The sequence below is a fragment of the Leguminivora glycinivorella genome, chromosome 4, assembly GCF_023078275.1.
Source record: "Leguminivora glycinivorella isolate SPB_JAAS2020 chromosome 4, LegGlyc_1.1, whole genome shotgun sequence".
NCBI classification, from domain to species: Eukaryota; Metazoa; Arthropoda; class Insecta; order Lepidoptera; family Tortricidae; genus Leguminivora; species Leguminivora glycinivorella.
The window spans coordinates 13,915,114-13,967,014 of NC_062974.1; the positions used below are offsets into that span (position 1 = coordinate 13,915,114).

Genomic DNA, 51,901 nt, shown 5'->3' on the forward strand with positions numbered 1-51,901 from the left:
TCACATGCTATAACCGCAATGTAGTTAATTGCGGTATCTGATTGATGTGCTGAATAGAGTGATAGTGTGTAACCTCACTAGTCCGCAATTTAACTAAACCGTTTCCGAGTTCACGCGCTGTGGAAATGAGGACTTGGAGTGAACTTGTTATTTATCCGCACGTGTTTTTTATTTTATTTATCCGCATTGATACCCGAGCAAGCGAGAGATTCCAACAGAATGTGAAGGCAAATTTTGCCATCAAGTGAAACACAAAAATTTTCACCACACCAACACGAGGAAAATCATCATCCTCCTTGCGTTATCCCGGCATTTGCCACGGCTCATGGGAGCCTGGGGTCCGTTTTGACAACTAATCCCAAGATTTGGCGTAGGCACTAGTTTTTACAAAAGCGACTGCCATCTGACCTTCCAATCCGAAGGGTAAACTAGACCTTATTGGAATTAGTCCGGTTTCCTCACGATGTTTTCCTTCACCGAAAAGCGACTGGCAAATAATCAAATGACATTTCGCACATAAATTCCGAAAAACTCATTGGTGCGAGCCGGGGTTCGAACCCGCGACCTCCGGAACGAAAGTCGCACGTACTTACCGCTAGGCTACCAGCACTTATACTTACCGCTATAGGCTACCAACACGAGGAAAATATGATCTGAAAACCACAAAATGAAACAAATCCATCAATTATTTAACATGTATGTTTCAAAATCATGATTTAAAGACAATTTTACCAGCTAGCTTTGGGCATCAAATTATTTTGCACTCTTGTGGATAAAATTTAACTTTCTCATCCGTTGTTTAAGTATCAAGAGAGCTTTTACCAGTTGATGTGGTGAAAAGACAATTATTTCTTCTCACCAACCTCAATAAGAATGACTTGCATAACTGCACTGTACTCGTGAAAACATTTTTCAGATTAAAAGTACCCTAATAATAAAATTTATCTTTGTACGAGTACACCCACGTCCAAGATTCATGACAGAGCAGCAAAGATCCGCAATATACAAGTACCTAGCGAAGGTGAGCCTTTGACGGCTGGGGTTTACGACCCACTTCACACCTTCTGGGGACCTTCGTTACTTAGGTACGTTCGATTATACTAAGCAGATGTTTATCTCACTTCTTTTCCAACAAGTTAAAAGTTACAAATAAAATTATGTTATTATTTATTATTTTTTTATTTGTTATTTTTAAGTAGTTACACTACTATATACAATAACAGTAATACCCCTCAACCCAGCCGTGGGGGTGTAGTAGTGAGCACGTTAGCCGAGTAAGCTGAATACTACAGTTCGATGCCTGGCGCTGTAATCAGTGGACTTGATCGATTTAAACAGTTACCTACTTTTACGATCATTGTTTTACTTTGATACTGACAAGAAATCAAATTTTCACTAGAGTAAAAATATTCGTAGATTATATATCCTATATGTCTGGGAAAAATGGTGTCTTCTTACTAGTGGACTCCATTGAATGTACCATAGGACCAACATATCAAAATCAAAATAATTTATTCAGCAAATAGGCCACAGGGGCACTTTTACACGTCACATGTTACATTGGTATTTAAAAAATATTTAAAATTGAGTTGAAATTACAATTGATACTATTATATACTAATTCTAAGTTCTAACTAACGTTAACTCTATACAATTAATTAGAGATGTAGAAGGTCTCTAAATGTCGAATTACAACCAAGAACTACACTAAATTTTAATATAAAAAGTACAAATACAAAAAAAAAGTCTAAAATTACTTTAGAGGTGCAAATGACTCTAAATGTCACAACTAAAAATAAAATGTATATCTAATTCTCCTTAGAGATGTATATGGTCTCCATGAGTCAAAATCATATATTTAAAATATTCACTAAAAGAAAGGAAACAAACGACAACCGAACAAAGTGTCCTAATTTAATAAAAATTTGAATTAAAGTTACTAAGTTATAACAGCCCCAGTAAGCTTAAACAGACCGGTCTTCACAGACGGCACCCGTTCACGAGTATGACGCGTATCTCAGCCATCGCTTATCCGGATGATATCACATTTTTCCCATGCAGAACAGGCAACGAATCAGCGTCTAAGATAAATTGAAAGGTAAATGAGCCCGTGTATTAGGCGTGAATCAGCTGGAAATACATGTGCCTGTACGAAGCGAATTATTAGCTAATGTTCTCTCCAGTAGTAGGTGCATTAGGTACTATGTACTATGAAATAATGATAAAGATATGTTAGTTGTCTAGGTCCTCTCATTAGTGATTACGTTAACCTCCCCTCATTAGCGATGATATACCTACGCTTATCAGCTGATAACATTGAAGTTAATTACTATTTGGATTGAGTCGAAGATCTACGGTTATCGCTCTAGCGGCGCAGGTGTGTCCTAACTCGCCCACAGAATTTCCAGCAGGTCTCTTTCTGTACGTATACTTTAGCACTTCAACTACCTGGAGATTTTTAATTAAGCTTGAATCAAATTGGACCAGGCAAAAGAACATTTCATGTATGAATTTTAACAGAAAGTACAGCGCCGAAAATTTCCTTCTGTTTTTTACGGCACCGTTTTATACATAATGAACGCCGTACAGATTGCCGCATATTTTACCCAGTCGAAAAGTACATACACATATAAAGTAGCAATCTGTGGCACTCCAAGTTTCTCGGCAAATGTTGCGAGTGCGGAGAACTCCAATGACAGGGGTTAAGGCAGTGCGGCGGGGGCCGGAGGCTGGGCCCTCATTGATCGCACCCGCGCAGCATCCCCCGCCCGCCTTGCGCCTCCCCCTCCGCGCCCTGCCAGCGATGCCTGCAACGCCGCAGCCCCGCTCGCGCTCGGCTCAACGTCAACAGAACTGCTGGATATTAGGAATACTCCTAATGGCGCAGAGTACTCGCAAATCAAATGTATTCCGTGCATATTTTAGACGAATCTTACATACAGAATTAGAGTCTTTAAATACTACGAATAATTTTGCTGTAATATCGGATATAAGTGATCGGACAGTAAAGTTGATGTCTTTTCAAATAAAAACGTTAAACAAATGACGCTCAAGTCTGATCTATGAACAATTTTATGTTTAAATATACCTACTTACCTTACGAAATCAATGTACATGGTCATGGTGTTTTATTGACCTGCAATAATATACGGTGTGAACATGTAGGTCATATTCAGTAGGTTTTAACGTGGGACAACCCTGTAAAAATACACTCTCCCAAAGAGAACACTATCGAATTCGGACCAGCCAAAAGCAATGAAGCATCAGTCAATTTATTTTCTTCATTTGTAGTTTGGTCCCACGGCCACAAGTCGCTGAACGTTGGTCATTTTGAAGAGTACAGGCTACAGTTTAATTTTTTGTTCGTATTACAGACCACACCGCGTATATCCCCCTTTTAAAGTATAATATTATTCTTAATGTTAGGTATATACAGTTTTTTGATAGATTGATGTTTACCCATAATAAATTTTTTTGAACATCAAGATAAAAACTCGATACTGATGATACTGATGATAAACCTCAGCCCACCTCATCTTAAAATGTAATTGTAAAAAAACACTTTTAATAGACATGAATCGCAATAGTAGTCCTACTAGTCCCATACCGCATCAAAATTGTATCCGCTTCATTAAAAATAGATACGCATACTCGCACACCGTGTCCATCACACGGGCTCTCCACTTTTATGAAAACTTGATGCAGGTCAGTGATACTACCACTCGTAATGGCTGATTTATGGTTGTATACTATTTTCCTACAGGCTAGTTTCCTACTAGTCAAATCAGCTTCTTTTTAAGAACTGTCAAAATGATTTACTAATATGGAATTACTATGAAATACCGAGGAGTGACGTCACGGTCAATTTATTTACTTTATATCTTTCTCTTTGACTTTTTAAATACAAAATAATGTTTAAACATAACTACTGTCCATATTTTTCTTCTAATTATGTGGTCCTTTATTTCGTGCACTGCATAAAATATTTTATTTTAAGTATAGGAAACTAGCCTATTGTTGTTCTCTTCTGGTAATATTGTTTTCTCAAACATGCAATGAAATATTGTCTTTACGTTCCTTAAAATGGGCTGGGAATATCGCTTTTTGGGCGCAACAACTCGAGAGGCCATATTATTTTTTTAGGCCTAGGTCTGCAAAGTAACTTTTTTTTATAAAATATTGTTCTTTAGAGCATTTTTTTTTATTCCATTGTATGTTTGAGAAAAGCACTATACATGCCTCGGCGTGAAAACGGATTCCTGGCCTCGTATCCCTATCCGGCTTCGCTCGCACGCTCGCTCGGCCGTATATACCCACTTGGCCGGAAATCCTCATTTTCCCGGCCTCTAATGTAATGTACTATTTAACACTGTGTGTTTGGAAAGCAATACTAGCATAATCTAGGTGGTGAGTGTAGGAGACCCTTTGACAATGTGAGAGTAAAACGCAAATCTAATTGAGTGAATTTGGGGGTTTCGGTGCGGTTTTTCTTAACATTTAGATGTTTTTGACTTTGTTTATTATATAGGTACAAAATGGGACGTAATTAATGACTACAGTGACGATATATCGTACTTGTTAACCACCGGTTAAAGCTTATAATGTGGCAGATACTCTACATAATTGCGTGAATGTGTAATTTGGAAATTAAGGACAATACATATACTGAGTTGAAAATTTCAGATACTCGTTCTGCCGTTGCAGCATGATCTATTATAATTCTAATATATGTATCAGGAATTAGGGATATTGTTGATATTGGTTTCAGCGAAAATTATATTGGGGTTGCCGTATGGTGGCGGGAGATGACAAGGTCGGAGGCTGCGTGGGCTCGCTGGCGGCGGCGCGACTTGAATGGGCGGCGGCGGCGCGGGGCCGGCGGCGGCGCGGGGCCGCGGCTGCGCGCCCACCGCCGCTCCGCCAGTCCGCACACCGGCGGCTCCGCTGCCCCACGGTCGGCCGCACTCCGCTAAACAACAATGCTTTAAAACACACCGTAACCACAAACCTCACCGTAACGCAGTCGGCGATGCTCGAGATCTGGGCGGCGAGCGAGGCCGTCGGCGAGCGGTCGTGATCTTTGTAATATATGTTAACGGCAAGAGAATTAAATTTTAAACTGATCGTGTTTAACAGAGGGTCGGGAGTGTAGTTGTAGCGCGAGGGTGGGTGTCGCGCGGAAGCGGGCGCGGGAGCGGGCGCGGGCGCGCGGGCGGGCGATGGCGCGGCGCGGCGGGGAGGCGCGCGGCGCGGCGGCGGCGCGGCGCTGACATGGGCGGGCGCGCGCGCCGCGGTCTGCTGGCGGCGCCCGCGGGCCTGCTGCTGCTGCTGGGCCTGCTGTGGCCGTGGGGTGAGTCTCCATACCACCTCCCCCTACTTGTTCACTTTAAAACCATCATCGAAATCTGTCCCACTAAAAATATTGCTTTAAGATTCATACAAATTTACCAAATTTTCGGCGTAATGGAGATCAATTTTGTGTATGTGATTGTGTAACTGTGCAAATTAATGTCACAGATTGGACATTTTTTTTTTAATGTCCCCTGTATAACGCTTTGCTACGAGCTACGGCGTAGCGCTCGTACGAGTAGCTCAGTTTAGCACTGGCTATTTATAACATTAGTACCTAATACATAGGTAAAGAAGTTTAGATAAAAATATTGCATCCTCGTATATGTTTAATAAACGTAAGAAAGAAGAGGCCCCAAGGTTTTATAAATTGCGCTCTCAGGTCCCAATACACTGAATAATTCTTAAGCCATACGTCGATTGCCGTAAAGTGGAGGTTTTGACTTCTTGTAACCTGCCAGGGCATATTTCTCCCGTACGCAACCTATTTTAATTCTCTACTACTTGACCCGTTTGGCCCAGATCAGCTGGGCCCAACAATATGCCTCAAATAAGAAATAATCCCAAAAATAAGACGGATTACGGAGTCAAGCATAGACTTTGCTAAGATACTCTTGGAATAATTTAATGTCGGTGCTATCTAATATCGAGTGTATCCATTTTCGACAACATATATACTATGTATATAATTATGAGCACCTATTGTAATAAATATTGAGTATCTACCTACCTATGATAATTCCTATTATAGGATAGTTATAAACATAGGTATTTAGATCAATTCAGATATTTTTATTACATGCTGTTGTATGTATTGTAGGAATGTTAGTTTTTACAAGACCAGAAACTGGATTCCTCTAAACTCGAGTCGGGGTACCCTATATGTTTTCTATTACTAGTAAATAAATCTCGTCAGGCATCTGCCTGTCATAATTGTGCTTGCTTTTAATCTCAATTCCACAGCTTTCCAAAGTTAATTGACTAGTACACCACACTTACGTACAGACCAACGTCTTATTATGTGCGTCGCCACGTCCTGCCAATTTTCAAACAAACGCTTAGTCACGCACGGAACATCAAAGATTTTCGTCCCGCCCGACCACGAGTAATTCTACAAAAGACTGCCTTGAGTCCCACTTGATGAAAACAACCTCAAGAGTCTTTCGGATAATGTACGTAACAAGCATTTAACCGCCCCCAAGAGGCCTATAGTGGGGTAACAGGACGCCGAAAGTGCTTTAGTAGCCCCAGACGGATTTTAGAACAAAAGCCTTTTATATTTGGTTTAGTAGAACTGTCGTGAGAAAAGTGAAAGATGATTCATCATTCTAATCTCCTTTGACCGATGACCGGATGTTACCGATCAGTCAAAGCGCGACGATATTTTTTAATTCTCTTTAAGTATGAGACTGCCCAAGACTGCGTTCAGGTTTTTACGTTAATTTATTTATCTATTCAGCCTTACCTAGTTATTTTCATTAAGATATCTATGTGTAGTATTCATTATGTTAGGATTAGAATGCTATTTGTTTCACTTAGGTACTTAATACTAATTAAGAATGGTCCCCATATACCACACCGACATATTTTCTATCGGTAGGTATTGAACCCCATATAAGTATTTTCATAATTTCCGTTATTTTAATATCAAAGAGTTTTATTCCAAAATTACTATAATTTTACTATCGCCACATACCTACTTAATAGATTTGACTACCGGCGCGATTCAAATTTAAGGTAATGATGAAACATTCGCTCTAAATACGACAATTTTCGAAATGGATTAATTACCAAAAGTTTATCTAGTACATCAGTTTCATAGGCCCCATATCCTTCCAATCTTAGGTAGGTACCTACCCATATCACATCTTAACTCATGAGCATATTAAGTTAAGTAAGTATGGTATGGTATATCTTTGATGTTTATTTAGACCATCACGTAAGCGCACTTGGTGAACTACCTTCACTGCTATAGGTAATAATTGCATAACTTTCTGTCCGTCGTAATCAGTATACTATCACTTGCAAGTGACACATTTTATAAAGCTGGCTGTCAAACACCAAGTCAATTTCCGATACCATCAGTCAGGGGCATAATTCCACATTCCGTTTTGACAGTTTCACTGTTACTGGTTTTATGACATGGTTGTCACGATATTCAATATTAGTTACACCAACTTGAACTTTCTTCATTTTAACGCGTGTCAGGGTACACCGTAGTCGTTTTAGGTAAATTAATTTAAGTATGTAATGAAGATAAAGAATATTGATTTCAATTTGCAGTAATGGAAGCAACCATGACTCATGATTCACTCGTTTTGCGCGTCATAAGTTGCATGTCTTGGAGGCCGATTCAAGCACAAATTTCATCAATATTTGGATTTGCAGTTGCACAAAGTGACAAGTTGTCTTGTTTGAAAAAGATAATTCATATTTGTGGAAAATTATTACCTTGGGTGAGACTTAAACTCACAGCCTAGGATTTCAGGTCTTTTAGATTTATGCTTAGATTAATAGCATCTATTGAAGGCGTTTCTGCTTCTTAAAACATTCATTAATATTTACTTCTTTTTATACTTAGTATTTTCCTGGTGCTAGTGTAGTAAAAACTATTGTTTCACTCGGAGCTTGAAACCCTCGTGCCTTAAAAGCAATATTGGCACTAACGGTTAAACTATTAAAGCTCTGTAAATTCTAACCAAGGTGCTTTTGTACAGGGGTGCGCGGCGGCTATCACGAGAAGCGGCTGCTCCACCACCTGCTCGACCACTACAACGTGCTGGAGAGGCCCGTGGTCAACGAGAGCGACCCACTGCAGCTCTCATTCGGCCTCACGCTCATGCAGATCATTGACGTGGTATGTACAGCGACCCACTAACACAACTACAACCATCAGCCCATCATACATAATACAGCTGGAGAGGCCCGTGGTCAACGAGAGCGACCCACTGTAGCTCTCATTCGGCCTCACGCTCATGCAGATCATTGACGTATGTACAGCGAACAGCGACCCACTAACACAACTACAACCATCAGCCCATCATACATAATACAGCTGGAGAGGCCCCTAGTCAACGAGAGCGACCCACTGCAGCTCTCATTCGGCCTCACGCTCATGCAGATTATTGACATGGTACGTACATACTTACTAATCACTACAGTCTACTTAACACTACAGACGAGCTGGAGGCAGTGGTTAACGAGAGAGACCCACTGCACAGGATACGTAGCCGAATGGCACAAACGCTCACGAATCGCTCACGAAACGAAACGCTCGTAGATGTCTATCTCTATCGCTCTTGCGTATTGGCGCAACAGAGCCAGACTACCTTTCGCGGCGTTTCGTTTTCGTTTCGCGTCGCAGAATGCCATTCGGCTACGGCACCAGTAACTACTCACTAACCCAAGTACAGCCGATACAGAGCATTAACGTGGTGCGTACAACTCGTGCTAATGCAACAAATGCAGCTGCTATCGTCAACTTGACTACTATGGTCCGAAAGTTAAAAGACGTTTTAAGGTAGGTATGAGGCAAATAAAAATTATTTCTATTGAACATTACTGCGAATCTTATTTGCTAGCATCCCGAATTTTTAAGGTCTTGACACCAAGAGTAGAGTGACAATTATCCGGTACTTGCGGATATGTGACTCTTTAAATTGCATTTATTTGAATCTAAATAATTTAAAAACCGGCCAAGAGCGTGTCGGGCCACACTCAGTGTAGGGTTCCGTAGTTTCCGTATTTTTCTCGAAAACTAACTGAACCTATCAAGTTCAAAACAATTTTCCTAGAAAGTGTTTACAAAGTTCTACTTTTGTGATTTTTTTCATATTTTTTAAAGATATGGTTCAAAAGTTAGAGGGGGGGACACACTTTTTTTTTCCTTTAGCAGCGATTATTTCCGAAAATATTAACATTATCAAAAAACGATTTGAGTAAACCCTATTCATTTTTACACTAGAAAGCTGAAATTTGGTACCAATATGTATATCAATCACGCCAACAAAGTGCAAAAATAAAAAATGGAAAAAAAATGTTTTATTAGGGTACCCCCCCTACATGTAAAGTGGGGGCTGATATTTTTTTTCAGTCCAACCCCAACGTGTGATATATTGTTGGATTAGTATTTAAAAATGAATAAAGGTTTACTAAGATCGTTTTTTTATAATATTAATATTTTCTGAAATAATCGCTCCTAAAGGAAAAAAAAAGTGCGTCCCCCCCCCCTCTAACTTTTGAACCATATGTTTAAAAAATATGAAAAAAATCACAAAAGTAGAACTTTATAAAGACTTTCTAGGAAAATTATTTTGAACTTGATAGGTTCAGTAATTTTTGAGAAAAATACGGAAAACTACGGAACCCTACACTGAGCGTGGCCCGACACGCTCTTGGCCGGTTTTTTAAATACCTATCCAACAATATATCACACGTTCGGTTTGGAATGAAAAAAAATCTGTCCCCACTTTACATGTAGGGGGGTACCCTAACAAAGCATTTTTTCCCACTTTTTATTTTACCACTTTGTCGGCGTGATTGATATACATATTGGTAATAAATTTCAGCTTTCTAGTGCTAACGGTCACTGAGATTATCCGCGAACGGACGGACAGACAGACATGGCGAAACTATAGGTAAGGGTTCCTAGTTGACTACGGAACCCTAAAACACTACTATACTTTTCGATTCGACTTACAAACATGGTAAACAAATAAAACTCACATGACAAGGCGTGAATTGCGTGACATTTTATCATGGTAATCTGTTGAAATTTGTAAATGTAAAGCCATGATTAAAGTTGGTGTAAAGGATCGGTTTGTGGGTGACGTAATTGCTTGCAATTTAATATCGTTTAACATAATGTTCAGTGGTTAAACCGCTCATATGTTTTGGCGTGTTTATTCATCAATTCAATTTTGTCCGCAGGATGAAAAGAACCAGCTATTAATAACGAACATCTGGCTCAAACTGGTGAGTATACGTAGCTTATGGTGGTTAGTATTATCAACAGAAAACGTAATATTCGTTGCAGTAATGTGAATAAGTAGAAGAAAGTAGAGTGAGTGTAATTACTAAAGGCTTCTCGAATTCATAATACTCTTAAAATAATTATATCTGAGACATACCTTCTACATCTACTCGATGGTGTGTTTATGTTACTGCACCTATGCAATCAAAAACGCACGACACTATGCGTTTAGCGAGGAACAGTTAACCAGAGGAGTGTTATTAGACCGTTTTCACATTATCCGATCCGATATCGGATGTCGGAAGGATTTCAATAGAGGAAAAATCATCAGAAAGATGGCGCCTATAATGTATGGATGTATCGTTCCGACATCCGATATCGGATCGGATAATGTGAAAACGCACTTTAAGCAAGTTTCTAATGGGTTGGCAACGCGCAGGTGACACTCCTTGAGTTTCAGGCGTCCATAGGTTACGGTGACCGCTTTCCACCAGGCGGACCGTATGCTTGTTTGCCACTGACGCAGTGTATAAAAAAACAGAATCCCATGAAGGAAACTGATCTTCAACAGAAGGACCCTCAGCATTGAGAGAGGGAAAAAGGAGAGAAGATCTGGGACATTCCCTAATGTCGAGACACCAAGCTCTAAACGGGGGCATGTCCCGCTGTATACGGACGTATGGCAACCCTATAATGTGGCTAGACGCATTATTACCCCTGGCATGACCTAATGTGTTTATCTGTTTGTTCAGCAATTACGCGATTAGTTGTGTCCATTAGTATGTTTGTTTACATGGAGTGCTGATAGGAAATATTACTATTAGTTATTAAAGCTGCATGTTTTACTTATACGCCCTCACTTTACACGATTAGGTAATTGAAGTAAGTTGGTATCTTAGGAGGTATACCTGTATCCATATTTTTTGATTGATTACTCGTGAACCTTATGGATGTTACATTTTCATAATGATTGAGGCTTTAATTGTACAAACAAAACTCAAACCCACCCCAATACCCAAATAAAACTACACTGAGAGAAATTTGCATTGTGAATTTAACAAGTTCGACTTGTTGCGGTTTATCCGTTTGAATCAGCCAAACGTATGTTTAAAAAACAATATGTGTCAGGTTGTTTTAATAAAATCGACTTGTTGATTCAAATATATTGCCGATTCAAATGACAAGTAGCTTGTTGGTTGAACCAAAGAGCACGTAGGCGCTATTTTAACCAAAAAACTTGTTTAACGATCATGAAAACTGGTTGTATTTTCTCTCAGTGTATTATCGCCAAGTACTAGTCATACTCGCTCTAGACCTACAGTTCTTTAGAATAGGTTCCAGAAGAGACTAACGGACGGACAACAAAGAATCCGTCTTACCTAATTCCTTGTGATAACACAAAATGTTATTTAGGTGAACACTTCAATCTGAAATTCAGATTTTTTTATAGTTCCTGACAATCTCCGTAAAAAATATTTACATACATACATACAACATACAATCACGCCTGTATCCCATAAAGGGGTAGGCAAAACACATGAAACTACTAAAGCTTCAGTGCCACTCTTGGCAAATAAGGGTTTGAAAGAAAACGAAACTGTGACATTGCAGTGACAGATTGCCAGCCTCTCGCCTACGCCACAATTTAACCCTTATCCCACAGTCGACTTCTACGACACCCACGGGAAGAAAGGGGGTGCACAGTGGATCGAAATGAATAAAAAATGGACATTCGCATTTTTTTTCAAAAATCCTATTTTAAAAAATGCTCTTCGGTTGAAAATGATATGAGAAATAAAAAATATTATATAAAATTTTTCAAAATGAGGCTTATTTTAAGCAGAAAAAAATAAAATGTGTTTTTTTTGTATGAAACTGAAAAATAGGTATCTTATTGTAAGAAAACCGTAACCGATCCCGCTTTCAAACCTTTACAATGTCATTGTCCTACTTTAGAACAGTAGAAAATAGTAAAAACCTTATCTGAGTAGGTGCCCGTTTTTTTTTGTAGTCCAATCAAATGTCAGTAAATACAACATTTTTCTTAGTGCTTTATTTTTTTATTTATATTAAAAAAACGGTGTATTCATGACAATTTAGTATAAAAACAAAATATATATGACATTTTATTAAGGATAAATACAATTTTTTACAAGAAAATTGCATTGAAAGAGAAACAATTATTGCGGTGTTTTTATTGATAGTAAACAAATAGCTAAAATATACTTGAAATCAACAATAACAATTTTTTGGTGTCATCTGATCCAAGATTGTCTTTTTTGAGGCCACCGCTAAGTAAAGCGACTAAAAAGACCCTCTCTTCTAAAGCTTTGGAATTATTAATAATAGAAAACATAAGCACTGATGATACTGAAAATATAGAAATGTTTGAAAGTGTAGAAGAAGGTGGTGAATAAAATAGATCTATACAATGTATTTTTTTTATAACTTATATTGTTATTGTTGATTTCAAGTAAATTTTAACTTTTTGTTACTATCATAGTTACTAAAAACATCGCAATAACTGTTTCGATTTCAATGTAATTTTTAACCATTTCCTTGTAAAAACTTGTATTTATCTGTATCAAAATGTCATATATATTTTATTTTTATACTAAATTGTCATGAATATACCGTTTTTTTTTATGAAAATAAAAAATAAAGCACTAAGAAAAATGTTGTATTTACTGACTTTTGATTGGACTACAAAAAATAACGGGCACCTACTCAGATAAGGTTTTTACTATTTTCTACTGTTCTAAAGTAGGACAATGACACTGTAAAGGTTTGAAAGCGGGATCGGTTACGGTTTTCTTACAATAAGATACCTATTTTTCAGTTTCATACAAAAAAAACACATTTTATTTTTTTCTGCTTAAAATAAGCCTCATTTTGAAAAATTTTATATAACATTTTTTATTTCTCATATCATTTTCAACCGAAGAGCATTTTTTAAAATAGGATTTTTGGAAAAAAATGCGAATGTCCATTTTTTATTCATTTCGATCCACTGTGGGGTGGTGAAATTCTTAACCCGTCACCACACAGAAATAATTGTATTAATTTTAAATGTTTGTGTGTACAGGAATGGAATGATATGAACTTGAGATGGAACACTTCTGATTTTGGCGGGGTCAAAGATTTGCGAGTGCCGCCCCACAGGCTATGGAAACCAGATGTCCTCATGTACAATAGGTAAAGATTGTAATACCTTTCACTTTTTACTTTACTGCTAGGAGGGATCAAAGTGGCACTTTTCGTCCCTTCTAAGTGGGATAGGTAGCACTTTTCTATACTAGGGCACTGTTTTTCGTTTGAGCGTTGACAATTGCATCCCTATCCTCACTACGCTCGAGATTCTATTTTAGGATCTCGCTATGCTCGAGATTTAGAGAATTCAATAAACGCCCTCGCCGTAAATATGTCACTTTGGTCCCATGTGACACAAAGACTGTAATACTTATTTTTATGTGTAACACCTAAGAAGAAAAACAAAAAATAGTGTTACTGGTTTCTTAAAACCGCAGTTACAAATAATTAACCTTAGTTCAAGTAGGGCATTTCCGTCATATCTTGTCTGTCTTGAACTTTAAGTAAGACGTTCTAAATACTGTTTAGACCGTCAGCTTAGTTATTTATGTTATGAAACAGACAAGTTACGTCCACTAAGCTTGGTAATCTGATATTATCTTTAACAGAAATTCCATCGGAAATTATTTTCTACCATAACATGTAGGCCTATATTTTCCTCATGGAACTAAGTAGTCTAAGTACAATTCATTCTCCAAACTAGTCTTTCTCTTTCTAGTAGAGTAGTTAGAGATTTTTAAACAAACATACAATTTCAAAAAAACTTTTCTACTGAGCGACAGACAAAGGTGATTCCTTCTTTAAAAAATGATTTCCTTCTTTATTAAAAGTTAATTATAATCTGTAAATTTATTTCTATCCGGCCGACACTCTTAGTAACTTGAGCAAAAAGTATCCGATTAAAAGATGGTTACATCTACATAAACTCAAATCCATACTAATATTATAAATGTAAAAGTGTGTGTGTCTGTTTGTTTGTCCGTCTTTCATGGCCAAACGGAGCGACAAATTGACGTGATTATTTAAGTGGAGATAGTTGAAGGGATGGAGAGTGATATAGATTACCTTTTGTCTCTTTCTAACGCGAGCGAAGCCGTGTGCAAAAGCTAGTAACAGATATTTTTTTGTGTGATATAGCGCCGACGAAGGCTTCGACAGCACATATCCGACGAACGTAGTGGTGCGCAACAACGGCTCTTGCCTGTACGTGCCGCCCGGGATCTTCAAGAGCACCTGCAAGATCGACATCACGTGGTTCCCCTTCGACGACCAGCGCTGCGAGATGAAGTTCGGCAGTTGGACCTACGATGGATATCAAGTAAGTTCTCCAACGACTTGCGCCTATACATGTCAATCGGGATATTCAATCTAGATCGGCATTCCGTGGTTCCCCATCGACGACCAGCGCTGCGAGATGAAGTTCGACAGTTGGACCTTCGATAGATATCAAGTGAGTTATTTAATGGGTCGTGCCTGTAAGAGCCGACCAGGGTCTTCAAGAGCACCTGCAAGATCGACATCACGTGGTTCCCCTTCGACGACCAGCGCTGCGAGATGAAGTTCGGCAGTTGGACCTACGATGGATATCAAGTAAGTTCTTCGACGACTCTTGTCACTACGCCCGAGATTTTCAAACATACCTACAAGATTGACATACCGTGGTTACCTTTCGACGACCACCGCTGCAAGATGAAACTCGGCAGTTGGACCTACGATGGATATCAAGTCAGTTCCTTAACCAGTAGGTGTAAGTACCCACCAGTAGGTGCCGACCAGGTTTGTCGAAAACTCTTACAAGATCAACATTCCGTGGTTCCTCTTAGATGCCCAACGCTGCGAGATGAAGTTCGGCAGTTGGATCCTACGATGGATATCAAGTAAGTTATTTAACTATTTGTGTTGTTGTCGTTAAACGACCAGAGTTGCGAAAGTTCGGTAGTTGGACCTAGGATGGAGTTGGCAGCTTAACTTTCTAAACTTCCTTATCTTTTCACGACAGCATAATTATGTGATTGAGCTACAGACAATGCCACTCGTAGCCCAATTGTTACCGTAAAACTACTTTGCTCCCCCTTGGGTAACTTTGCACCCCCTTTAAATATGGTTTGATTGCCTCAAAAATCAAAATGTATGGTTGATTAGATGAATTATTCAAATCTACCCTTATCAAAAAAGTTACATTACAAGCCAAAAACTTTTTTGGGTTTTTAGGTGTCATACAAAAGATTTTTTAAGTACAAAATATTACGGAATAATCGAATCACGTAGCGATATACGAGTATGCACCCGGATATATTTTTCTGTATTTTTATTAAGTCTAACGTATAGAGAGCTAGAGCGTAATTAAAATGTTACAGCTTCTTAGGTTTAATGATTTATCGGATGCCGTTATTTGATTGAGCAGGGGGTAGAACTGATTGCTAAACTTTAAACTACATTCTTTTTTATAAATTCAGTTCAGGGGCAATGTTTCCCAGACACCGGGTAACAATGCTCCTAACTTATTTTTTGATATGAGTAAAAAATTTGGAGCAAATTTTTACGGTAGTAAAAGTTTTAATTCAAAAACAACATTAGGTAGTGTAGGCAAAATTTAATTTTCGTACAAGTAAAATGAGGGACGCACGATCTTTTCGTTTTTTTTTTGACCAAGTCTTGTCCTCAGAGCTTCTTGTGGATTTCAAGAGGCCGTCCCTCCACTCAATGCATTTGCTGGATTTCTCCAACACACGACCTTTATTTATTTTTAATTTTTTTAAATACCTACGTTGGCAATATTGGAATCCGTGAAGATGTGACCTTGATGTTTACTGATCGTTGTGTCATCTGTTAACAGTTGGACCTTCAACTTCAAGACGAAGCGGGCGGGGACATTAGCAGTTTTGTCACGAACGGTGAATGGGAGCTTATAGGTGAGTGTCAACTGAATTATATCGTGTGAATAGGTATAGATATTTATACTATTTTGGTACTTAGCTACGATTACTTTGGTTTAATTTGGGAGCATAATCAAACTCTCTTGAGACCAATAAATAGTTTTTTTTTTCGTATTTGGAATCTTTTGTAACTTGATCAAATTTTAGATTGTACAAATTGTACAACATAAAGGTACCAAAGTATAAAAAAGCGGGATTCTCAGGATCTCAGGAGGTTGGAGATACGAAATTGTAAAGACAAATTAAAATCCTTAATCCGTCTATAACTCAGGTGTACCGGGCAAGCGCAACGAAATCTACTACAACTGCTGTCCAGAGCCTTACATCGACATCACGTTCGCGGTGGTGATCCGGCGCAAGACGCTGTACTACTTCTTCAATCTTATCGTGCCGTGCGTTCTCATCGCCTCCATGGCTCTTCTGGGGTTCACGCTGCCACCGGACTCTGGCGAGAAACTTTCGTTGGGTATGTACTATATTTCTACGTACTTACATGACTGTGTCTACTGCATCGAAGCTCATAGTAGTTAAAGTATCTTATGTACTAATTATTTTGCATATTTCCAGTTGAAAGACAATGTACATTTTAAACATAATTTACCCTCCAAAATTAAACATAAATTCTAAAGCTCTAACCTAAGTCATTGCCTCTTATCATTCAAAAACTTTATAATGTGCGATTTAACGTTTAGGGGTAATTCTCAAAATAGTGGCATCGTACCCTGCCATCACGTTTTTGAATAGAAAGTATGCGGAATATATAATTTTCACATATAATTAAAATTTTCATAGGTAGGCATTAACGTGACACATCGAGGCCAACACATATTTTTTCTATAAATATAATACTTTTGTAAAAAAAAAATAAAGAAGACCGTTTTCTACTGTACCCTGCCTTGTCACAACGCGACACTGCTCAAGTTTTCGCTCTATAAATTATTAAATTGCAGTTTTATGATAATAAAATATCGTTTTTTGTAGAGAATAGACTACTATATTCTTAAATATACGTTGCACGGGATGTTTCGATTACTTTTGAACACTAATTTTCACCTTCAAAGTTTGTCCAGCGATATTTTCTCCATATCCTGTGCGTCCGCGGTATTGCACCTCACCAGGGACCGGAAAACCCCTTTTTAGGCTTAACTTCATCAATTTGCTTACCCAATCAATTTTCTTACTAAATAAAATGGTAAGCTTTTTTAAAGGTAACCTTTTAAAACGGTAAGCTTATTGAATCTGTTACTATGAGGTTACCATAACTACTAACTAAGTTAACTCCGAAACCCTATCGCGATAGGGTTTTTAAAACCTGTTTTCATTGAGTTATGGTAAGCTTTATCCGTTCCTTGTTGTCTTTCTACATTTAAACTGGTTTGCTATAGATAGAGCTTGTCTCAGACGCATGCACTCGAATTTGCGTAGTTATTACCATTTGACATGTACGTCATTTAGTTTCTGTATTTGATAGTACAATTATTGACCTACTCGTACTCATCAGTAGGTATATTATAAGGGAACAAAATGAAGTAGGTTTTTACAGCAAGCAAGGTTTTGTACCTACTTTTAGGGTTCCGTAGTCAACTAGGAACCCCTATAGTTTCGCCATGTCTGTCTGTCCGTCCGTCCGTCCGTCCGTCCGTCCGTCCGTCCGTCCGTCCGTCCGTCCGTCCGTCCGTCCGTCCGTCCGTCCGTCCGTCCGTCCGTCCGTCCGCGGATAATCTCAGTAACCGTTAGCACTAGACAGCTGAAATTTGGTACATATATGTATATTAATCACGCCAACAAAGTTCAAAAATAAAAAATGGAAAAAATGTTTTATTGGGGTACCCCCCCTACCTGTAAAGTGGGGGCTGAATTTTTTTTTATTCCAACCCCAACGTATGATATATTTTTGGATTTAAAAATGAATAAGGGTTTACTAAGATCGTTTTTTGATAATATTAATATTTTTGGAAATAATCGCTCCTAAAGGAAAAAAAATGCGTCCCCCCCTCTAACTTTTGAACCATATGTTTCAAAAATATGAAAAAAATCACAAATGTAGAACTTTATAAAGACTTTCTAGGAAAATTGTTTTGAACTTGATAGGTTCAGTAGTTTTTGAGAAAAATACGGAAAACTACGGAACCCTACACTGAGCGTGGCCCGACACGCTCTTGGCCGGTTTTTTACTTTTAATTTTTATTTATTTTGAACTTCACTATCAGTCTCATAAAAATAACTATAACAATGCATGTGCTCAAAAAGTGCGTTTACAATGCATGTGCTCGAAAAGTACGTTTTTTACGAAGCAAAATCGTGCAGCAAGTAGTAGGTACTTTTAAAGTAGTACTTTTCCACACTAGTTCTTTTTACTTTAAATTTTGAACTTCACTATCACTCCCATAAAAATAGCTATAACAATGTATGTGCTCGAAAAGTGCGTTTTCTATAAAACAAAATCATGCGGAGAGTAGTACTTTTCCGCACTAGTGTTTTTTACATTCCAATTATATTTAAATTTTGAAGGCCACCATCCGTCCCAGAAAAATCGTTCGGAAAGTTGTACATTTTCGCACTAGGGTTTTTTACTTTTTTTTTTTTAATTATGAACTTCGCTATCAGTCCCGTAAAAATAGCTATTATAATGTATGTGCTCGGAAAGTGCGATTTCTATGTAGCAATATTGTGCGGAAAGTAGTACTTTTCCGCACTAGCGCTTTTTACTTCTCAAATGTTTTTAAATTTTGAACTTCACTATACGTCCCAGAAAAATCGTGTGGAAAGTAGTACTTTTTCAAACTAGTGCTTTTTAGTTTAATTTTTTTTTATTATGAACTTCGCTATGAGTCTCATAAAAATATCTATTATAATGTATGTGTGCTCGAGAAGTGCGTTTCCTATGAAACAAAATCGTGCGGAAAGTAATACTTTTCCACACTAGTGCTTTTTACTTTTCTTTTTTTTTTACATTTTGAACTTCACTATCCGTCCCCGGAAAATCGTGCGGAAAGTAGTACTTTTCCGCACTGGTGTTTTTTACTTTTAATTTTGAACTTCACTATCAGTCCCATAAAAATAGCTATTACAAAAGTGCGTTTTCTATAAAGTAAGATCGTGCGGAAAGTAGAGTACTTTTCGGCACTGTTACTTTTTACTTTTTTTTTTTTTTGGACTTAACTATCAGTCCCATAAAAATAGCTATTACAATGTATGTGCTCGAAAAGTGCGTATTCTATGAAGCAAAATTGTGCGGATAGTAGTACCTACTTTTCCGCACTAGTCACTAGTGCTTTTTACTTTTAATTTTTTTTTAAATTTTGAACTTCACTGTCTATCCCAGAAAAATCGTGCGGAAAGTAGTACTTTTCTGTACTAGTGCTTTTTTTTTTTTAATTTGTTACTTCTCTATCAGTCCCATAAAAATAGCACTGTATGTGCTCGAAAAGTGCGTTTTCTATGAAGCAAAATCGTGCGGAAAGTACTTTTCCGCACTAGTGCTTTTTACTTTTCATTTTTCTTTAAATTTTGAACTTCACTATTAGTCCCATAAAAATAGCTATTAGAATGTATGTGCTCGAAAAGTGCGTTTTCTATGAAGCAAAATTGTGCGGAAAGAAGTAGGTACTTTTCCACAATATTCACTGGTGCTTTTTACATTTTTTTTTATTTTGCTTTTAACTTTAACTTAACTGATGACTGGGACTGATAGTGAAGTTAAACTTAACTTTAACTTCACTATCAGTCCCATAAAAATCGTGTGGAAAGTAATACTTTTCCGCACTAGTGCTTTTTAATTTTCAATTTTTTTATTTTATTTTGAACTTTACTATTATAAGTCCCATAAAACCAATGTCTTTCAAATTCGAAAATTGTACTAACATAACTTTTAATTTTAATAATTACTAAAGTATTTTGTCTTATTGTGTTTTTTTATTTACTCGCACAATGCAAAGTAAAGCATTGTTTGAAAACTTTGAAACATGTGCGCAAAGATGATTTCCGAAATTCCGACTCGTATCGGCTTATATGACACTCATCAGAAATCACCTACTTTCCGCACTTGTTGCATAAATAGCTATTTTGACATTTTTAACAAAGCCCAATTGAGAAGATGTTTTCAATTATCTAATCGTAAGATATCGATATAATTATTTGCTTTGTTCTTTCACAATATTTTTTTTAGTTAGTTCTTTACTAAAATTTGCTCTCGAGTATGAGCGTCTTTGCTGAGATGGTCCGACGGCCAAACGAAAGGTTGATCTTTAAAAAGCTAAAACTAGAATTGTTCGGAAACGCACACAGGTAAGATAGATAAACAATAGAACGACCCGGCGCGCGCTACGAATGCATTCAATGCCAAAACACACTATGATAATTCAGGTCAGTTATGTTTTAAATTTTAGTGTAAGGTTTTAAAGTCCAATATTGTTTGAATCGACATATAACTACGTTATTTGAATCGATATAAACTTGTTTAGAGACGATACGTATGAGCTTGTACTCGCTATGGTTATTCAATAATAAGTTGAATTTCAATGTGCGCAGAGATTAAAGTTGCTTAAACGGTTTAATAACTAAAATGATAGGGTAACCTTTAAGACTGGGTTTGGTTTTCGTTAGAGGTTAATTAAGTTAACTGTATCAGATAGGCTTACCCTATCAAACAGTCACCCTTACAAAAGGTTACCATTATGGTTGGGGTTTTTAAAACAACTTCTAAAATAAGCCTATGAAAAACCCCGGTTATGGTAAGCGGTTCCGGTCCCTGCCTCACTCACACACAGAAAGTCTTATTGAGGCCCTAATATACGTAAAACACGTAGCCAGTATGGTTCTAGCCGCCGGTGTAAAGGTTTGTGTGTGAGGTGCTGCGGTCTTGTGGTTAGAAGTTTTCAAAGTGTGACGTTCGGAGTTTGTAACAGGTATGTCCACTTTATTCTGGCATGATTATTTTAAAATATTAATACGGCAGTTTTTTTACCAATAACATTTTAATGTTGTATTGAAGTATAACTATGTATATTAAAATTATAACAGTTGTATTATCAACAGTTTCGGAGATAATATCTAGTTAATCGGATTTTCACTACACCCTGTGTAATATCCTGCCATCACTCTGCAGGGTAAAGTGACTGTTGACAGGATAAAGAAATACAAGTAAAAAAAAGCTATTTTGACATGGTTTTTACTAACTTGCAATGTATGCATGTATGTATGTTTGTATGTATGTTGAGGTCAAATCTTGCAACCCAATTTGAAGCAGAAATATTCAACCGACTGAGCTGAAATTTTGTATACACGCTGCGGATGACGTTCGCATATAAGCGCCGATATGGGGCATTGGGTCCTTCGATATTGGGCAATAGTCTGCTCAGCGCCGAAGCAGTCCCGTCGAGGCTAGGAACCAATTTGATAAAATGTTCCTCGGAGTACCAATTTTGGTTTGAATTTAAGCCCAAGTACTTAATTTGGGGCGTAAGAGGGACCGCCTCACCGCCAATAGGCAAGGCAACATCCCTATCGCTCTTGTATATAGGCATTACAGAACCAGATTGCATTTCGATCGGCGTATAGCGTCAACGATTATCATTTTGGCTAGGTCGGCAGCAATCACTTTCTTCGGACAGAAGCCAACCTTTCCTTCGAAAACCACGTCATCGGTCGTGGCAAATAACACCGCAATCCCAAACAAATTAATGCGCCTAACTGTGAGCTCAGTTGCCACTGTGGCTCTTCTTATTATCCTGGTACTTTCTTCCCCTCACGGCTACTATTGTGTCATCGGCATAACAAATGGTGATCATGCGGAGAAGTTGGACTACTCTGATAGCCAAATCAAAGCCGATGCTCCAGAGCAGGCGCCCAGTACCGACCCCTGTGGAAAACTGTGGGTAGGTTATGATGATTATGAATATGCATGTGGGTAAGAAGAAGAATAAAGAAGTCAGTCTTGATTTGAGCACGTAGTCTCATTGACCTGTCCCTATACGTTTATATGGCGCAGCCGGTAGGAACACCACACTCCATTCGTCTTTCTAGGCATCTTCCTCCTGATTCATTGAGCAGTACTCTATCTGCAAGGTAATGCCCTATGGTGAATGATGATCTTCAAATAGAAAGGCGCATCGTGGAAGCAATGCGCCTATTTTATTATCACATAAGGAAGAAAGCCGAAGTAATTGGCAATGTCAAGAGATACTGCGATAGCTACCTGCCTTTTCTCTGCTACCAGACCGCTGTATTTATGCAGCGCATCAATTGCGTCTATCGCTTCTCCCAGAACCCGATCTCTGATGTTTGGGCACGTGTCTTTCAAAATGCGTGCACAGCAGTAGATGAGACTTACGATGATGCGCTCAACATCGTGCCAGTTTCATCTAGGAGGGCATGGGACGGTATCCTAAAGGACAGTCAGCTGGACTACCCTTTTTCGAAAGACACAGTCTGCCCACCTTCCAACGAGAATATATACCCTCTCGGAGGCAGTCGTCAATGTGGCCACGTAATCTACTTCCAAGATGTTTAAAGAGCCAAGGCACACCGTCCGGCCCTAGAGTGGCCCTCATTTTAAATACTGACCTCATTATCTCGACATATGTTACCAAGGAGACATCAAGGAGAGGAACCAACTCTTCCACTGGGGCAGCCATTGCAGGCATTACATGCACAAGTACAACTCACATTGTGAATCATGATATGTGCTTTGTTGTTTTACAAGACTGTGATTGTAGGTACTTATTTATTTATTCTTTATTGCACATAAAAAAGTACAAAATGGTGTACATAATGCCTTAAGGCATTCTCTACCAGTCAAACACTGCAGGCATCGTGACTGAAAATAATAATCAGATATCACTTACTGTACTTCAACTGTTTTGAATAAAAAATAATGGATATTGTTTAAAAAAATACTTTTTTTTGCTTTTGTTTCTACTTAAAGAAAAAAATTGAATCCTAACGAAATCATAATAGTCGATATACGTTGAATTATTAGTGGTAAACTTGTTTTTTTATTCAAACTCTCTTTATCCTGCCACGTTTTCCCTGCTACCCTGTCTATTCACTTTCTCCTGTATGTCTAAAATTTCAACTCGCTATAAGTTCTACGTTTTTACGACTATTTCGTTCCCTCCTGAAAATTCCGTATCATTGATGCACTCAAAAACATATTTAAATCCAAAAAGGTACAAAAAACCATTTTCATTTTTTTTCATTCACTTTACCCTGACGGTGCCACTTTTTTGAGAACGAACCTTAGGACATTACTCATTTTGATTACGAGTAGATGAAGTCTATCAAATAATCGGAGAAGAAAACACCTATGAGCAACTGTGCCCACATATCGGAATTCCGACTCTCAATAATAAATACAGAGTTGGTGAATTCCCCTTTTATATAATACCTACATGAGTTTTTTGTCTCAGGTGTGACGATTCTTCTGTCGCTGACGGTGTTCCTCAACATGGTGGCGGAGACGATGCCGGCGACGTCTGACGCGGTGCCGCTCCTGGGCACATACTTCAACTGCATCATGTTCATGGTGGCTTCTTCCGTCGTATCTACCATCCTCATCTTAAACTACCACCATCGGCACTCGGACACGCACGAGATGAGCGACTGGGTAAGTGGTCTACATCACTCTTTCGTCTCAGGTGAGGTTTCTGCTGACGGTGACGGTGCCGCTGCTGGGCACACACACGATGTTAGCGACTGGGTAAAATTGGGGTTTTCAATTTCCCGAAAATAAACTGTAGGTATACAAACATCAACTCATAAATGCCAATATGACTAGAATACATTTTGTTCAATAAATTTCGTGATTTAATTCCATTCTCATAAAAGAAGCAGAGTTTCCAGCTATAACAAGAAAACTATTAGATGTGTGTACCTATTTGTTTTAAGTTAGTTGGTTTTATGCTTGATATCATCTCCATTTCCACTGTCATAGCAAAGACTCAAATATTGATGTCGTGTGTTTGTACACAGATCCGATGCGTATTCCTGTACTGGCTGCCTTGGATCCTGCGCATGTCGCGGCCGGGCTCGGCGGCCACGCCGCCGCCGGCGCGCGCGCCGCCGCCGCCCGACCTGGAGCTGCGCGAGCGCTCCTCCAAGTCGCTCCTCGCCAACGTGCTCGACATCGACGACGACTTCCGGCATGGGCACGCGCAGCAGCCCGCCTGCTGCCGATACTACAGGTCCCTCGACGATCTACACGAACACTACTCGCCGCCGTAAATAGCACGGTTTCGATATTATTCCCCCGCCTCGAACGTTCCGCAGTCACCCGGCCCTAATAGCTATTAGTCGAATCAGTCACCAATCAGTAATTTATCAGCTTTTGTGGGTCATGGGTCTCATCAAACTTTTGAGCATAACTCCTGTAGTTCCCTCGAATCCTCGGTCCCACCTGTAGTGTAGAGTGCAGGCATCCGCATTGTCTACAGAGCCATAACTTTTGCAGGGGGGGCGGAGAGGAGAATGGGGCGGGGATCGCTGCGCACAGCTGCTTCGGTGTCGACTATGAGCTTTCGCTCATTCTCAAAGAAATTCGAGTCATCACAGATCAGGTACATCTAAGACCTTTGTAGATAAATTGTAAGTAATTGTGATAACACGAGTGTATACTTACTTGGCGACTTTGTTCCAGATGCGCAAAGATGACGAAGATGCGGACATTTCGCGCGACTGGAAGTTCGCCGCCATGGTCGTGGACAGACTGTGCCTTATTATCTTTACCCTGTTCACAATCATCGCCACGCTAGCCGTGCTGCTGTCCGCGCCCCACATCATGGTGTCGTAGCGACCCGCCCGCTTGCGGCTACGGCTGCGCGTGCGTAAACGTTCTGTGATACCGCGAATATTTGTTAATATGTGCATGCGATCAAACGGCGCGGGCGCGGCCGCTGCGAGTTCCAAGTTGCTTACGTTAGCCACCGCCCCCGCGCCTCCCTATAGTAATAAGTTAACGCTGATCGAACTGCCATCCCCCTGCGCTCAACCGAATACTGCCCATCTTAATCCCCTTCAAGTTTTCTTCCTTCCACCAGCAGCTCTTGCTCTTGTTGTTTGAAGAATTTATGATCGTTGTCATGCTAGGGGAAAGTTTCACTGACTGGTGCGCGTGCACACCATGGCACGGCGACAGCGCGATGCCCTTCTCACATAAGTGGTCCCAAGTTCACCATCCTGTCCGAGACACCGTGGCGATGGCGGCAGCCGAGAGGTCCGCGCTAGTGTACTTACTCACATCTGAGAATGGCTGCAAGTCGTTTCGGCGGCTGATTATAAAAATGTTAGCACAAAAACGTCTTCCTTCATACCGTTGAACGACCTGGTTCGCATTTAAAATTTAAACTTTGTTAAAACTTTCTCGATTCTTGAAATCTATTGTACAGTTTAGGATTTGGGCAGTAAGGCAAGGCCCTTTGTTTCCTTATTCTTGTTCGATTCCGTGAATCGTGGTTACGACCCTTATTTATTTTCGGATGTATTTGTGTCCGTAGCTAGTATAGAACTTTACAAACAATGTTATGATTCAATTGGTACAGGTTGTGATATGCCTCGTTGTGAACGGGTCGATATTGTTATAAATGGTAAAATATCCAAAGCTTATAGCTTAATAAAACATTCGTTAAAAGTTATAGTTAAACAAAGTATTATTTTATTAAAATCGTACCTGGTCTTTCGGAGCGAGTTATACAAATAATAAAATAACTTACATGATAACACGTTTACACATCTTTTCAATACCGTTACCGTATCTTAATACCGAGCAGTTAGTAAACTGCCGATCTTAGCTTTTGCGCTCCCCATTATTAAATTTTGACAATTAATAAACAAACTACCTATCCTAAGAATTAAGTAAACATAACGAATTTGAACATTTATTCATATGAATCAGTTAAATATCAATCAGTCTACTTACATTCATTTTATGTTGTCGTATTACATAATGTACGACTGACGTGCCTATAACTGACGACATAGTACAATGAGTCAACGCATAAGTACCACCTTACCCATTTGCATTTCACTGCCACCGGCTATACCTCATCAAGTTATTATTCTTAAGATACGACGCAATAACGATTATGTTCGATGAATTATGTAATAAAATCCTTAAAAGTCATGTTAATAAAATACAGTTTTTACTTTAATGTTTAGTTCTAGAAAACATTGTTACCCTTTTAGGAGGAAAACATCACATATGAGTGCGCGGATACACGTTTCGAAAACAATGTACCCTCGCATCGTTTTTCATGTTTTCCTTCTCCAAGGAAGTATGATCTAAAACGGCCCATTGGAAGTTGCGGACCGTCTGTGATTGTAAAGCCAATGTTTTCGTTCGGGAACGCAATTCCCTTGTTTAGTTATTGTTGTAAATATCGTATCATCGACCACTCTGTGTCGGTTGCGTGACGAGAGCGAGCCGAGTGGTGGCCGCCGCGTAGCGTGGCCCCTGGCCGGCGGCGGCGCCCGCTGGGCCCAGCGCGGTACGCTACGCGGCCTCCGACGGCGACGGACGACCTCTGTCCCAATGATTTGTACAATTGTTAGGGTTAATACTCTGGATTGCATTTTATTTCAATATAAACAAATGAAAACTTGAAGTTTTATTTAATTAGCGGATGACCTCGTGGATTTTATTGTGTGACCGAGCAACCCTGACCTATTTATTCCTGGCAGTCGGTAAGGGAACGCATCGAGCACCGTGGTTGAAGACAATCGATGCTATCCCGTGGGATGTTGGCACATGCGCACGGCGCCGCGGCCGGGCGAGCTCCCGTGCATACCTTCCACTGCTCACCCTGATTAACGCAATGCAGATACCGAATTTAATTCTGCTTTTAATAGGAAACTAGTTGACAAAAGAACACTTTGAACATTTCCCAGAAGCTTTTTTTTAAGTCCCATGAAGTAAAACCGTTTAACAAATCTAATAAACGTAGGTACTTACTATCGTTTATTTTCTGTAGGTAAAATTTTTATTATCAATTAAATTTACCTATGATAATTTACCTAGGTATTATAGTTAGTAGTTATTAGGCTTTAGACATGTACATAAGGGGGCGTCCATTCATCACGTCATACTTTATAGGGGGAGGAGGGTCATGGAAAATCACAAAATATCACCAAGGGGGGGGGGGGGGGGGTTTTAAGCAACATATTACGTGTATTTTTTTGTTCTTCTGTGCTACACTGTATTATAGTTAGTAAACCAAAATACATAAGGTTTCTGCGCTATTACATAACCAAACTGTCAAAACCTGAGTTGAATATAATTTGCCTCGCAGTTCGCACTCTTCCTTGCAAGAGCTGAGTGCAGTCGGTTATTTTTGATTGTCAAAGTTTTTTTTTTAGTTTTCTTGGTTTTAGTAAGTCTAGTCTATGTAAGTTCACAACAAATTATACCTACATCATATTGGCCAGGGGGCTCGGGGTCCTGAAAATATCACCAAAGAATACCATGGAGAAGGGGGGACTCTCCTAAAATAAGCCGAAAACGTATTGACGTGAGGAATGAATGCCCTCTAAGATGCCTTACAATGTTGAAAAGGACATAACGTCAATATAATATACCTACTTAATAATAATACCAATCAAGAATCTGTTGAAGTCATACACCGCTTCCTCTAGTCCAAATCTGAACATACTTGCCATCACAGGGTTAGTATACCTAACTACTAGTTTCCGTCCAGCACTAGTTTTCATCCATTGATGAAATTGAAAAATTGAACCTGATTTACCGCACTTATTGCAATCCTTAAATTATTTCTGCATAAGAAATACTATTTTGCAGGTAGCATAGTTTTTAAATCCATACCAATATTATAAATGGGAAAGTGTGTGTGTCTGTTTGTTTGTCCGTCTTTCACGGCAAAACGGATTGACGAATTGACGTGATTTTTTAAGTGGAGATAGTTGAGGGGATGGAGAGTGACATAGGCTACTTTTTGTCTCTTTCTAACGCGAGCGAAGCCGCGGGCAAAGCTAGTAGGTAATGATTTTTTCCCCTCACTAGCTCAGAAACACGAGTTTTGTCCTTTAATACCAGCGGGTAAAAACGCATTTTATCCACTAGTGGGTAAAGTAATTGAATAAAGTCAAATTAACTGCTTTAAAATTGATATAAGTAGGTGAATCTAGTAATAAAGATGATTTACCACCTGTGGAAGCAGTTATAAACGCATTTTTTGCGTTGTAGTTTCCTCGCTATAGTGAGGGGAAAAGTTTTGTGTTACACTCGGGTGCAAATGTATTTTACTTCTCGTGTGTTAAAAAAAAGTTCAGGATTCTATTCTCGAACCACTCGCTTCGCTCGTGGTTCAACTATAGAATCCTTTCCTTGCTCGTTTTTCAATTCCACACTCGGCGTTAAAATACAACTTTGCCCCCTTGTATAACAAATAACTATTTTCCTCTTTCGTAAGTAGCATTTTTATCATTTAGATTATTATTATATTGAAATACATAATGCAACTGGAGGTACATAATTAGGTATTAAAACACTCGTGGTATCTTTTTATTAAACGAGCCGAAAGGAGAGTTTCAAAAAACAACACTCGTGTTTTGATGCCTCTCAGTATTGCATTAGCTTATAAATAAATAAATGATATAAATAAATGTTGGGAGACACCTTACACAGATAGACTCAGCCCCAGACTAAGCAAAGCTTGTACAAGTGTGGACGCTAGGCGACAATATGCATACTTGTATAGATAAATACATACTTAAATACATAGAAAACATCTGGTGTATTACTCAGGTACAAATATCTGTACTCATCACACAAATAAATGCCCTTTCCGGGACTTGAACCCAGGACCGCGGCGTAGCAGGCAGGATCACTACGCGCTAGGCCAAACCAGAGATGGGCAAAATGTAATCGACTAACGATTAACGATTAAAATTACAAGATTTAATTGCGACTGACGATTGAAAACCACGAATGATCAATCTTAGTTGTATAGAGCGCGACTAATTTAGTTGCAACTAAATTAGTTGCCGATTGATTTCGGACAACTAAATTTTGTAATCGACTAATTAGTTAGACTTATTTCTCACAACTAATGTTGACAGACTGATTAGGACATCTTAACGAATGTTTAAACATATCATCATGTATTACCTACTTAAGATATTTTAACCATTTCTAAGGAGTTAGATCGGTGTTCTAACTATTATTTTGCTACTACAGTCACTTTGAAATTGGATTAAATTTGTCTTATTTAAGGGTAAATAAAAAATGGGTACTTTGTTTGTGCATTAGTAAAATAACATTAAAAAAACACAATTATATAAATCAAACTTTGTATATTAAATATAAAAGCAATCATGATACAAAAGTAAAGTAATAGATATAAATGCAAAAACGGCCGACTGTGTAGTTTTAATGATTTATTCGTGGAATTTAGTCGATTGAAACTAAAACTAATTTAGTTGTTAGTCGAACATTCCCACAACTAATTTAATCGCAACTAAATCAATCGCGATTGAATAATGACGATTGATATTTTTAGTCGATTGATTAGTTAACTAAAAAATAAATCGATTGATGCCCATCTCTGGGCCAAACCGATCGTTAAGAAATCTTATTTCTGGTAACTCTGGTTTTTAATTTAGTCTGGAATCAAATAAAATATACTTAATAATATAATATAATAATACTTTACATAATATGTATTTGTAGAGTAATAGGTAGATTATAATCAGCATGAGAAAAGTTAAAAACTAAAATTTCACTCCATACAAAAAGCTACACTCTGTCACATCCTTTGGGGACACAAAACAGGATAGCACATATTATATCAATCATATAACATAGCCGCTATCTCCGATAACTTTATACTATGGTATATTGGACATTAAATCTGTGACCTAAATATTCAGAACACAAAATTTTCACTTCGCAGGCTTCTTTAGGCGGTATCGGTATTGCAACGTAAGTAATTATGCATTAAAAAATCATATCTTTTATCTCATTATATTTATTTAAACTTTATTGCACAAAAGACAAACTTCATGTACAAAAGGCGAACTTAATGCCAGGAGGCATTCTCTACAGTCAACCTTATATATGTAGGTATAGACACTATAGACAGTCATAATTTCCAATGTAATTCCCAATTTCTCCTTAGAAACGACCCTGATCCTGAAAATGATATAATATGATGTACAATCAAACGTTAAAATATGGATGTACAGAAGTCGCTCAAAAATACACATCCATATTTATACACTCGACTGTTCCTACTACCTACTCCCATGAATTTACTGTTATTTTTTAAATTGTTAATTTGGGCCTTGTTTTTGCCTTAAAACGGGAACCATCCGAGCTGAAATATGAGTATTTAAATCATTTCTCTTAACAATTAAATATTAGTATTTAAGAGCAACCACTGTAGAATATGTTTTCTTAATAAATTATTTTAATTTAGTTGTAGGTTAACCCGAAAATACCATTACACAGGTGTTACGAAAACCGTAGATACCCATGAATCGCAAAAATCGTAAGGCTTTCTCGAGCGTGTCAGAATTGTGCATTTTAGCGCTAAGTGGTGGTTGGGCGGGCGGCCTAGTGCAGGGTTACTGGAGGTCACTGAAGCCTCTACTGTACCTACTCGATTTATCTACGCCTCGTTATCAAAGGAAACCGTTGCAGTTAGCTCGTTGAATGCTTAAGTTGTTCTGGTTAAGTATTTTGATTCAATTGTTAAGGGTATGAAAAAACTACAGGTACGAACTTATTTTCATGAAAACCTGGTCGAATTCGGACTGTTGTATTGTAAATAATAATGTTTTCAATGACATGTTTTCTGATACCTAGTGATTGTGCGAATGAATTAAAACACAGAGTAAATTAATTTTGATGCTTAATACCTGCACCGATAGCATGGTCGCGCGATAAACGGTAAAACAGGCCGCTGTCGCACTTAAAAATAGTGCGAAAGGGACGTCCTGGCAGACAAGTATGGTCGCGCGATAAATGATAAAACATCGTGCCATCCCTATCGCACTATTTGTAAGTGCGATAGGGACGGCCTGATATTTTATCGTCTATCGCGCGACCATGCTACCCGTGCAGATGTTGATGTGTTTTATCATTTATCGCGCGACCATGCTTGCCTGCCAGATGTTATATCATTTATCGCGCGACCATTAAGGCCTGTCAGGTTTATTATGTGTCATGTCCGTATTTATTAAATAATTCAAAAACATTTCAAAGAAGATCAGTAAGTATATTTCCTAATTAATCGTTTATTTCGATGCTGCACTTAATTAACTCTATAATACTTACAAATATTAAAATACGTACTTAACTTCAACGTGCTATTTGAAAACGTCGAGAAGTGTAAGTACAACACTGTATCCCAATTAAATGACCTTTGTCCTTTTAACTTTGATGAGGGTAAATCGAAAAAGATAGAGTTTAAGAAAAAAAACGCCAAGAAGTAAAGTGTTACCCTGAGAGCGAGAAAACCTCTGTTCCTGACAAAATGTGCTAACGCAAACGGTGTATGTAAGTCTTGGTTTAAGCTACGATATAACGTTTTTCGTTTAAACGGTACAGCTGTTTACAATCACGTCAGAATGTTTGTCTATTAGGTATTGCAACCGAACCAGTATAAGTTTGAGCTCTGTTAGCGCTTAGTTGTAGATGGTTGTGGGTAGGAAGGAAGGGGTCCCGGTAGGTGTTTGTGAATAGTCAGGGAGTGAGCCAGGAGCCGGCGCGCGGCGGCACGCGCGGCAGAGGGCCGCCATGACGGGCGGGACGCGCGCTTGCCTGCTGCTGGCGGCGCTCCTCGCCGTGCTCTACTCAGGTCAGTCACGATACGATACGCATAAAAACAAAACAATATCAATTGATTAAAAAATATTTGTGCTAATCAAAAGGTAATAGCTACATTTTTGAAAAGGAATTGTTCAGGGATAAACAATTTAAAAAAAAATGTTATTTTTTGCATTTTTGTGTATTAAAATTAATGACTTGTTTGATGACTCGGCTTTTAATTAAGGGAGTTTATGTGTACAGTCCAATTATATTAACACAAACAAATGTACAACGAATGATTACTAACAATTAAACAGTGTCACAATAACTATAATCTTATTTAATTGATTCGATTTGCCAAATATATGTTGCATTATATTTATTACCCAATATGTACAGTTAAAATATTTCACGAACAATATATTTTCTAATGCCTGTCAAGTGTTCACGTAGTTATATGCACATTCATCTCGCGGTCGTGTCTTATTGATCTGTGAGCGCTGCAGCATCACGGAACCAAGAGAGTGACAGATAACGTTCGAATTCCGCTATGAAAACTGAAATAAAACATGTTCCAATATATTGTGGATGTTTTAAACAGGATGGTGTTCGGAGGACGAAGAGCGCCTGGTGCGCGATCTGTTCAGAGGATACAACAAACTCATACGGCCGGTGCAAAACATGACACAGAAGGTCGACGTGCGGTTTGGCCTCGCCTTCGTCCAGCTCATCAACGTTGTATGTCACATTACTATTTCACTTAATGCCCGTGAGCTATTAGAATATTTTTCCAATTTAATAACCACTTTGACAGTGAATGGTACTTCACGCATTAAAACCCCATTTACATTGAAATTAGAATGGCGGTCAGCAACTCCCGCTAATAAAGACAAGCGAGTTTTTAAAATTAAAGATTAATTAAGCTTGTTCTCGTTTGAATTATTTTATAACATCTCGTGGTATTATTTATACATTAAAATTGGTACTCTTTATTTAGTAAATACTTGAGTAACGCCATTTTAACCAATTTTCAACCCTGATGAACCCCATTAGTAATTTCAAAAGTAATTTCCTTCTGTGAGATTCCTTTCAACCATATTATTTAACGTTGTTGAGTGATTAACATTAAAACTTGCTATAAAAACCTTTACGTTTTTTATATATTAAGTACCTACATAAATAAAACTCACATTTCAGAACGAGAAGAATCAAATTATGAAATCGAACGTTTGGCTTCGTTTAGTATGGATGGATTATCAGCTGATGTGGGACGAAGCAGACTACGGAGGCATCGGTGTACTTCGCCTACCCCCTGACAAAGTCTGGAAACCGGACATTGTTCTGTTCAACAAGTTAGTATCAAACACTCTTTTGTAGTGTGCAGGTCTTCAATAGTAAATATGTATGTGCCGTCTAGTTCTACCAGCTTTCAATGATTTCATGTTCTGTATTTGACGGCATATTACAAGTGCAAGATCCCAATTCAATTTAATATGCCTGACCGAAATTTACAGGAAATTAATTATATTCAATTTGTGGACTTGTTACTTATATGTTCGAATCCTACCGACTGCGCCATTCAAGTATTGGGCATTGTTTAATAAAATTAACAACCTGACATTATAATAACCTTGTTGATCATATTTTACAGCGCTGATGGCAACTACGAAGTGCGATACAAGTCTAACGTTCTCATCTACCCTAACGGCGAAGTACTTTGGGTACCCCCTGCTATATATCAGGTAACTAACTAACCATTTCAAAATATATGTATAAATTTTATAATAGTAATGTTAGACAGGTGTCCTGCTATTATCCTACAGCCCTGTTTTTAATTCATCGCTTTGATGTTAAATTATATAAAAACTGTCCTGAAACCACGGAGATTGCTGCCCCTGCGTCCGTCGTTTTGGGCTTGCGTCCCTTGACACGCAAGCCCAAAAACTTGGACCTATAGAAAACTATCGATACTGAACAGGAATGAAATCGATGGGTATAAATACATACATACATACAATCACGCCTGTATCCCATAAAGGGGTAGGCAGAACACATGAAACTACTCAAGTCTCAGTGCCACTCTTGGCAATTAAGGGGTTGAAAGAAAGAAAAATAGCATGTGAAAACTAAATGTTTTCAATTCCATACATACATATTGTAAAATCGCCGTCAATAGAAATTGTCAACAATGTAAACAAACCATTCTATAAAATTCTCTAGCATAATACTATTATTTTAAAGGTTGAGGATCATAATGTGATATGAATTGATTAAATAAAATAACACATGGATTTAGTCAGTATCTGATGAGAACGGAAATTAAAGACATTTTGACTACAAGGTTTGTTTACATTGTCCACAAGTTCTATTGACGGCGACTTTATGTAAAAAGTTTTCTTCAAATTCTGACTTTTCTAGCAGGAATTTAACTTTTAGTCCCACAAGCTTTCGATTCTGGATATGAATGAGATCAATCGATCGCGAAAACTATTTCAATAATAGCATTTTTTTCTAACTCCATGTATGTTTTTTTTTTCAAAATTGGTACCTACCTGTATCGCGTAGAGGTCGAGATTTCGTAACTGCCTTCACTGACTTGATAACAAAATACACCCTATACCTATAAGGTTTAATTTTACAGAGTTCATGCACCATCGACGTAACATACTTCCCATTCGATCAACAAACTTGCATCATGAAATTCGGATCTTGGACCTTCAACGGCGACCAAGTATCTCTCGCCCTATACAACAATAAGAACTTCGTGGATCTGTCTGATTACTGGAAATCTGGAACATGGGATATCATAGAAGTGCCTGCGTACTTGAACATCTACGAGGGGAACCACCCTACTGAGACAGACATCACATTTTACATCATTATCAGAAGGAAGACTTTGTTCTATACTGTGAACTTGATTCTGCCGACCGTACTTATCTCGTTCCTTTGTGTGTTGGTATTCTACCTGCCTGCTGAAGCTGGAGAAAAGGTAATACAAACATGTTTTTTTTACTTAATATTTTTAAAAACCCAATATGACAAAATAATATTATAAAACAGTAGATATTAGCTACTACATCTTACCATACCAAACTTAGGACGCTTCCTACAGCCCCAACACACAGTAGTTTAACAGCAGTTTAGTGTGGAAACGTGTCAATCCTCTCTAATGTTTAGGGTTGTCGAAATTCAAGTGATTATCGTGTCAAGTTAAAAAATCAGTGGTAACGCACGCAAAGGGATTTCAAGGTGTGACAACCCTAGTAATTTCTATGTAGCAATGCGAGCCGAACAGAGCCAGATTCAACCGAAACGAACCGTTTCCGACCACTTCTATAACTTAATAAATTAGCTCCTAATCATTTCAGGTAACACTGGGTATCAGCATTTTGCTGTCACTGGTTGTGTTCTTGCTCCTGGTATCGAAGATCCTCCCGCCGACCTCTCTCGTGCTGCCTCTCATCGCCAAGTACCTGCTGTTCACATTCATCATGAACACCGTCAGTATCCTCGTCACGGTCATCATCATCAACTGGAACTTCAGAGGACCTAGAACCCATCGGTGAGTGTCATCAATTTCTACTGTTATGTTCGAGTATTTAATTAAACAATTTCTGATTTAGAGTCGGTTCCACCAAACCGTCTATCTCCGTTAAAGCGTTCGTTAAATTTTATTGTATGGCAAGTTTCATAGACGTCTGCTGCGTGACGATGATGTGTCTGTGAAATGTGGTTGATGAAACTGGCCCTTAAACTAACGATGATCATCATGATGTCTGTCAAAAAGACCCTCGCAGTATAAATACCTCTCCTAAAGATTTATAATTTTTTTTTCAACTGGCCATTAAGTTCCACAAACGCGGTCGAATTTAACAACTCTCTTATTATCTCACCATACTTACTTGTGAGCAACTTGTGAGCTAGATGTTTCGTGAAATATAAACAAGCCATAACCATAACTATACTTTTCAGCATGCCTCTTTGGATTCGAAGTGTGTTCTTGCACTACCTGCCTGCCGCGCTGCTCATGCGGCGTCCCCGCAAGACCCGCCTGCGTTGGATGATGGAGATGCCCGGGATGGGCGCGCCGCCGCACGCCGCCGCCCCGCACGACCTGCCCAAGCACATCAGGTAATGCACGATATTGTGGGCTAATAAATACGTCAATCTCTTCGCGAATGAACCTATATTAAACTTTTCAGTGCTATTGGGGCGAACCAAAGCAAAATGGAGGCGATGGAGCTGTCTGACTTGCATCATCCTAACTGCAAGATCAATCGAGCTGCTGGAGGCGGTGGTGAAGTGGGCGCCTTGGGTGGTCTAGGCGCGCTCGGCGGCCTCGGCCTCGGTGGGGAGAGACGGGAGTCAGAGAGCTCCGACTCCCTTCTTCTGTCTCCTGAAGCAGCCAAAGCAACTGAAGCAGTCGAATTCATTGCAGAGCATTTAAGAAACGAAGATCTTTACATTCAGGTGAGACGACCTTACGTTACATTTTCTAACTACCGCCATATAAAGTCACTTCAAATGCAAGCCAATAATAATTTTTACCTCTTGCGCTCCGTAACCTGGTTGAGTGTCTTCGCTTTATTTGATTTCTCCGATTTTTATGCTGAATCACTTTGTAACAGTAAGATTTTACTTGAGAAGAAATACCTAAATATTTTTAACATAAACTTTTATAAATATCTACAGACGCGCGAGGACTGGAAGTACGTTGCCATGGTGATCGATAGACTTCAGCTGTACATCTTCTTCATCGTGACCACTGCTGGGACTGTCGGCATCTTGATGGACGCGCCACACATCTTCGAATACGTTGACCAAGACCGGATCATCGAAATATACCGAGGAAAGTAAACGACAAGCAGCTTATTGAGTACGACAATCTTATTTAGAGTTGCTTAATGTTGTAGTAGTCAACCCAGTTAAAACCTTCCGGAGCAACTTACATCTTCCTATGAAAATCATAATTAAATGGTACAGTATGTACAGTCAACCAATTGGAACCCTATTAGGCCACTGTAGAACTTTGTCAAAGTAATGTTATAAATCAGATCGTAAAAAATCTCTTACTGCTTGTCATTTTCACATGGTTGTAGAGTGGCCTAGGGTTCCAATTGATTGACTGTACAGGTGACAGATATTGTTAATTTACAAATTAAGTCCAAACAATGCTCAGTTTTATTTTTAAATTAATTAAGTAGTTATATAACCTAAACATATAAATATTTTAAGGCGATCGAGCATTATAACGTAGGTACTTAATAAAGGTATTCAAAGACAAAGTTGTACTCACCCATGCTTCCAATGCGAATTTAAGTTAGTATTACATACTTAAACTGACTAATATTAATTTGGCAGGCAATCAGTTTTATTTGAAAAGCCACACTAATAAACTAAATCTTAAACCAAGGCCTGCCTTGCTCAGCAGTGGGATAAGAAGAAAATATAATTCTTTTGCATAATTACTGCCCATTCTCTTACTAAGTAGCAAGCTTTCGTGTTTCGTCCTACCGTACCTGATAAAGTGGTATCCACAGAAAAACTTCAACACTTGGCTCGCTCAGCGTATGATGATTGATGATACAGGATACCTGCCTAGTAGCCTAGCACGTATGTATGCTCATACAAGTTGATAGTATTGATACCGACGTGGATTTGTCAAGCCATGTGGGAAAGGGTTGATATTAAGAGATGTCGCGGTGTATACATAATATATGTAGGATTAATTTTATTACTAAACACACATATATTTATTTACATGGCTATACTTTATTTAGTTGCGAGCAGACCGTTTGCCGCAGTGGACATTCTTTATACTGTAGTCAGGAATGTCAATCTAGAGCTTCAAAACGAATTAGGAGACGAAGTTTAGGTAAACCAAAATGCACTTAATTAGTTCGTATTCATTTACTTAGCCATTAGTTCAAATAAGATTATAATAGGCTAATACAATAAATTAATAGAAATTAAAATGGCTGTGTTCGAAGTTTACCTAGCGTAAAGCACAATACTGTTTCGACATAAGTTTGTATTTTGACATGTAATTAGGGAAGAGGTAATAGCGCGATAATTTTAAATCATAATATTAAGAAATGTTATCATTAATATACTGTTTTCTTTCATTGAAAGCTATTGTTTTACGAGTTACCTACTTCTGGAGATTATTAGGCTAATAAAAAGTGGAGACAACATGCTACTGCATTTTTCTTCGCTACTTATTTATATTATCATGGACGAACTAAAATTGGTTGCTAACCTATTTTTTGGGTATAGAGCTTTCCGAGCATAGCAAAGTCATATATTTACTGTTATAGTTTGTTAATTTAGAAATAATATTCAAACAAGTTGAATAAACATTGTCGGGTAAAAATGTATATCGACTGCAGTCTCCTATACCTAAAGTAAGAAAACATATTAGCGTTATTATATTAGTATAGATGTTTCTTACGTTTTTGATTTTATCATTAGATATATGTATTTAAATAGAATACTGTTAAAGCTGAGAAATGAGAAAACAATATCTCGGTACCGGCTTGTAAGACCCTGGTTTTGACCTGGCGTCGAAGGCATAGGTTATTTGTAACTCTGCCTAATAGCACTAACTTATACTTACGCACTTACTGTAAAATATCTTGTCCACTCATTACTTTTATATCCATGTTGTTTTAATAAATTTTTACGTGCGAAAAACTGGTACTATTGAGCTTCCTTTACCATCCCATCCCCAAATAATACTCAATTTATTTTTTTAGTTTTTATTACACTAATATTATGTAACACGAACTTTCTTATTCCTTAAATCCTTACACCGAAAACAGTCATTCTTTCTTAATCTAATTTAATATTTCTTAAATACTTTTCAGCAAAGCTTTTAAGCGATGCTACTAGAATGTCGAAAATTCGAAATAAAAACAAATATTTTTCAGATAAGACATTCGATATAACGAATATGAATTATAAATCAATAACGCGAACTATGAGTACTTATAACCTAATCATCATCTTCGTTATACGATGGTGAAGTCGGCGAGTAGTTTGGTGAAGTCGGGGAATAGGAAGTCGGACCGGCGGACGAAGGGGAGTAGGCGGGGGAAGAAGGAGAGTAATTGGGTGACGTAGGAGTGTAAGTGGGCGACGTCGGCGAGTACTTGGTCGACGAGGGCGAGTAGCCCGGCGACGACGGCGAGTAGTTCGGGGAAGACGGAGAGTAGTTCGGGGAGGATGGGGAGTAGCGCGTGCTGCCCGGGTGCTGCGGCGACGAGGGCGAGTACGCCGGGCTGGCCGGCGAGTACTGAGGGCTCGTCGGCGAGTATTGCGGGCTGGTCGGGGAATAAGTAGGACTGCCGCCCGCGATCGACGGGGAAGTCGGGGAATAGTTCGGCGAAGTCGGGGAATATTTCGGGGACGACGGCGAGTAGCTCGGCGAAGTGGGAGAGTACGCCGGAGAAGTGGGAGAGTACGACGGACTCGTAGGAGAATACGCGGGGGATGTTGGCGTGTAATTCGGCGACGAGGGCGAATAGCTCGGGGACGCGGGACTGTAGACGGGGCTCGTTGGCGAGTAGCTCGGCGATGATGGCGAGTAGCCCGGAGACGCGGGTGAGTACGCGGGACTCGTCGGAGAGTAAGACGGGCTCGTGGGCGAGTAGGAGGGGCTCGTCGGTGAGTAGCTGGGTGAAGTGGGCGAGTAACTCGGGGATGTGGGAGAGTAGGCCGGGCTCGTAGGGGAGTAGCTCGGCGACGTCGGGGAGTAGCTGGGGGACGTGGGCGAATATGACGGGGAAGTCGGCGAGTAGCCGGGCGACGTGGGCGAATAGCTCGGGGAGGCCGGGGAGTAGATGGGGGAGGTCGGGGAGTAGTTGGGCGAGGTGGGCGAGTAGGAGGGGCTGGTGGGCGAGTAGTGCGGGGAGGCGGGGGTGAGGCTGGGGGAGGCGGCGGCGTACACGGGGCTGGTGGGCGAGTAGGAGGGCGAGGCGCCGGCGGGGAGGCGTAGGGCGACAGCGGCGGGCCGGGCGAGCCGGGGGAGCCGGGCTGCGGCGACCAGGCGCTGTAGGCGGGCGACAGGCCCGAAGCGTCCGATGCCCCGGACGGCGAGAACGACGGCCCGCCGGGCGTCATGATGCTTCCCACTGGAATACGATTACATTTATCAATAGAGATTATTGAGTGAAAATAGTAATAAATATTACTCCAGTCTTTTATTATTGACAGCATACAACGGCAATGATCCAACTGTAATAACTGTATGCAATTTCTACACTTAAAGAAGTCATATAGTAATATTTAGGGAACGCTGTAACAGTAACAGACAGCTTTATCTTACTGTTGCAAGTTTGCAGGGTTGATATTCAGTTTTATAAATAGATTAGTTACATAGTAGTTAGGTTTTTTTATAAGATCTGAAAATAGGTGTCTTTAAACGATAACCGTATATGTATTTATATTACTCAGTGCTAAATTTTAGGTAATCCTGCACATTGTGACAAGGAATGCGCAAACAACAAGAGAAATGCAGAGAAATGGGCATTTTCGCGAGAAGTATCTCAAAATAGTACATTACGATACAAGTGCGAAATAAAGGAAGTTAGAAACTAGTGGCGATAAATTAAAACACGGCCGAATTAAAACTGTACTGAAAAACGTCGTACGATACACGTGCAAAAAGGAAATTCGTAACTCGTGTCAATTTAAGACACTCCCTTCGGTCGTGTTTTAATTTATCGCCACTCATTGCGAACTTCCTTTTTTTCGCACTTGTATCGTAATGTACTATTTTCTATTTAAGGTAGGTAAATTTTGTTTTTCATACTCAGAATCACTTTTCTATTTGAATACTTTCCACTTTGTAACCGCTGCAGTGTTTGAAAAATGGTAACGAAGTGGAAGAATGAAATTTGGGACGCTTTTTTCCGCCTAGTAGGATGGAAAGGGCTCGTGATTCTGAGTAGGAAAAACATTAAATTTACCTATTTTAGAAAAAAACGTTTGCAGTTAGTCTAATACTAATTCTCTTATGAAACTCGACTACAAACGATGCCCGATAGTGCATTTTATTTTTTAAGGCCTTCCCCGAAACGTTTAATAAAAAAAAACGCAATTAAGGGCCAATTGAATCAACCACATTTGACAAACACATCATCGTCACGCAGCAGACGTCTATGGCACTTCCCATAAAATAAAATTTAACGAACGCTTTAACGGTGACAGACGGTTTGGTGCAACCGACCCTAAGTCCCCATTTTACATTAATTATCAAACACATACCTTGACCAGGAGACCAGACGCTGCTGCCATAGCCCGGCGTGTTCTGCGTAGACCAGGGAGTCATGAGTGGCGTCATAGACGGCGTGCCCACGCCGAAGTACATGCCGCCGCCGACGCCCATGCCGACGCCGAGACCGCCCATTTCCATACCGTGCTTGCATTTCTCGGCGTCGAGGAGCAAATCGAAGCATCCTGGGAATTATTAATATTTTCATTCAATAAAATCCAAGAATGTAATGACGGGAGTCACAAAAAATACATTGCAGAATAATTTACAAAATGACAAAAAACGTGTGTGTGTGGATTGAGTGAGCACCTTCCGAAAATAAAAAAAAATATGCTGATCATTTAGTAAAAGTTCTAAAACAATTGTAAAACGAATCTCTGAATTTGTAAAAAGATAAATCAAAAGATACAGCCATTAACATGTGCTCACTCAGTTCTCACAAACTACCAACGAAAACAGTGAATATATTCATTTAACATATAATATTTATATACTAACATTTAGTAAAAAATAGGCCAACCTACCTCTATAAATATTAGATCACCTAGTGACGTATTAAATTTTTTACAAATAGTTTCTTATGCTCACTCAATCCACACACTTTTGAAAAGCCGAATTTTGATGAAAAACATAAGATTTAGACCGCTATTATATGTGTATAGTTTAGTAAAAGTGAAATGGGAATTTGTAAAATACAAAACGAACCACTAACGTGTCAGGTTTTTTTATAATAAATTTTTGTAAGTGCTCACTCAGTCCACACGTTTTGAGAAAGTTAAAAATGTAAATATCTTACGATTTGTAGCACCTAAGACACTCGAAAGTACTTCAACATTTAGTAAAAATTTTTACTAAATATCCACCATCTAATATTTTATATTCGTTGTCTGGTTTTAAAGATATTCAGACATAACTTTTCTCATACAAATGTATCAAGTAGGGTGACTACACTATGTCGGCTCCTGATTTTCCCCACCTTCCCATTGTCATATTGAGATTGGGGAGTTTCGTTCGTTCAATTTTGATAATATTAAACTAATACCATATTAATTATCCATCTGCAAACTGTTTTTAGGTTATGTTCTTGGCCTAGTGATGATGTGTATTGTGTAATTTTTATCGACGTCAGGATAATAACCATATCGACATGCATGCATTAAAAAGGACATGAATGATAATTGGTAAGAAACAAAGAATATAATACTTCACTAGTAAGAAACCAGAACCTGGTAATCTAATCGCGCTAACAGATGAGCGTACTGTAAGTGGGAGCGAGAAATAGTTATTCTTTTCTCGCTCCCACTTACAAATCCGGTGAACTATTATCAAAATTGAACGAAACTCCCCAATCTCAATATGACAATGGGAAGGTGGGGAAAATCAGGAGCCGACATAGTGTGGTCACCCTACTTGATACATTTGTATGAGAAAAGTTATGTCTGAATATCTTTAAAACCAGACAACGAATATAAAATATTAGATGGTGGATATTTAGTAAAAATTTTTACTAAATGTTGAAGTACTTTCGAGTGTCTTAGGTGCTACAAATCGTAAGATATTTACATTTTTAACTTTCTCAAAACGTGTGGACTGAGTGAGCACTTACAAAAATTTATTATAAAAAAACCTGACACGTTAGTGGTTTGTTTTGTATTTTACAAATTCCCATTTCACTTTTACTAAACTATACACATATAATAGCGGTCTAAATCTTATGTTTTTCATCAAAATTCGGCTTTTCAAAAGTGTGTGGATTGAGTGAGCATAAGAAACTATTTGTAAAAAATTTAATACGTCACTAGGTGATCTAATATTTATAGAGGTAGGTTGGCCTATTTTTTACTAAATGTTAGTATATAAATATTATATGTTAAATGAATATATTCACTGTTTTCGTTGGTAGTTTGTGAGAACTGAGTGAGCACATGTTAATGGCTGTATCTTTTGATTTATCTTTTTACAAATTCAGAGATTCGTTTTACAATTGTTTTAGAACTTTTACTAAATGATCAGCATATTTTTTTTTATTTTCGGAAGGTGCTCACTCAATCCACACACACACCAAAAAACAAGAGACAAAAAATGGTCCCAAAATTTTCTATTATTTTGCATACTTTCCACTTTGTAACAGCTGTACAAAGTGTTTGAAAAATGGTAACGATAACGAAGTGGAAAAATTAAATTTGGGACACTTTTTTCCGCCTAGTAGGATGGAACGGAACACGATAATTTAGGGATAAACGTTACAGATTAATAGTGAGTATTCAGGATCTTTTTTTTGGCTAATGTGATTATTAAAATGTAATAATTATCTATGTTGTTGAATCTTACCTGTGCCCATTCTTGGCAACTGTCCCATGATAATATTTTCCGACACTCCTCTCATCGGATCCACTTCAGCATGACTGGCAGCGTCCAGCAGCACGTCTACAGTTTCCTCGAACGAGCATCTCATGAGCGCGCCAGTGTCTTGTCTATTGATACCGTGACGGGTGATAGCCATAAGGTGACCTTTAGCCGTCATGACATCACAAAGCAACGCAAGATGCCGATAGTTGACGTACAGACCGTAGAACTGCAGCACAGCGTTCATTTCCTTCTCTACTGATTTACGCACGGCCTCGATACCCAACACTTGGAATATTTCGCAAATGTCGTTACTGAACGTTCTGATCGGATCGACGTCCCTTTCGGACAATACTTTCATGAGAGAAGTACCGTCAGTTTCCAATAACCATTCGGCGATAGCCTTGAACTCTCCCTGTTCAGTGATAATAATGCGTTTCTTCGCCTCCGTTTGAGGCAAGTGCATGTATACTTTACCGATCGCTTCTATACCCTGCAGCGTCATGTCTGACAACATATTGGCTTCAATACAGCGCAAGAACATGTCATCTTCCATTTTATCTACTGTCTCTTCATCATTATCTTGGAATTTGCTTTCTTCGTTATTCATGATTCTGATACGCAATACAAGCTTTTCTGCGTTATCGTCGTTGAAGATACAGTTCAAGTCATCTCCAAAACCGGCGTTAATCTTTTCTGCGATCTGTTCCATGGTAAGTTTCTTATCTGTCATCCTCTTACGGTCCAACTCTATACGTAGAAGCCAGGGTGAAATCTTTGTAGGATCAAAGTCAGGCATTTCATAGTAGACATTGACGAACTCTTGATCTTCAGCAATAACTGTATTTTGAGGGTCAGGGTCATAGTAAATAGCTGTATTAGCGGTAACTTTACGCAATGTTGTGTGTTCCAGCCTGCAAAGTACATTCTTAGCTTTCTCAGCATCACGTGCCGCACCGCCTGTTAAAAACACGGTTAGGGAAGGCGCCTTTGGTTTCTTGGAAATATTGATAATTTCCTTCAGACGTGGCACACCAAGCGTTACGTTTTTGGACGACACACCAGCAAAATGGAAAGTGTTCAGTGTCATCTGAGTGGCGGGTTCTCCCAGAGATTGCGCGGCCAGGGCGCCCACCATTTCTCCCGGGTTAACTTGAGCCTGTTGGAAGCGAGTCTCAATTTCTCCAATCAACCACTCAAATGCCTCACTTGATAATCTGTATTCTTCAGCAACAAACTTTGTGCAAAGTGTAGATCTCACGAGACATTGGAACAATAAAGTAGCGTTTTCATTAGCCTGTACTGATAAGCGATCTTCGCCAGCTACAATGACACATTTTTTCAAAAGGTCCTTGACTCCTTGTATAACTTTGATGGGACTTAGGTCTGTTGGCATACGTTTGTTTATATGGAAAATCTTCTGAACATTCCAGATCATTCTCTTGAAGTTGCATGGGAGTACAACTTTAGATTCTCCACTGGGGAAGATCTGACGCAACACTTCTCTGTCCTTATTGAGTTGCTCCCATTCGCTTTCAAGATCGGCAATAACGTATGCGGATTCCGTGAGCTCTTTAATAATTTCTTCATTGAATATTCTCTTTAGGTATCGTTCATTTGAAGGGTCAAATTTGAATTTCTTTTCAAAGGCCTTGTTCGATAATTTCACAGTTGGTAGATTTTGGAACTCTACAGTTTCTCCAGCCAGGCCGTCCTCGCCGTATCTCAACTGAATGAGCTGTCCGACGGAGTTACGCACGGTTCCGTCGTAGTGAACCATTACAGACTCCATAGCCTTTATGAGACGACGTTGGATATAACCAGTTTCAGCGGTCTTTACGGCAGTATCAATAAGACCTTCACGACCTCCCATGGCGTGGAAATAGAACTCCGAGGGGGTTAGACCGGCAAGATACGAATTTTCTACAAAACCTCTGGACTCGGGACCATAATCGTCTTTGATGAAGTGTGGTAGAGTTCTCTTTCTAAAACCGAATGGAATACGTTTACCTTCAACGTTTTGTTGTCCCACGCAAGCTATAACCTGGGAAATGTTAATGTTGGATCCCTTGGCACCTGATACCACCATAGCTTTGAGGTTATTGTATTCAGTCAGTGATTTCTTAGCTGATCCACCAGTCTTGTCACGAGCGTCATTAAGAATACGATTCACTTGATTCTCGAATGTCTGCCTCAAGGTATTACCAGGAGTAGGCTCCAATTCCATGTTGTGAGCTTTTTGAATGACCTCTATTACATCATCCTTAGCTTTAACTATAGCGCGCTGAATTTCTTGATATGTTTGCGGATCGGCAATAGTGTCTCCAATACCAATGGAATGGCCTTCCAGCAAGAGCCAGTTGTTAATCACAGTTTGAATATTACCATAAAATCGTCCAGCAGTTTCATGGCCCAGCTCCAACATGCAAATGTGCAGAAGAGAACCAGCAGAGGCACCAAGTGATTTTTTACACAATATTCCCATGAGGAGCTCTCCATGCTCTACTACTACTTTAGTATCTCCAGGGGAAATCCATTTGTAAGGCCCATCATCTTCTTCATCAGGATGAGTGGAATGCGTGCGAATCATGTTGACGTTGCCTGGGATGATCAGAGTAAATATTTGCTTTCCAGTCCATAATGGCTGGGGTTTCAAAATGCAAGGCTGAGGAATTTTACCATCCCAAGTGGGTAAGAACATCAGAAGGTTCATGACCTGTTCTTTTGTCAAGAAAACATCTCTCTTAGTCATTTTTCGAACAGCAGTAAGAGTGTCCTGCACAATACCCATGACGGGTTTGTTAGCTTGTGGAGTAATAATCTGTCGAGGTGTTATGTGAATGTTTTCTACTTCAGCACGAGTCTCCATGGACTGGGGCACATGCAAGTTCATTTCGTCTCCGTCAAAATCGGCGTTATAAGGTGAAGTGCAACTTAAATTCATACGAAATGTTGACCATGGCAGTACTTTTACTCTGTGACCCATCATACTCATTTTGTGTAGTGTTGGCTGACGATTGAAAATAACCAAGTCGTCATCTCTCAGATGGCGCTCGACTTTGTATCCATATTGTAAATGCAAATCTGATGGTTTAGGGTGGAATCTCAAGTCTATCCTCTCTCCATTGTCCCGGACAATGTACTTGGCCCCTGGGTATTGAGCATTGCCTCGTCGTACAAGCTCCTGCATTCTGTCTATATTGAATGGTGTTACTAACTCTGGGAATGTTAAGTTTTGAGCAATTGATCGTGGTACTCCTACTTGATCAATACGCAAGTTGGGATCTGGTGTAATGACAGTACGTGCCGAAAAATCAACACGTTTTCCCATGAGATTTCCTCGAATCCTTCCTTCTTTTCCCTTCAGTCGTGCTTTGATTGCTTTAAGTGGTTTACCAGATTTTTGCATGGCTCTGAAAAGAAATTAAACCAATACATTAGAGATACTATACTAATCAGGTCAGAGTAAGCCTGTAGCTTCTTGCCTTTGCATGTTTACCAACTAATGTAGTTAAATTAATAGGAAGTGACTACACTACTGGTACTGATTATTTATGTCATTACTACAGAGGCTCAAAACATAGTTTGCTAATGTTACAAAACATGATTGACTAACTTACTTTGGCATACCAGGCATGTCATTATCAACAAAAGTGGCCACATGAAACTGAAGCATTCTAATGTTGTCAGCGAGAACATGAGCGGCAGCCCCAGACTGTTCGTTTCTTTGTAACTCATTGTTTGCTTTGATGATGTCAGCAAGTTTGTGTGTCAGATCATCCTGATTCTTGGCAGCCCCAAACATGACCACAGCCGGTCGCACTGACAATGGTGGAACAGGAAGAACTGTGACTATCATCCAATCAGGTCTGGCAAATTTTGGATCCATTCCCAGGATAAAGGACTCCTCATCTAAAAATAAAACAGTTGTTATCAAAGCTCAAAAGTCAGCAAAAGTATTAACAAAAACATACAAATGTATATGTAACAAACCAATAATTAGTTCTTAATTCTGATCTGTATCAAAACCTACATCTAAAATCTGACATCCATTGAGAGAAACATAACAACAAATTGTATCCACACAAAATCTACTGTTATTTACAATTGCATGATAAAATGTGTGTGTGTGTTTAGTAAAATGTCCCACTTCATTGATTGCTATAAAATCGCATTGTCAGTTTATGCATTTAAAGATACAAGGAAATCTGGTCTTCATGATAAGCAACAAAGTGGGACGTTTTACTAAACACATTCACAATTTCTTTTTTTTATTGACAGATAAATAACACTTTACGTTTCTTGTCTATTTAAACTATTTAGCAGTATTTAAAACACTAAATATGTTCAGCAAGTCACAAAATCAACTCAATCCTCACCAGTAATGTGTTTTAGAATTTCCCAAACTCTTTCAGCAGTAATGATGATCTTTCTCTCTTGTGTGTCTTCATTGACATGTTTCCATTCAGCTGAAAGGTCAAGTCCCTGTCTCCTGATTGAAGGCTGGTAATGACCACAACCTCCATGGCCCGAGCCTTTCTTAGCCTCCTCCCCTTCTTTCCCTATATCCATGTCTTCACCACCCTCACAAATGTTTTTGCCTTTACATAAGTCATACACATAAGTTAATCTTTTACGAGGCTGTCCTTTTGACTTCATCACAACTTCTTTTATCTTTGGATTTGTCTGTAAAAAAAAAAGGTCATGAGATTGAACATTCTTACACAACACTAAAACTACACATTATTCAAATATACTGGAAAACTTACCGGACTAACAAGCAGTTTTGAACAATAGAAACAAACACATCTTAATATTTTTATAGTTTTTGTTATGAAACCAATGTGAAATACTGGCTTGGCTAGATCAATATGGCCAAAGTGTCCAGGGCATTCAGTCATGTTGCCAGCACACGTCTGGCATCGGGAGCTTCTGTCGATCACCCCTTGTCGAGGATCCATGAGGCCTCCAAGCTTGGGCCTTCCGCCTTCCATGGTTTCGGGGAAGCGGATACCCCCTTCCGTGACTGACATACGTCGCTAGAAAAGTATGTAAATAATTGATATACATAGCACAGCATTACACGTATTTCACAATAATGTTCCTTTGGCACAATATAATGTCGGTAATCACTAAAACGAATGGTCATTAACATCTGACGATGGTAAACAAATTAGATTTGTCTTGAACAAGGCAAACAGATAACACCATAATACAAGCGCAACTGCGTGACCCGTAAGGACATGTGTCTAATATAGCAATCCAGACACTACACCGTAACATTATTTTATGGTTATCATAAAGAGAACTTAAAATAACACTGTATTCATAACTTACTATTTCATCTGGCGAAATTATACCAAACTGTACCCTTTTTACTTGGCGCAAAGGCGCCTTGGAGTCATTCGTAGCCATTTTGAATGGCTCTAATGACTCTGACTTACAATTTTTTTTTCGCACGAAGTTTCAGATGTTGCCACTGTAAAAAAATATTTTACCCTAAACCACAAAATTATAGTTAAACAAGAATGATTTTTTTTTTGGGAATTTATGGCCAGGTTACGAGACCTTTAAGCCAAAAAAAACAAGAATGAGTACTTGAGTAGGTCAAAAAGTGTTTCCACATGAGTGGGTCTTTGCCCTAAACACACAGATATTACCGTTTTCACCAAGATTTCACGTTGTGGGGTGTAGGCATGTAGGCACAGAGTAGTATCAAATACTATGTAAACTCTACGAGTTAATACGTGCAGCTTGGTGACAAAGTTGGCAACATGCACACTAGCGCTCCTAGCGGCATGAGTTGATCGAAATAGTTTAGTTTCATACAGTATAAAATTAAAAAAAGTCACATATTCTTATTTTTTTGTTTTATTCCGTCTAAAAATGTTAAATTAGATCAAGTAATAGCATTTTCTATTTTAATTTACTAAAGTAAAAGTCTGAACAACTACTTTGATCAACTCGTACCGCTAGATGGCGCTAGTAAAATTGTTGCCGTTCCAATGTATGGGAAACGTCAGAAGCTGCACGTATTAACTCTAGAGTTTATATAGTATTTGATACTACCAAAAAAATAAGAATATGTGACTTTTTTTAATTTTATACTGTATGAAACTAAACTATTTCGATCAACTCATGCCGCTAGGAGCGCTAGTGTGCATGTTGCAAACTTTGTCACCAAGCTGCACGTATTAACTCGTAGAGTTTACATAGTATTTGGTAGTATTTTATGGTGTAGGGCATGGCATGGTAGTGCCCCGACAAGTTAGTACCCATGTTACCATAAATATGAACAAAAATATTTCTGACTTTTATTTGATACATAAAAAACCGGCCAAGTGCGAGTCGGACTCGCCCACCGAGGGTTCCGTACCTACAAAACTATTAGGTACTTTTACGTTACTCACATAAGTCTAAAGACTGGGCTAGGCTAGAAGTATAGGTTCTCTAATGAGCATAATTGTGTTTAGCGCCATCTCTCGACGAATTCGCGAACTAATTAGCACAGCTTGCGTGAGGTCTTTTATAATGTTAACCAAATTCAACATTTTTTATTTTATTTTAAAGTAGGTGTTTTATGTAAAATTTCGTAGCTATAAATTTTAACACCTTTATTCATAAACGTAGACTAAAGTTATCCAGCCGATAAAGTTCGTTTATCCCTTTCTATCACACCAATACGACGGAAAGGGACAACCGAACTTTATCGGCTTGATAACTTAGTGTACGTTTATGAATAACGGGGTGAGTATTACCGTACTGTAAAAATGTAATGTATAGTTGTATACGGATTAATGAATTTAATATAGATAGGTAATTATTGATATGTGGCAAAACGAAGGAAATTGTTTACACCTTCGCAATAAGTATCTAATGATATTTTTTTAATTTACCATGTTACTTCACGTACCTACTTAGGTACTTATTTTAAAAACTCTGAAAATGTCTATTGAGTTTCTGTCGCAGACCACCATGTGGCTTCTGCATATTCTGCGCTGTGATAGAGTTGCCATAGTAGGTATGTATACCCACAGACCTATCATTTCGCTTACGCTTAAAGACAGCTGAAGTGTGCGAAAGAGAAGCCGTCACGTATATGAACATCCCATGAGTGAGAAAGAGTCGGACTATCGATGACAAAACGTGACCATTTCTGAGTCCGACAGCGGCCGCTAGCGGCCGCGGCTTTATTTACATATTTTGAAAATATTCAAAATAATAAATAATTCGGGGGTTGGGGTAATAAAAAGGGATGTGTAAAATATGGTGTCGTGCAGTGTACTAGATTGTTCTGTTACAGGGCCAAATAACCCGCTGAAATACTAATTTCACAAGTAATTATGATCTTGCGATTGAAATTTTCTTTACGATATTTTGTCAAATTAATAACTTAAAAGTGTTTAGAAGCCTACTCACATAGTCTATTATTAGGTTTTCTTCTGCTGTGTGCTAATATTTCATCAAAATAGTCAATCATTTTCAATATTTTGTGTAAAAACCTAAATTGTTAGTTTACGCTAGGGCTTGACAATTTCATAATGACAGTATCGATAACTTACAGGAGTACAATATTATATTAGTCGATATTATGTAATTATTAAGATTTATATAATAATAGAATAAAACATTAACTAATATTCACTGCTATAATTAGTTTATTATTATAAATTTTTATTTTATAACAGCCAATGCAATAGCTAATTATACCTTCTACTTTGCCACTTTCCACGACTTTGTACATCACAAGGAGACACAAGGTTACCTCATGCGCGGATCCAGAGGGGGGGGGGGGGGTCATGACCACCCCTGGAGCCTAAGTGCGTTTTCACATTATCCGATCCGATATCGGATGTCGGACCGATATCACATACATTACAGGCGCCATCTTGGATTTTTTCTATTGAAATCCTTCCGACATCCGATATCGGATCGGATAACGTGAAAACGGTCTAAGTTGGCCATACGAATAGACCACATGACCCCCCCCCTGGTGCCCCGGGCCTTTACCACGTGACCCCCCTGTGGGGGGGGGGGGGCGGACACGAACTCTGGATCCGCGCTTGGGTTACCTGTAATAGAACTATTTTTTTATCATATCAACACTTACTGCTCTTATACCAAAATGACTCAATAGTTGCCACATGCAAAACGGTTTACATAGACGGTGGCAC

General features: G+C 38.8%; 3 protein-coding genes across 6 annotated transcripts; 2 read left to right on the plus strand and 1 right to left on the minus strand.

Annotated features, from left to right (window-relative positions):
• Positions 1-4,942: 4,942 nt before the first annotated feature.
• Positions 4,943-26,945, plus strand: LOC125225244 (neuronal acetylcholine receptor subunit alpha-7). 3 transcript variants are annotated; one of them, XM_048128851.1, is made up of 11 exons: positions 4,943-5,350; positions 8,067-8,206; positions 10,279-10,323; positions 13,407-13,516; positions 14,549-14,729; positions 16,248-16,323; positions 16,619-16,813; positions 23,757-23,953; positions 24,319-24,566; positions 24,797-24,902; positions 24,983-26,945. In XM_048128851.1, the coding sequence occupies exons 1-11, from the start codon at positions 5,272-5,274 to the stop codon at positions 25,133-25,135; spliced, it is 1,530 nt and encodes a 509-aa protein (XP_047984808.1). In that variant the 5' UTR covers positions 4,943-5,271; the 3' UTR covers positions 25,136-26,945. The 3 variants fall into 3 exon arrangements, with proteins under 3 accessions (XP_047984808.1, XP_047984810.1, XP_047984811.1); XM_048128853.1 differs by having other exon boundaries at positions 24,319-24,530; XM_048128854.1 differs by lacking the exons at positions 4,943-5,350; positions 8,067-8,206 and adding an exon at positions 8,264-8,341 and having other exon boundaries at positions 10,278-10,323.
• Positions 26,946-32,095: 5,150 nt separating this feature from the next.
• Positions 32,096-38,800, plus strand: LOC125225674 (acetylcholine receptor subunit beta-like 1). 2 transcript variants are annotated; one of them, XM_048129488.1, is made up of 9 exons: positions 32,096-32,156; positions 32,709-32,845; positions 33,305-33,459; positions 33,759-33,849; positions 34,749-35,096; positions 35,476-35,669; positions 36,080-36,238; positions 36,310-36,577; positions 36,800-38,800. In XM_048129488.1, the coding sequence occupies exons 1-9, from the start codon at positions 32,096-32,098 to the stop codon at positions 36,962-36,964; spliced, it is 1,578 nt and encodes a 525-aa protein (XP_047985445.1). In that variant the 3' UTR covers positions 36,965-38,800. The 2 variants fall into 2 exon arrangements, with proteins under 2 accessions (XP_047985445.1, XP_047985446.1); XM_048129489.1 differs by having other exon boundaries at positions 36,331-36,577.
• A 49-nt stretch (positions 38,801-38,849) lies between these two features.
• On the minus strand, positions 38,850-49,143 carry LOC125225673 (DNA-directed RNA polymerase II subunit RPB1-like). Its single transcript, XM_048129486.1, is given in 8 exon segments — positions 38,850-40,088; positions 40,091-40,239; positions 41,375-41,566; positions 43,713-47,140; positions 47,348-47,639; positions 48,107-48,413; positions 48,497-48,766; positions 49,065-49,143. Coding segments are annotated over 8 exon segments (5,703 nt in total). The 5' UTR covers position 49,143; the 3' UTR covers positions 38,850-39,101.
• Between the last annotated feature and the right edge of the window lie 2,758 nt (positions 49,144-51,901).

What these genes read in the sequence shown, in the direction of transcription:
- LOC125225244 (XM_048128851.1), top strand. Translation starts at nt 5,272, where the DNA reads ATGGGCGGGCGCGCGCGCCGCGGTCTGCTGGCGGCGCCCGCGGGCCTG. An exon ending in CACGAACACTACTCGCCGCC is followed by an intron (nt 24,567 to 24,796) that starts GTAAATAGCACG and finishes TAACTTTTGCAG; the next exon opens with GGGGGGCGGAGAGGAGAATG. An exon ending in TTCGAGTCATCACAGATCAG is followed by an intron (nt 24,903 to 24,982) that starts GTACATCTAAGA and finishes ACTTTGTTCCAG; the next exon opens with ATGCGCAAAGATGACGAAGA.
- LOC125225674 (XM_048129488.1), top strand. Translation starts at nt 32,096, where the DNA reads ATGACGGGCGGGACGCGCGCTTGCCTGCTGCTGGCGGCGCTCCTCGCC. An exon ending in TCGTCCAGCTCATCAACGTT is followed by an intron (nt 32,846 to 33,304) that starts GTATGTCACATT and finishes CTCACATTTCAG; the next exon opens with AACGAGAAGAATCAAATTAT. An exon ending in CTGCTGAAGCTGGAGAAAAG is followed by an intron (nt 35,097 to 35,475) that starts GTAATACAAACA and finishes TAATCATTTCAG; the next exon opens with GTAACACTGGGTATCAGCAT.